The 72,089-nt window shown below is 30.7% G+C and overlaps 1 protein-coding gene across 1 annotated transcript; it reads left to right on the forward strand.

The window, feature by feature from the left end:
* The first annotated feature begins 14,134 nt into the window (after positions 1 to 14,134).
* LOC132746369 (uncharacterized) lies at positions 14,135 to 37,569 on the forward strand. The gene is made up of 11 exons (XM_060735489.1): positions 14,135 to 14,305; positions 23,065 to 23,275; positions 23,927 to 24,222; positions 24,595 to 24,735; positions 28,265 to 28,477; positions 34,132 to 34,247; positions 35,237 to 35,378; positions 35,598 to 35,970; positions 36,487 to 36,934; positions 37,108 to 37,284; positions 37,428 to 37,569. The coding sequence occupies exons 1-11, from the start codon at positions 14,135 to 14,137 to the stop codon at positions 37,567 to 37,569; spliced, it is 2,430 nt and encodes an 809-aa protein (XP_060591472.1).
* The last annotated feature ends 34,520 nt before the right edge of the window (positions 37,570 to 72,089 follow it).

A 72,089-nucleotide genomic window follows, 5' to 3' on the forward strand; every position in this document is an offset into this window, starting at 1 on the left:
AAATCATTTGATTTAAGTTTGGTCGATTGAAAATAAAATACATGAACGAACATTGAAATAAGATAATCCGTTAGATGACCTAATATCAATGAAAACATAATGATGATTAAAGAATTTTAAAAAAGTATGTTAGATATCTATTAGATTATAACAGACTACAATACACCCAAAACAAATTCAATCGTTAGTGGCTTTATCTTGAAATCATGAACTTTCAATATTTAGAGCAGTTTAGGTCATTCATAGAAAGTCAAAACTGAAAACCATTATTTAAATGTTATTGTGCACTTCTTAATATAATATTTCTTTTTGATAGTGAAAACGTGTTCTTTATACATCACCTGAGAAATGTTAAATCGGGATTTATCCAATACACAAAATGTTATACATGTTTTGAATCAATTATTCAATTTGAATTGTATAGGTGCACTTAAAGATATGGTACTGATTAACTTATAACAAAAAATTAGTTGACACTGGCTCTTATCGTTTTAAGGCTTAACGTATGATTTAAGAGCTTTAATTGACCAGGTGATCCCTCGGAAGCATTAACCACAACAAAATTACACAGAAATTGCAGACTTGGTTTGATTGCGTCTGTATATGAGGAATAATGAAGAAATGCAACATTCCTGACGTCCCCTAGCACCGGCTTGAGCGGTACTCAATTTTCAATCACTTGAAAGTGCTAGAAACAATGATCCCCAGGAACCAGAAAAATATTACAACACTAAAGTGAAATACGGTAATAAAGTTTATAATACACAAAGTAGCGTCAGATCGAGCTGATGAAATGTCGAGCGTGATAGGGGTCATAGATTATATATCAAGATGAGACAACGGCGTGTATAGACTGCATATAATAACTATGCATCTGCAAGTCTTTTAAGATATGCTACGTTCGTTTGATAGACGCTTTTAAATGTACTTACACTCTTAGACACCTTGGACACAGTTGTCAATGATTTTTGATGATTGATTTGTAAAATGGTCTTCATGTTAAGTTTCAAAAAACAATCATAAATTGTATTCTTATCGGTATTTATAAATTCAACTACTTGACTATTTCTTTCAACGTTTTTATTTCTTTTTCATGTTAAGGTTTACATTTTAATTTTTCCGATAGCGTACTTTTGACTGAGGTTGACAAGACTGCTGAAAATCAGATCATAAACTAGAAATTGGCTCTTTTTCTTTGCTTTAATTGTATCATTCATTTCCAATGAAAGAAAGTATGTGACCAATTGTAAGCTAGGGGAATATCAGAAAAAGTCAAAGAACATCAAACATAAACAACAAAATATGTTACACATCAGATGCCTTATACTTATATGAGGTTATAATGAAAATCTTGCTAGGTAATATACAAATGTCAGAATGGAATTTGGTATTTTTTACTTATGTTTAAGGAATCTGGCAAAGTAATAAAAGTTATCTAAAAATAGCACACACTCATTAATTGCAAGAATCGGAAAATGGCAAAGGTTCCGTAATGTAATAAAAATTGATGTATGACATTTAAACGGTCACTAAACCCATTACGTGTATATAAATATGTTCAGAAATACGATTATGAATATGTTTAGAAATACGATGTTTTTTATTCATGCTAAAATACTGAATATTTTCAAAATAGTTTGTAAGTTAATGTGTGATCAAACAAGAACAAAATCATCACAGAGTTTGTAGAGATAAGTTAGAACTAATAAATGTCTCTGCATACAACCAGTACGTTTCACTAAGCTGTTTTGTTATTGTCATAAAACAAGCCCATAAAAATATTCGTAGACAATGCGAAATTGTACAACATTTTGTCGTTAATAGATTGGTATTTAGGTATGAAACGAAGCGACTTTGGAAATAGAAAACAGAATTTCCCGGGGATAAACATTACAGAACAACCTTTTTAATTTGGTTTAAACATATTTTATTTCGAATGTGTAAATAAAAACAGAACAATAATTATAGATTTTAGCAGAAAGCAGAAGCTTATAGAAGCCATTATCTAATTACTTTTTTAATTTAATTGTCCTTTGTCAATATTCTATAATGCTGTATTTTGGCAAGTTCCCACTGAAGGTACAAATGGCCTTGTTTATACTCAAGTGTTTGAAGCTATTAAAAAATGAAATAAAAAATTACGGGCTTGTTTTAGTTCTTCATTTTCAATAATATGAATGTAATTTCATATGTATGTATTTCATTTTTCTTTTATATAAATTCAATGTCCTCAATTTTGGAACATTGGTTTTATGGAAAATATCAATAATTATATCTTAATATATCAATAATTTTATAAAAGAAGCTTCTTCCTAATTGAAACCATACAATTTTTTATTAATTCATATTTGATAAGTAATGCTAAATCTATTATCTTTTGAGATAGTTTTTGGAAAAATTTTTTGGCTATATTTTATTTTGTTAACGGTCACATCAGAGCAAAGTATGTTTAAATTTTGAAAAAGGTATAATTTAGTTTGAGAATGCATGCATGAAACGTTTACCAAAAGATTTACAATTTATAACATCATTCTCAAAATAACATATTTAAAAAATATTTTGTTTTGTTTCACACCATAAAAAATTTTTTGTGATGGAACTACCTTTTTCTATATTTTACTGCAAACATGAAACATGAATAATATTTATAATTAATTTGTTCTTAGAAACATGATAACATGCATTTTACGTTAGAACAGCCGCATACGAGTATAACGCATATATATATCTTTGTAATGATCTTGAATGGACAAAATGAATAAACGTTTTGTGATTTTTAATGTTGTTTTAAAACTAAATGTTGTTAATGTCAAAACTTTTACGTGTCTTTTAAAAACATTTAGTTTTTATCTTCGCTAGGTCTTCCATGGGGCGATCACTAAATTTAGGTATTTTCTTCCATTAAACTGGTAACGTAACATTATAGGGCTTTTCATAGTTACTTTTCCTCTGGCTTTTGTTACAATCTCATGCCATCTTTTCAACAATTCAGATTTGTTTATTGAATGTTTATCACATGTAATGATATGTTCAAGATAAATGATAAGACATGACGTTTTAAAACACTTGTCTGGATTTATTTCAGATAATCTTTCACATAAGACAGTTATTTGCACGTAATTTATATTGACGCTCACATTATAGTTGTGTGAAAGTATTTTGCAACCTGGAGCCATGCGTATTCCAGAGTAAGAATTATTGAAAATGGTTATGTTTCAAAGTTAAGGATTTACATTCTTTACAGTAAAAGCATAATCATAAACATATATAATTTTATTTGCAAATTAATATAGGACAGTAAATAATTTCATTTTTATTTGTAAATATATAATCAATCTTTTATTTTTTGTAGAACGCACTTCCCGAAGCGAACCGACCAATTTGTTTGCTTTGTCTGAAGATGTAAAAACTTGAAGACACTTCATATGGTGCTAGACAAAGAAAAATGACAGAAAGATGCCGGCTTGGCAGAGGCGCTTTAGTCAGCATGGCGATCTTGCTTGTATATTAATTTACGAATTTACGTAAAATTTATAGAAGGAGTTCGCAAAATTGTCGTGTGTGCTAAAACACCTATGTCATGCACACAGCTAGTGGCCAAACAAACTTTGCCTTATTTAGCCGTTTAGCAAACTTAGAGCTTTTGCACTGGCTTATCTGCGACGAAGCCATAGTTTTTGTCGGAAAATGGTACTTTTACGGTACAAATTATGCAATCAGTCTTAAATTGTAATACGTATTCTACAGGTGTTCTAAGTCAGTGACTTTGTAACTAGGTGTTCGCTATCCAAGTGTTATTCTCCCTCCTTTAAGTGATTATTATAACCATGATACCAGCTGTTTGACAACTTTTTATTTGTTTTAACACACAATCGGACGAACTTATTAACCTTGAAAAGATAAAAATCAGTGGCTATAAATACATTTAATCAGTCAGAATCATAGATTTAAGAACAAACAAATCTTAACATTTGCCTGATTTTCAAGATAAACACTGTTTTAAATTTAGATATTCGGGAAATGAGATTAAACAGCAAACAGTTTAGGAGATAATTTTGAGCATATCACTATCTAATGTAAACATATATTTATCTCTCAAAACATCTTTGTGGTCTCGGTTGTTTCGAAATAATGTCTTGTATGAGCTAATCGTATCACAATCTACATATGTCTAATGTTTATTGTAGATTATCAAACGAAATACAAAACTAATGAAATTGTTTTTATAATAATAAAACATGTTTATTATTCCATGTTAATATATGTTTTAGATCTAACGTGTACTTATTTATGCTTAGATTAACATGAATGTACATGTACAGCATTTACTTCAAAGAATAATAATAATAGTAATGATAATAATAAAGCACTGTTAAGTCACATGCTATATAGTATACATTTGACGCCTACTTTCGATTAGTATAGATAAGTTTTTTGGACATGATCATGCAAAGCAAATCTTCTGTTAGCATGCAAAGTCTACGTCACTAAACATCAAAAATATGCAAATTATATTGCATATAGAATAGCGTCTATATCTGTTATTGGTTATGTGCATTGACTTACCATCTATAAACTCTTAAAACACTTGTATCTTCTTTTTTTTAATTACTATATACAACTGAATAATAATACGTTCAATATGAACTCTCCTTATTCATAGAAATTAATGTTCCGCTGCGCTTCATAGAAAAATCTGTTTAGCTGTTATGAAACAACATTCTCATGAAATAAGCGAAGATAGAAGCAGAAAATTCATTAAAATCTTATACCCTGCACCTGTTTTCATACATATAAGTAAATAATGGGATATATAGATCTGATTCTTCAATCAAAAGATAATTTCTTCCAATTAAACGTATTTTTTAATAACAGACTGATGTATATTCCCGACAGGTGCTCCACGTGGAATACATATATTATTTCTAGATTTGCTAGAAATAAAGATATCAAATTTTCTAACTAATACGCATCGATAAATACTCGAAATCAAATAAATTATAAATACAAATGTAATTGTTTTACGTCTATACGTTTTAGGTTGTCTCCTTGCTATTGACGACCAAACCCGTTGTCTGCTTCTTAAACGATCGTAATTTTAGCTCTTTTTATTTGTTTAAGAACAAACATTTCAAAATACTTGAATGATTAAATCTGCGTTTTGTTAATTTAATTTAAATGCAATCGTCTTCCTCATTTCAAACATTAAGGTAAGCATTTTATCTACTGTCGAATAATAAAACAAACAATGACTAAGATCTAGCACTCTTCACAATTGAAGAAGTAAAATGTATGTATAGAATCAGTGCATTAGCAATAAAGAGTAACATTTATGATATCATCATATGTACCACGACACAAGAGTATTAATAGAATGATATTTCATTAGTGTATTAACAATTTGATGTGACATCCTTTGCGTTACAAATGCACATAGCTTTTTTAAAGCGCGATGATGTTAGCGTTTTTCTTATTTGTGTATGTTTGTCTTATTTGTGTATGTCTTATTTTGGATATGTGACGAAACGAATATTATATTCGTGTAGATTTAATACTAAATTTATTGAACTTATTGACTGAACAAAATATTATGCTCGAAAAAGCTTCGCAAAATACAATTTATTTCACTTCGTTACACTATAACGAATGAAAAATGACTCTTTTTAATAGTTTATTTTGAATATGCGATAAATACAATATTTTGTTCGTGTAGATTTAATAGTAAATTTACTGATCACATTATGCTTTCACAATATGATTTTATTCAACTCGTTCAATAAATTAAGTATAAGATCTACACTCATATCCTCTGTATATTATTCTTATTGTATTATATATTATATTACTTTGATTATGTATTAACACTCTCAAAGTTTCCAATTTAACATCAAATATAATATGTGTTTTATGACATCTTAAATCAAGTAAATGAACTTGATATTTATAAACGAAAAGTGTTTTTATAAAAAAACATATTTGAAGACCAAAAACTGTAACAAGAAGTAAAATAATTGTTTACAATATAACAAATGATTATTTACTTTTGAATTACTTGCTTGTTATAAACAAAGTAGCTTTGTTTATTTCTCAAATAAGTGTTGTTTATGTTATTGTTGTTGAAACAGATGCCACAATTAATCACTAAATTTCTTCAGATCTTAGTATAAAAGTTGAAGACTATTCAAACAAAACATGATATGTTATTTTATTTGACTGATACGAAATTTACCTGGGAACTAAAAAAGTATATAGCTTATCAGCATTTATTCAAAGATAGCTCGTCTTGAATATGTTCTGTTTTATAATTAATCAATAATTCTGTATAATTAATGCAAAGTCAGTAACGCTGTTAAATAGGTTTTGCCTTATGATATGAGTCTTCCAGAAAGAAAAGCAAATGAAACTACATCAAAGAAAGGAAATTGATTTAATTTTTATTCCAGCATAATTATTACTACAACATTCGCAGTACAAGAATAAAAAAATGTTTTTGGGCTTGTCCTTCCCGTTTCCTGTAGAAACTTAAAGATCTTTTTACAAAAAGCTGTATTTAAGTCTAATGTCAATAGCGTTTAATTCTTAAACCACATTAGCGAGCCTCTTATTTCAATAAAATATTATGACATCTGAAGATGGTAAGATATTTCTACATTATTTGTCATAGTTGTCATGATATTGTAGCACATAGGATTATAAAAAAGAGATGTTATATTGTAAGCAAGTATTCTTAAGTGTACCTGTGTACGTGTTTGAACAAGAAATTTAAGCTTAAACAAAAAATATACAATCATTGAAACATGTTTTAATAATTTTGAACAACATTTCCTCTTACTTAAAAATCTGAAAAAGAAGTCATCCCTCGGAAGCATTAAATTCAGCAAAAATATACTGTAAATTTCATTTTGATTCAGTCTGTACATGAATGATAATGAAAGGGTGCAACATCCCTAACACCGCCATTAGCGATATTCAATTTTCAACTCTTCAAAATGCTGGAATCATTAATCAATGATCGTGAATGGCCAGAAGGCATAAAGGTGTCGATTTATTGAGCACACATCTGTTTGTAAAAATAACTCGTGAGAAAATTTGAATAGAAACTTACGATTTGCGTACTCGTATTTCTGACTCACAAAAGATGAAAAAGCGCTTGAGACAGCGGAAACTGCTTCACAAGATTGGCAAAGAATAATTAATCATTTTCTTCATTCTTAAACAAAATCACGGTATGGTTGCATTTTGACCTACTTAACAATGTCTTTTATTTGAATTTTAGCTTGTTTATTCAATGGTTGTACTGTTGATTATTTTTACCACATTTGTGTAAAATTTCAGATAATTCGCTCACTCTGGTTTTTATTCAGAATAATTATTCTAATTGTAAAAATGACCATCAACGCTTTCCACTCAAAATAGGCTAAAATTAGCATATAAATGTACTTTAAATTCATATCTGAATATATTTCTTAATTATCTTCTGGTTATCTTTCGGTTATTAAGTGGCTTAGATGATCTATGTAAAAAAATAAAGAATTGTGTTTTAGGCTTTTGAATCTTAGTGAAGGCCCTTTAATACATTTGTGTATTTCAAATATTTCTAGAATTTCCTGATTTGTTGTATCGGGTTTGGTTCTGTTTTGCTTCGATATACTGCAAATGTATACGACACATTTGGTTATACATGTATATGATAATATCCACTCAAATTTAGATGCACATTGAATTTCTTTCAGAAAATATTTTACAAAAGATGCTTCTTTCAAAACTTCTTATTCATGTAAGACTTGCAAACGTTTATTTTAGGTCTCAAATGGTTTATAAATTAACTGTAACATATATATATAATGAAGATGTGAGGGGCTAATATAAATAAGAATGTAGAACAAACGAATTTTGTTGATACTACGCCTAGTATCTAGGGATACTGTTATTTCTTAGAGTGCTAAATTAATAAATATATTATATTCTATCACTTCAAATTTCTTTCAAGTAACACCGTATAAATATGTACATCCGTATGTCTCAATAATTACGAAACAGTCAAACTATCCGTACGAGTTTTGGTTAAAAATCATTGTTTTGTTTTTTGTTGTTGTTTGTTATTTATTTATTTTTATTATTTTGTTGTTGTTGTTGTTGTTTTGCTTTTGTTTTTGTTCTCTTTTATTTGGGGACAATACGACGTTTTTCTTTGAATGGGAATGGCACGAACGTGTCACATTAATGTTTCCAAGATATTCACGAGATGAAAACATTTGATGATGTTTGTAGATATAAAAATTCACCATTTTAATGATAGGGGTGGGGGACGGTAACTTGCATCTTCCAGTACCGTCAATGAAATGCTCAGTCAAACCGAACCGGTAAACGTTTTGTGCGTTCTTCAAGGATTCTGATTTTTCTTCTATTTTGATGTTTAATCTTTAATAATATTACAAATATGACGCGTACATTTAATAAATTTTGTCAAACACAACATTCGTTTTTAATTTGCATCATCTGCAATGTATATCAAATGAATCACTGCTATTACAGACTTTACTTAAATGATTTATTTCTATATTGTATTATATTCTAACTAAATTCTGCAAGTTATACGACTTTATTGAAATATTTGGCAATGACATAATATTATAAAATTTATTATGAATACTATAAACAGAATGTACGTTTCAATTCTAAGAAACTGTTCTCAGTATAAATATGCAAAAATATCAACTGAAATTGCATATTATAGCGGTATGATTTGCACCTGTTTAATTACATAAAAAGAAAATAAAGAGTTACAAAGAGCCGTCTCTTCAATCAAAAGGTTGTTTCTTGTTATATAACGTTTTCTAGAATAACAGTTTAAGTTGTATTTCTAAAGGGTGGGCCACCTAATTATATTATTTCTAAGATCTAATTCACCAATCAAATTCCCTTTAAATAAAGATATAAATTTGTCATTGCGGTAAAATCTTAATTTTCTGTCTTCTTTTTTATAATCATTATTAGAGTGTTATTTTTAGATTCACATTTACCTTGTGCGTCTGTACTTTCTTTGAAATGGACTGGTCTACGATGGGCACATTTTCAATAAGTTTCAAATATTTAAAAAAAACAATAGAAATGTAACATTTTTATGAAATATATCTGGAAAACAAAATGTAGCTAAACGTCTATGAACATATATATGTTGAATAATTATTGGTTCTAGAACACTTTATAATCTGCTATATATTAATATGTCGTTTTGGATCATGTATCAAACAATTACCAACAGTATCCATTTATAACTCTCTTTTTTCGTATGATACTTGGTGCTATCAACATAGTTATTAACCATATTACAGATCTTTTATTCTAGACCAATTCACTGTAATGCTATTATAATTATGTGTTTTCATATTGCGTCATCTCTTTGTATCATTTTTTTTACTATATAAGAGCATATGTCAAATAACTTTTTTATGATTTTTCGTGATAGTTATACTCATTTATTTGTTTCAAATTTAGAATAAAAATTATTCGAAGTGTATTTCTCACCGAATGTTGGGATATTTAAGTGTCAGAAGTTTCTAATAGGAATATTTATATCTTTATTTAAATGATAACTTAAAATCTTTTTTAGAAACATTTTCAAAGTAAACGCTTATGTCCGTGTAAGGCCCAGAAACAGTTATTATTTACACGAAAAATCACTGATTGATTAATCACTGATTTCATGACGTGAAAATGGATTATAAATCCAAGTCTATAAAGCATTGATAACTTTCAGTTATAGTGATTTGATATTTTGTATGGAAGTAAAAATACTACTTTGTTTACATTAAGCTATTTTAACGACAAATAATTACACATAATTACACATTGAATGCAAATTTCTTCAGGTGATAACCATCCGACATGCACAGATGTTTTAAGGTTTTATTTTCTAATATATGCAAAGTTATACATGTCAAAGTTCTAGGGAGGGTTACTTCCCTGGTCATAGCATTGGGTGAGCATCTGATCACTTTGGTGTTATATGACTACAAAGAATCCCAACCAAACATCAACTTTACCAAGGTAAGTTTCGTTTATTTGGGGGCATTTATGATAAATGACAATTTTATAGGTAGAATGGAATGACCAGAATAAAAATAAATGAAAAACGACATCATGGATATATATATATATATATATATATATATATATATATATATATATATATATATATATATATATATATATATATATATATATATAAAACAAAAAACACAGTCCATGAGTTAACTTATTTAATTATTTGCCAACCGGTTTCTCATATGATCATCAAGGCAAATGTGACGTCGTCGCATAGTAACGACGACGTTTTTGTGTACACATGTGTACGCATAATCTAAAAATAGTAACGTCATTATATAGTATTAAGTTTTGGATTAAAAACATCAGTAAAATAGCGTTCTTTAGCTAAACTAGCTGAAACGTTTTTACTGTGAAATTTATAAAATGGGAAAATACAAAATTTCGGGTCTTTTTTAGAGCATTTATCTAAATGCTCACTTAAAGGTAATGGTCTGGTTGATGGGTCTCTTATCTGCTGAGCATGAACAGTTTTTCTGTTTCTGAGTTTGTCACCTGTTTGGCATTTAGACAAATGTTCCTCACCACAGAGGAGTCTTTACTTTAGGTTAACACTTTAAGTGTTGTTTGACCTGTTAGAAGAAGAATTGTCAGAATTATTTTTTTAAAGTTAATATTCTAATGATGACCATAATTTCTGCTCTGTTGTTGACTTGTACCTCTTAAATTTCTTCTGCTATAACCTGTAAAAGAATTTATATTGTATCATGAACAATTTCTTCTATAACCTGAAAAATTTCCTCTATTACCTGAAAAAGATTGTCTAAAAACGGGAAAAGATCTGTCATTAGTTGAGGAATCTTGTTTCTTGCCGTCTCTGCCTCATGTCTTTTTCTAGAGACTACATTTTGGTCATCAAAGTATCTATCTTTTTAGAAAGATCTGCAACAATTTTATCCCTGGTATCTGAAACAGATTGACATTGAACTTTTGATAATTTGTCTGAAGACGAAAGCTCTTGTTCTCCAGCTTTAACTTCTCGGGGTAACATGTTGTAATCTGAAATAAGCGTGGCATCATACTTGTGACTAGTTAATACTTTCAGCTTTTCATCATAAAGACCTGTCCAAAATTTAGATTCAAGATAAGTGGCTGACAGATTCATATTGTAGAAACATTCCCAAACAAAATATCAAGTTTATTCAAAATATCAGATAAAGTTGCATTTTCTCCCTGTGGTATCAGAACCTGTCTGGCTTAACCACGCAATGACCTACTAACAATATGTAAAATGATATGTTCTGTCAATGAAGAATCTGATAAGAGATATTTAGTCTATTAACGCCAAACATCATACGTAAAATATGATAAACATGATCAACAAGGCGACGTTCAATGAACGCAACCCCCATACGACTCAGCAACAAGAACCATTGGCAAGGTGCCCAGGACAAGGCACAGGATAGGGCACAAGACAGAGCACGGACAGGTTAATCACTAAAATGATAAATAATTTGTAACTGATGAGGTACATAAGAAGTTCGAGACAGAGACCCTTATTTTCCATGATTTTCTTTAAATGCTGCCGTCGCCGAAATGCAACTATGGTACCGTAACGATTTTAAACTGGAATGTTACGATCTTGAGATGCGTTATATTCTTTTTAATTTCTACTCAAAACAATATAAAAAGACTATATTTGGAATAAAATTGATAAATTAGACTCCTGCGATGATACATTTTAACACAAACCGTTTTATTGTAAATAATTCATATGTCGCGTTTAAAATGCTATGCCTCCGTAACGGGCGTATACTTTTAAATATACATTATACCAATCAAATAAGCTTGGGTAATTGCTCGTTTGCTGTTTATATATTGTTTTGATGTTATTTTTTTGTTATAATCAATGGAGCGACTTATGTTGTATCTATAACAAAGGAAATATTACACTTGGTTATGTATCAATTCATAATTATGCTATATATATAAATGAGAATAAACTTAATGGCTTATACATCAAATATTTGTCATCTCGAACAAGCTTCAGCAGGGACTTTGACACCAGCAAAGCCCTGGTTATACACACACGCACCTTTTTCGAGCGAGAAACCTATCTAGAAGTAAAACCTCCGCCAAAATCCCTATTTAATGAGCAAGCTTGTATCCCCGACTATATTTAGTTCAAAAGTAACCCACAACCATAAGTAAGGGACAGCTGAAAGACACCTTGCACCTGTAAGCAATCTTCCTCTTGCCCAGATGTCGGGAATAAATGGTTGTAGATGACTGGAACATTGTTAAATAAGATGCATACTACCAAACAAACTTTTGAAATAAAGATAGAAGTTGCGCATCTGTCTATTGAAAGCCTTCCTCACTGACATCATTGATATAAGCTCCTCCTCGTTTCTCTTCATTTGCAAGTAAGCGGGGGCTTTGATTTATATATTATTATACACGCCATGCCGTTTAAATACTCCGCCTTCATAAACAGTATGACTGATGATAGTAAAGTTTTGTTTCATAGTCAAATAAAACACTTTCCCTGTCACCAAAATATGAAACCCAGAATAAATGAGATGTACAAGCATCTGAATATATTTTTTATCATTATTCCTTTTCCTGTCTTCATAATAAGTGAACCACAGAAAAAAATGAAGCCAATCAAGACCATACACGACAGACAGTGCGGTAGCCGGATTGCAGTTTACACACTGTGCATTTATGGGTTTGACACATTTTCAATCTGTAATACGAATAACAATTATTCAATAAGGGATACGAATGAGTTTATATTAGTGTACCTCGCACAAGACAACTTTTTATGTTATTTTTTATTATTATGAAAGAAAAAAATGATTTTAAAGCTACTAAATGACTATATATCACATGTATTTTAATGTTAACATGCTTATAACAATTGTTTAAAGCACTGCTTTTAAATGTGTGGTTAACATGTAAGAATTGGTGAACAATCATAACAACAACAACGACGAAGAAGACGGCAACTTTGATAATATTTTTTTAAAGTATTCGATAAACACGTACGGCGCAGATTATTTCGGTGTATCTAAAACCTTGACTTAACTGCAATATGTAGAAGATCGATCAAACTTATTTGAGAAGGCGCATTGTTTAAATATAAAGAGTTCAACATTGCTATTGAACCAGCACAATAACAAGCGTTGGTTATTTAAAGATAATTACGAAATATGTTTTGTTCGTATACAAAAGAATCTTTATGGTTTTAAAAACTTGTTAATTACTTTACAATCATGCAAAGGTAAAATAAGATAATTGAATTATTATAAATTATGTACACTGGCGGAATAAAGAAACGCCTCACATTAAGATATCGTATTTTAAAAATACAATGAGAAGTAACCGAGCATTAAAAAGTACATGTGTTATGGGCGACTATTATGTTAAATTTATAACACAAAAGGCTCGAACCAAGTCACCGTCCTTAATCACTCATGCCTACGCATTTGTGTTTAAGTGAAAACGCAATCATAACATAAGCTCTTTCCTGGCCAGCATGTTTGACAGTCTGCAGCTCAAAATAACACGCTTGGAACATAAACGTCCTATTCTGCCACAAACCGTCTTGCAGCAGGAGTGGAACAGTATTAGACATTACCTTCTTCAAAGGAAATTGACTGCCAGTGTTGGATGAAAAACAATTTATTGATTTTGAAAATGTAATGTAGATGGCGGTGCCTAAAACTTGTCTGGTGTTGACTGAATATCGTTGTATAATGTTACCTGAAACGTAAAAATGATTGACCATTAATCCTTTTTTGATTGAAATTAATTTCTGACATTATTTATGAAATTGGATATAATATGACAATGCAAATTAGGATGCAGCGTTTTTTTATTCTGTAAGTGTATGTTTTTTCACAGTTGTCGAAATCTACGCAATTAATTCGATATCATAACCAAACATAACTGACCGATCGGATATAAAAGTGTAACAGACCATATTTGAATAAAGATAGTAAAGACAAATTTATGGAATGTATGATTTTTGTTTAACAGATAGATATTCAGAGGTGACTAAGTGTTGTCAAAAGCAATAAAAATGGATTTACGTCCGGAAGAGGTTGATGGTTTATCTTTAGAAGAGGCTGCTGTCTGGTTGGATGCCAAACAAATATCATATGAACTTTTAGAGTCGCATGAAGAAATGTTACATCTTATAAAGGCAAAATTAGCAAACGCTGAAACCCCATATGCCAAACAGCACATACACGTAAGTGAATTGTAATTACGTTAGCCCATTACAAGATATACACGCTTTTTAACGCCTTTTTCACCCCACCCTTTTTGTTGTCTTAAATGGTGAAAAGATGCCTTTTTAGACCCACAATACTTGTTTTCGTTTGAGAAATGTTGTTTTAAAAAGCGACCATTTTTTTCGGCGCCGCCCCCTTTCCAAAATGAAACATCAGGGGGCTGCCAGAAAGGGGATGTGCCCCTTCTGTTTGGGGATTTGAAGGGGGTGCCAGTCCCCACCAACCCCTCATCGCCAAGAAAATTTTGGACTTGTGAGAGGCTAGAAATGACCCCAGGTCGATCATAAGGTAACGTGTAACCTACGCTGAAAAGTCTTTGACTCTATCCAGAAAGATAAGTTTTTAGATGTGTTTGTAATGATGCACTGTTTCTTGCTATCATTCTATATAATTTTAGTAATCATGCCTTTATTTAGTTTCGCCCAATGCTTTCTTGCTTAGCGTTCACATAATTTTTTAGGTTTTTATGGAATGGTGCTAGCGTGTAACATTGAAAGTTTCATGGTAACCGCCATATAAACACATCTACAAAGGTTTCTAAATTAACAATATCACCAATTTCTTGTTTGAATGTTGGATTTTGCTTAGGCTGGTGCTATGGATCGTGAACGATAGCTTGTAATTACGACTTCAGTCCATGAACAGGGTCAATCAAACCGAGCTTGCAACTTTTTCAATTTACCGTGTTGGACATTCTTTGGTATATTGTTTTCTCTATTTTGATGTAATGAACTGTCATTTTCATGTCGAAGCTTTGTTATTACACTGGTAAAACTTTGTTTTAAAATAGAATATGCACGATTATGAGAAATAATTATGTAAGCGAAAGGTTGTTTGGAATCACCGACCTCATTTTTGACCTTGAATGAAAATTTGGTTTAATTCAAGGGTAAATATACCCTAATAAAGGTTATGGTAGGGTGACAATCAAGCCATTCAGAAACTTGAGCCCGGACCCATTTTTAACAAGGGGTGTCATATACCAAAATGTTCCAATATATTCGTTGTTTCTAAAACTGCCGGCATAAATTGGCATAAATGGTGACAAAGATGCCGTCCAAGATGGCCGCCAAAATATAGAAATAACAACTTTCCTGCATTTTTGAATGGAAAACTTTTCACACATACAAAATTAGTATCTATTTTTAATGTAAAGATATCTTTTAATATACACAGGCTGAAAATTGTGGCGAAAAATAATGAAAAATTGCTAAAATTATAAGATGTCCGAACATTTTCCCTTGTAATAATGCAATTTAAAAAATAATTGATATACTATTGGCTATTTTACAAGAAACCATCCTCTGCATAAGAAATGTGCTATTTTTTAAATATATAATTGTATTTTTTTTAGTGGGTGGGGTACAATAATAATTTAATCAAAATCACAAATTTATTGTAAGTTACATTACTTTTATGTATTTAAATTGTTATTTTATATAAACTACTTGAAAGACTTTAATCAATAATTTATTACAAAATTCAGTAACTTTTGGATAGAGTATGCAAGATTGCTAAGAGTTTTATAGGAAATTTAGCACTATAAGTTGAACACAGTGTTTCAACTGAACCTTATAAGTTTATGCTTAAATAATTTACTTGCATTTATTTCGCTTATCCAATTTTAAACAATCATTTAATGTATTTCTTGTATGTTTTCATATTTTAATATTAAAACTTATTCAAACAACTACGCTTTCTTTGGTGAGTTTCAACATATTTTAGGTAAGAGTAATCAGCCAAATAAGGCACATTTGATAATAGAAAATTTCCTGAAATAGGTAAAAAGGAATGTTATTGTAGGAAGACTTTAGAACAAGAGGGTCATTGTAGACATATTTTGCACACCATGTTGACAACTGTAACTTCTGGTGATTTCATCTTAAAAATGGAAATATAGGGACAGGAAAAGGCACGATCAAAATCTAAATTTGATAATGATCAAAGTTTGTTATGCCAAATTGTTAATATCTAAGGTCTAAGTGATATATAGAATAGATTGCTTTTTTCAAAAGTATAGAAAATTTCCTGATATAGGTAAAAAGGAATGTTATTGTAGGAAGACTTTAGAACAAGAGGGTCATTGTAGACATATTTTGCACACCATGTTGACAACTGTAACTTCTGGTGATTTCATCTTAAAAATGGAAATATAGGGACAGGAAAAGGCACGATTAAAATCTAAATTTGATAATGATCAAAGTTTGTTATTCCAAATTATTAATATCAAAGGTCTAAGTGATATATAGAAAAGATTGCTTTTTTCAAAATTGGATTTACTTAAAAACCCCAACAAAAACAACAACAACAAAAAAAACACTAATTACTTCGTCTTTAATGCCACCAGACTTTCAGAGATCATCAATGTTAATTTGGATTGTGTGTTTATGAATAAATTTTTCCTTTAAAAAGTTTTGCGTTACGCAATTCACTTTTAATACAAAAAAAAACCCGACAAACTTGCAATTCACTTGCATGGATAGTAAACTTTGCAGATATAACTGGAGCAGTGGCGGTATTGGGTTGACACGTTAAACTTAATATGAAGGCCTTTAACCTTGATGCTTAAAAGAACTGTTTTTTAATCATTAAATAAGCATATTGAAATGGAAGACCCAACAATGTGATTGAGTGAGAAAAAAATGTTGGTAGTGATGAACAAGGTGATGTTACTAACTTAATCAGGTACAAAGAGTTTAATGCAAAAAAAAATCCTCGTCAACATTAGCCAATTGGTTTCTAAGAAGATCTCCCGTTTGAAGAAAACGCGAACACATTGAAAAATAACAAAAAAAGTTTAATAAGCTAAATAAAGAAAGGGACATTACACCAATGCACTGTATACATATAAAAAGAGAGAAGATGGTTAAAAAGCGAGCCAAATCTCCAGTTTTTTGACAACAGTCCAAAACCCTATGACCAATGTATAAGTACTAATCTGTAAATTGTTGTAATTAAAATGTACTCAGCAATTAAATTTGCCATCTGGTCAACTGAATTCTTGATTTGGACCCAATTGACATCTATGTGTCTAGATACAGTTCACACATTCATGTATATCTGAAAAGCACTAATGAGAAAATAGCTCAGGAATTTGGCAATAGTAACGCCTAATATGTGCAATATACGGCTGTTACGAGCAGTACATACATTAATTAAACAGAAATAATATCTTATAGTTATAATATTTTATAAAATGAATTAGCAGACATTTAAAAAGAAAATCAGTTATACATTTGCTTTTCAAGATCATTGACGTAGGAATTATAACCTGGCGACCGTATGGGATTCAACAATGATTATAATTACAGTAAAAATGTTTTAGATAACTGTTTTTTTTAGCTCACCTGACAACAAAGTGGTCAAGGTGAGGTATAGTGATGGGGCTATGTCCGGCGTCCTAACTGTCTAGCAGTCACAGTTTTGATTGGATCATTGTCAAACTTTGTCAGAATGTTTGTCTCAATGAAATACAGATCAAGTTCGGATGGGTTATCTCCGGTCAACAACTAGGCCACAGGAGCTAAAAATTGAAAAAGTTTATTAACACTCTACTGGCTGCAGTTTTGATCCAAATATTCTGGAAATTTGTCAGGAAGATTATTTTAATGATTTCTAGGTCAATTTAGAAGATTGGTCATCTCCGGTCAAAAACTAGGTCACAGGATTTAAAAATAGAAAAAGCTTGTTAACACTCTAGTGGCTGTAGTTTTGATCCAAATATTCTGGAAATTTTTCAGGAAGGTTCTTTTGATGATTTCTAGGTCAAGTTCGAAGATGGGTTATCTCCGGTCAAAAACTAGGTCACATGAGCTAAAAACAGAAAAAGCTTGTTAACACTCTAGTGGCTGCAGTTTTGATGCAAATATTCTGGAAATTTGTCAGGAAGGTTGTTTTGATGATTTCTAGGTCAAGTTTGAAGATGGGTTATCTCCGGTCAAAAACTAGGTCACAGGAGCTAAAAATAGAAAAAGCTTGTTAACACTCTAGTGGCTGCAGTTTTGATATAAATATTGTTGAAATTTGTCAGGTAGGTTGTTTTGATGATTTCTAGGTCAAGTTCGAAGATGGGTCATCTCCGGTCAAAAACTAGGTCACAGGATTTAAAAATAGAAAAAGCTCGTTAACACTCTAGTGGCTGCAGTTTTGATACAAACATTCTGGAAATTTTTAAGGAAGGTTGTTTTGATAATTTCTAGGTCAACTTAGAAGATGGGTCATCTCCGGTCAAAAACTCGGTCACAGGAGCTAAAAATAGAAAAAGCTCGTTAACACTCTAGTGGCTGCAGTTTTGATACAAATATTCTGGAAATTTTTCAGGAAGGTTGTTTTGATGATTTCTAGGTCAAGTTAGAAGATGGGTCATCACCGGTCAAAAACTAGGTCAGAGAAGATTACAATAGAAAAATCTTTTTTACACTCTAGTGGCTGCAGTATTGATCCAAATATCCTGGAAATTTGTCAGGAAGGTTGTTTTGATGATTTCTTGGTCAAGTTTTAAAATGGGTCGTCTCCAGTCAAACATTAGGTCACATTGCAAAATATGGAAAACCCTTTTAACACACTAGAGGTCACATTTTTGACTCAATTGTCATCAAACTTGGCCAGGATGCTTGTCTAAGACATTGCTTGGATGCAGTTGAAGGGTCAAGGGAGCGATCCAGGGCCATCATGGCCCTCTTGTTTTTGTTTTTGTTTTTTTTTTTCAGTGTAACCGAGCTATTTTCTAAACTTCTCATATTTTATAATTTAGAAATAAGCAGACATTATATGTTTGAGCCACTTTCTAAAAGGTAATACCATTGTTATGAATTATGCTCCTATACAGCACATGTAACTTCATAAAAAATGCCTCAAGTCTTATATGTGACCAGTAGATCGGAATGTTTTGGTTATATCTAACATTAAAAGCAATATTGAATTATAATTACACCAACTATTAACATCGAAAATTTGCCTTCAATTTAGTCAGGTTGTCATTCTTAACACTTTCCATGGCATATTGGTTTTATGGATTCAATAAATGCATGTAAAATGCCTGAGCAGCCTTATGCGGTTATTTATTTTTCTTTCAATTTATCTTGTTATATACTGTGTCTGCTTAATGCGTTGTTTGTTTTACTTATTGTGTTGTTTGTAAAGACCAGTATATTGCACAGATTCGGAGTAACTACTTATTCATAGCAATTGTTTTGTACAAACTGAGTAATGAAAAAACATTTCAATTAAATGTAAAATGAAACTTTATTGCATCTGTAATCAAGAATATTGAAAGTTCAGTGTTGTTGTTGTTGTTTTTGTCGAATCGTATAAAAACTAAAAGATATTTTGTTAGGTGGTAGCATTTGTAGTACCCATAACAGTTACCAAGGATACGCAGCAACGCTATATTCGAAAACAGGCTTTGATGATCATGTATGCAAAAAATGGCTAAAACTATTGTAATATAATAAACAGAATCTTATTATTTTGAGATATTGTCATGATAATTTTGATAACACTTCTCGAACGTTTGCAACGTGCCTATTCTTTCGTACATTAAGCTACTGAAAGTACGAGGTTTTTAAAAACTTTTCACTTGGTATATAAATTCAAAATATAAATGTAGTGGTCTACTATAAAAATAATTATATGAAACATTAATTTTTGTTTTGCGTTTATTTTTCTGTAAAATTTTCTCTTCTGTGAAAACGATAATGATTCATTCATATTTTACAAGACAAGATACTAAAATTTACCGAAATTCAAGAATAATAATCATTAGTTAGCAATATTTCAACTAATTTTCATTTGTTTTTAATTTAATTTAATTTGACAAAGTTTAAGAAAGCATTTTTACATTGAAAGTGAATCGCATTGGACCTCTGAAATGTTAATTTTGGTACATGTACATTCAATATAAAAAGCAAAATTAAGATTAGTTGTTACAATTAAACTGCGCAAAATCAATTGTTTACAATATTTATAGTATATTTAAGATTTTAAGTGTTACCCACTATATTTCTACTATGCTTTTCTATTTTGACCATGAAAATCTTTTGTAACTTACGGTAAACGTAAACATCTGAAATGTATTTGATTGAGTGACGCAAAAAAAATTATATCACCTTGTTATTGATGTCATATTTAAATCCCTCAAATTTACAACATTGTAAACGGTAATTTCTTTATTCCCCATCAACTCACATGCACAGATCACTGCAGGAAACATCACCAGAAATGCTACAATATATGTTATAAAGTTATGTATACTGGTATGATATACAAAAAGTACACAAATGTTCATGTATATGTAAAAAAGTCAATAAAAATGAAGAAAATGAGAAATTACAAATAGATTATTTATCAAGCGCTGTCGGAGGACAGCGACGCTCATCAATTCGAAAAGTTGTCACAAGGTTGTTTCGTTGAGTATAATAATGCTTCCCTATATGAATACATAAAATTGTCCCTAAAAGGTACAAAGGCTTGTCATCATCGGGTAAATCACTGCTTGATCATTATGAATGCATACAATTGTCACAAAAACATGCACAAAACCTGTCAAAAAGATGTTTTATTGAGGGAACATATAATTTTTCATAAAATTGTAAACCAAGGTCTTTTTGTAAAATATATATGCCATCCACGCAAAAATTTATCCAAAATTTGTAATTCGAAATAGAGGCATTAATATGCATAAAGGCAAATCAGAGTTATGGGACTTGTGCCAAATACGTTCAGTGACGTTAGAAAGTCACAAAGAACAAGTTTATGAAGTTTCAATTCTATCCCCTCAGTAGTTATGGAGATACTAGCTTACATGCAAAAACTTAAGCAAGAATTTCTAAGTCGAAAAAGGGGCATTAAAATGCAAAAAAAGCAAATCAGAGTTATGGGACTTGTGCCAATCATGTTAGATTAACACAGAGAAGAGAACAAATTTATAAAGTTTCAATCCATTCACTTCAATAGTATGTAGATACCAGCTTACACGTTAAAACCTAACAATAGGGACGCCGACGCCAATAAATGGGTCTTAGCTCGATTACTCAGCGAATAGTCGAACTAAAATATAGGTGTTTTCTTTAATTCAAACAATTTTCTCTTCAAAATGATTACAATTCTTGCCTATTCTATTGCACAATTACTTCATTTGTTAAATATGATAGAGCTAATAAAGCTGTTTAATAAACTTGTTTAGTATAAAGTTATATACAATTAATTTGTGATAAAGTCACTTTTGATATTATACCACACCCACTCAGAAATACACATTATTTTCAAAAAATTCTATATAATGAAAACACTCGGCGGTATTTTTCTTATATAAGAAGTTTGTTTCCCATTATATAAGACATAATAAAACAATTTACATTTTGTATATGTGATCTGCACGAAAAACATGGGAAAATGAACAGGAAATCTTTAAATATTATCTTTTCTGTACCTCTTTTGTCGCGTGTTATCTGCTTTTTACTATAAACAACACTTTTATAATACAACTTCATTCCTGACATCAATTTGATACAGGAATGCAATAAAAGAACAAAGGCATCTGTTTTAACTGCTTAAAATTAATCAATAATGACTAAGTGGTACTTTCATAATTTTGGCGGCCATCTTGGATTTCTTTGTTTGCCACCATTTATGCCAATTTATGCCGGCAGATTTCTTATTTGTGCCGTGTGGCGGCTATTAAAAGTCTCCCCGTAAATTTAATCAATGATGTTATATTTCGATCCTTGAAGATCGTATAGCACAACATTATTGTTGTGTGAACATGTTATGTGGTACTTTTAGTTTCTTTTTTTTTTTTTTTGGCAATTTTCAACTTGGGTGGTTCCAGTATTCCTACTTGAATACTGTATAATCACCCTTAGGATATGTTGCCTGCTTTTTAAATTTGTCTTTTGACGTCTAATCTGTGATATGCAGGCTTCATAACCTTAGATCGCCTTTCAAAATTCCATTTTATTTAGTTCCGCCCATTGTTTTCTCGTTTAGGGCAAAAGCATTCCTTTACTTGGGGACCATACGCCGCTTTCATGGAATGACACTTCTGTGTCACATTGAAGGTTCCATGATAACCGCCGTATGAACACATCTGCGGATGTTTCTAAATTCAAAATTTCACCATTTCGCGTTAAATGTTGATTTCTGCTTAAGCCGGTGCTAGGGTCGTGGACGGTAACTTGCACTTTCCAGTACCGTCCATGAACAGGCTCAATCAAACCGAGCCTGCAACATTTTCAATTTTGTTGTGTTGGGCTTTCTTTAGGGATTCTGCATTACTCTATTTTTGGAAACAACAAACATTTAGGGATATTTTTGTATATGACATGTCTTGTTAAAAATGGGTCCGGGTAGCCCCTATAAATAGGCTATTGTTTTCGTAATTGTCACCCTACCATTAGCAAGTAAATAATTTTCTTGTTTTTTCATATAACTGCCTTCCTTTCCGTGTTATTCTGCAAATTTTCAAGAAATGATAATGAGTAGTTTGTTTATCGTTTTCTGTATTTAACCTATGTCATATTGCTATTGATTATGATCAAGTAACCTATTTATCATATTTTATTTACAGTTTTAAAATTGTTACTATGTGTACAGGTTATGATGCAAATTGAGCGGATAAGGACTATCATTGCCCTCTTGTTTGCAGCGTTAACATTAAAAAATGAGCATAATAAAATATTAGTTTTTAATAGTTTTTTTATACTTATGTTACAATTAGACTGAAAAGCAGATGTCAAATGTTATTAGAGAAGGTAGTACTATGAAGAATGAATTGCATAAAATATATAAGGACCTCCAAACATTTGTTAAAGACGGCTTAGGAGACGAATTAAGAGCACATATCAACACGATATACACTGATATTGATGATCGTCTGGTGAAAAACATTGATGATCTAATTCAGTCAGAGAATGTCATTATTGTTGCAGGTATGTAACGATCGATTATCTAAATAGTAGCAAAAATCTATCAGCTTAAATACTTCTACTATAGTCACATATAAACATATGGGCAAGATAAAGAGAATTTATTTAACTTTACATTGTCTGAGAAGTAAAACATAAACATTTTAAGCGAAAACTTTTAACGGTCATCGAGTAAGGTTATTGGTTTTCTTATCTTTTATCTATTTCTTGTTTACATGGCTACTGTTTCACAATAAAAAGGTTAAGTTTTAAAATTTTAATGTGCTTTCATTTTAATTGTAGTTCATAAGGCTATAAATGGTGATTGTCTTCTTTAACTACTTTTTTTACAAACAATAGTGGAGGACATGTGCTAAGAAGTACATTAGATACTGCTCTATTTGAAATTAAATTTTTCGTATTTGCTGCAAAAATAGCATTTGTCTGCACTTAACAGACCTTAAACTGGAGTTTGCCATTCATGAAATGTGCATAATAGTTATTGTTACCAATTAAATTTGTGTTAATTTGTGGCATACTTTCATTTTGAACCCTCTTAGTGAAAAAAACATAGCTGACAAAGTGGAATCACCTTAACATTATGTATCATATTATTTAAATCACATGTTTTCAATATAAAGATGTACTAACAAAACAAACCATTTTTTCTTAAAGGTGAAACAGGCGCAGGAAAGAGCAGTTTTCTTAATTTGCTGATTGGAGCTGATATATTGCCATGTTCCGTTCTGTCTAACACTTCAACAATTTGTAAAATTCACAATGATAGTTCTAAAAAATTTAAAGTGGTTGATGAAAATGGTGAAAGTGAATCATTTTATATAAATGGTGAAGGATCGGATGCAGAAACGAAGATTTTGAAGGAGCTTTCTCCATTCGTAGGTCGATCAAACTATGGACCAATGAACATAATCAAGCATGTTGACATATATTGGCCATTTAATTCAATAAAAGTAAGCTTGTCGTTATGAGCTGACATATATAAGTAATTCATTCGTGTCTTTCATGATGAAACTGACAAATCCTTGCACTCCCTATAAATAGATTATTTTCTTGCGTTTTTCTGCAACAACAGAAATATCTTATGAGCAGCAAATCATTTTTATCATTCAGTATTATATGTAAAATAATAAGATACATTTGTTTAATGTATAACTCAATCTTAAAAAGACTCTCAAGTTTGTCAATAATGAAGTATACAATTTCTAGTATTACATATTCGTTTAAGTTTATATTTTATTAATGTTTAAATTATTAGATATTGCTGTTAAAATTGATATTTTGACAGGAAAGACTATTTTGTGAAAACATAAGTCTTCTTACAGGAAAATATGACTATTGTTGACTCACCTGGTGTTGGAGAATGCGACGCAATGACAGAGAAGTTGGTAAAATACCTCCCGAAAGCAGTTGCTTTTATATATATTCTAAATAGTGCAAATGCTGGAGGGGTCCAGGAAGACACAGTAAGTCAAAATAACGTTTGGGACTTAGTTATAATTTAAAATTGTGAACCCTAAAGAGAGAATTTCTGCAAGCTGTTTGTCGTTTACAGTTAAGCTATTGATTAAACGATGTTAAAGAAATAAATTAAATATGTTTATGTAGCTTGTTATATCGCAAGTCAACGCTTATAGCAATAAGATATACAGCTAACTTACCAGAAGTTGGATAACGGGTATGTACGAGGGTTGTTCAAACAGTAATAGGACTGCAGCTCTACTGTTCACATTTTTTATATACGTACACAATTTTTCACGAGGCAAATATCGGAACATGTTCTCTATATACAGTGAGAAAATCAATACAAAATGTTCACAAATAAAAATTATGTGAACTTTTCAAATGACAAGGGGTACGAAACGCGGCGCACGCTAACAAAACAATAATTGACGTTCATGACGTCGTAAAATAAATAGAAATTGTAATAAGCGTTATTCTTTCTGAAAGTAGTCTCCCTTGTCTCTAGGTGTATGAAGCATGTACCTTTTACTAGGCATCATATATGGAGATGAAGCAAGAAAAAAGAGCAATCAAATTCTCGTTCCACTGTTTCAAAAAAAAAAAATATATATATATAAAATTGCCCAAAAGCCGGCCATTCTCCGTTTTTTTGTGTGTTTTTTTTTAAAAACATGGGATGAGTAGGACATAAATGTTAATACAAAAGCAATTTATATTATTAATCTACGCATATCATCGTATGTTTTTAAATCCGTATGATTGATTACGGAACAATAACAATGTTTATCAATTGAAAAGTATACTTTTATACCTAGCACAGTCTATCGTTTATCAAAACAAGTTTTGGGAAAACACTACTAATTATTACCGTTAATGATTACAAGAATTCATTAATTACTCGTTTATCTAGTTAAATACAATAAAATAGTGTTTATAACAAATGTCTTACTTACAATCCTTAAAACTGAATAAGTAAACCCGAAGGAAATACAAAGAACGATAAACAGTTCACGATAAACAGTTTACCGTGGATTCTTTTATAGCGCTTTTGAAATTGACGGCCCTAACGTCCCGTCAATTTTCACTTTTTATCCTCGCCCTTTTCCGTTAGACATCTTGTATTCTCAGTTTTTGAATTGCTTGTGCCAGCTAAAAACGATTGTCCCGATGGCAGGATAATTTTCCTTTGTTAATTGAATCATTTTGTGTGTATCTGAATGATTATAGTCAATCTGTTGGCAAATTTTAACCATCGCAAATATTTTTAGTTTGTTAACGAACGTCATATTTCTACATCTAACGCTATGACCGCTGCAGTTCAAAACTTAATAATTAGGCCATTTCATGTCCGAATTATGTCAACTTTGGACATAATGTCATACATAGATACAATTAAACGTATTGATGGAATACAGTGAAAAACAGATAGTAAATGATGAAAACATTAGAAGTACAACGTATCTCCAATAACTATATTAATGTACTGCGCCGGGTGCGTGTTACCATGGTTATTCAATAGCACAGGAAACACGCGTTTAGCACAATAGATTAAAAAACTTACGCTTGAATTCTAGAACACATTTTACGATCGCTGTACATATGAAAATATTCTAAATTGAATGAAATTTGAATACTCAAGACTCTCAGTCCTATTACTTTTTGAACAACCCTCGTATAACTGCCATCATGACCAATGGCTGTTGACATTAAACCATTTACTCGCGCCGCTGTAGGTTCGAATCCCTCCAGGGACTTTACTTTGAATTATTTCATGTTAGGAAGCTTACCAGCTAGGAAACAGAACGTCAATGGTTCTACTCAGGTGCCCACTCGTGCCTGAAAAAAATACGGAGGACATGAGGTCTTCTTTTACCAGTTAAACTAAAAAGTTGCAAATGACATTAACTGTGGTAGTGCGACGTAAAACCAAAACCACAAAAAATATAACTTACTTAGACTGAAACATATCTGATATTATCATGACATGTCAACATGTCATGTGAGATATTGATAAGGTAATTCATCACGATCATTGTGTCACTGTTTTATCTACGCTCAGGGTTTTAGGTATGAGATCAACATTGATTTGACATAATTTTGTTGTGATTAATGCTTCCGAGGATTCACTTTGTTTTCAGATTTTTATACATCACAACAACAGGTGTCAAGTGCTGTGTTGCAGCTGTAAAAAGTTGCCCCGTACTTCACTTCAGTGTTGTTATATTTTTCTGGTCCTTCAAATCATTGATGTCAGCACTATTAAGTGTTGAGAATTGAGTACCGCTCAAGCTCGTGCTAGGGACCGTGAGGGATGTTGCACGTATTCATTATCCCTCATGTACAGACTCAATCAAACCGAGTCTGCAGTTCTCTTGTAATTTTGTTGTGATTAATGCTTCCATGGGATCACATTGTTTCAAGATTTTTATATTTCAAAAATACTAAAGATGAGCTCTGATTTTGTAAATTTAAAGAAGTCTTATCAATAACAAATCTTACATGGAATCTAAAATAGAAAACTAAACAAAACACCAAGAACCGGGTTTAAAAGTGTTCAGCAACAACATGTGATAATGGTGAAATTAAGTAATTTTTCTAAACATCCACAGATATATTCACACGGCGGTGATCGTGGAACATCTAACTCGCATTCAATGAAAAGCGGTGAATGGACAACTATTAAAAGAAAGGGAGACAACAATGGGCGGAAAAGAAACCATAAAATCATTTATAAATTCACGTAATTAATTTAATTAAACAACATGTTGCAAGGATATTAATTGTTTGGTCTAAAAGGAAAGGATATAACTAATAAGATACAAATGATTTAATATAACACTATAATATAAAGAAAAGCAGAATCTCTAAAGAAAGCCCAACACGGCAAAATTGTAAAATGTTACAGGCTCGGTTTGATTGAGCCTGTTCATGGACGGTACTGTCGAGTGCAAATTACCGTCCACGTCCCCTAGCACCGGCTTAAGCAGAATTCAACATTTAAACACAAAAATGGTGAAATTTTCAATTTAGAAACATTCGCAGATGTGTTCATACGGCGGTTATCATGGAACCTTCAATGTGACACAGAAGTGTCATTCCATGAAAAGTGGCGTATGGTCCCCAAGTAAAGGCATGCGTGGGCCCTAAACGAAAAAACAATGGGCAGAACTACATAAAATGGAATTTAAAAAGGTGATCTGAGGTTATGAAGCCTGCATATCACAGACAAGACGTCAAAAGACAAATTTTAAAAGCAGGCAACATATCCTAAGGGTGATTCTACAGTATTCAAGCCACCCATGTTGAAACAGGCCAAATACAAGAAACTAAAAATACCATCTAAAATGTATATACAACAATAATGTCGTGCTGAAGACCTTTTGAGAGCAAAGAAGAGCAAGTGTTCTTTCCCACATTTGTATGTTTGCGAAATTTTGACAATGAAGAAAAATAAATATTCATTTGTAGTTTCTTATTCCAATGTATCAATTAAACATGCACTACTGATCCTAGAACATATTTCCTTTGCAGATTTTAAAAATAATACATGAACAACAGAAGCTTGAAAAAGAATCTAAACTTTCTGGTTTTGATCCAAAACATATGATGTTTGTATGCAATAAATGGGATGTTGTGATAAAGCGTGGAGAAACTGAACGAACGTGGCAGGACACAGTACGAAAACTTAAGATGATCATTCCTGAACTATCTGTGGATCAAATATTTAAAATGAGTGTCACAGAGGTAGTGGTCTTAATTTTCTTTTGTATTTTAAAGTATCATTCTTTTCAACTTTTCTCATCCTGAAAAGTTTCACATAAAGCCCCTAAACGTAAATGTATTTTTTATATGGTACGAATATTGTCACTGGACATCAATTGCAAAATGTTTAGTTCTTATAAACACCATGTCTTTACATGCTTCGTGTTCATTGATATGGCAATTTTGTTAGGACGCCTTAAGGTAATGGCATAAGGTCATACGCTATACCAAAAGAAATAGGAAAAATATATGTTTCCATATAGCTAGTCAGGTTCGCAGGTACGACTTTATTGATTTATTAGATTATGAGCATGCGGAATGTCAAATATACCCACAGCATGATATTTATAACGCTTAGTATCTGTTATGGAAATAAATAGTCATATTCTGATGATTTTGTAAAATGCTAAGTGTAATAAAATGATTCTTAGCTCACCTGATCTGGCTCATGGTAAGCTTTTAATATCGTTGAATGTCCAGCATCTGTCGTCCGTCCACATTTACTTCGTTAACACTAATACTCACATTTTATCGTCCATGTATTTGCTCGGACGAGTTCGAACATGGATATCTGGGATGAAAAACTTAAGTCACAGGGTTTACAAAAGGAATCTTGGTAAACTGTAGTGGCAACTGTTTGCTTCCAAATATCCTGAAAATCAGTTAGAAAAGTTGTTAAGATGATTTCGATGTCAAGTTTGAATATGGATTGTCTGTGTTCAACACTATGTCACACAGCCTAAATAAGACAGAAACGTTCTTTATAATCTAGATGCTACTGTTTTGGACCAATATTCTGAAATTTGGTCGGACAGTGGTTTAGATGATTTATATCTCTAGTTTGGTATTCTGGGTTTAACAACTAGGTCACCCAGCAGAAATATGGAAATACATTGTTAACACTGTACAAGAAACATTTTAGACCAAATATCCTGAAAAATGGTCAGATGGGTAGTTTTGATAATTTCTAGGTCAAGTTTTAATATAGGTCATATGAGGTCAAAAACTTGGTCAAATAGCCCAAATATAGAAAAAACCGAAAGGCTTCTGTTTCGGTCAATATGTTCTGGAAATTGGTGAAAAGGGTTATTAAGAATATTTCTAGATCAGAATATGGGTCACATATCTTAAATACAGTATGGATAAACACCCTAGAGAAAACATTGTTAGAGCAAATATCCTGAAAATGTGTCAGAAAGATTGTTTTGGCGATTTCTATCTCAAATTCCAATATGAATAATCTGGGGTCAAAACTAGGTGAAAGCCCTATAGAAAAATCTTGTTTATGTTTGCACTATTTCAGGTAAACGTTATAATATCAGTTTTAGTTATGACACATCTGCTTTTTTATGAATTGCCAACAACAATCAGTTAATAGCCTTAATAATCAAGTGAGCGATATGAGGGCGATCATGGCTCTCTTTTTATCATATTCGTTTGTCACAATGCCTTTTACTTACAGTTTTACACTGTACATAGTTCCCTAAAAATATTCGTGTAGAGGCATGAATATATTTTATGAAATTGATTAAATAAATGCCCTATTTTCATTCAAATACAAGAGCTTTATTTCTTTTTATCCATACAAGTTAGATCTTGTATGACATAGATTCCATGCATAAAACATAATTAAACGATATTTCTACGATACATTGAGCACGCTATTTCATTATTTCCCGATCACATTTAACAATAAAGCAGTATTAGATTTAAACACACTACGAGGGCAACATGTGAAAAATACTTTTATCAAAACAAACGTTACATGATTAAAAGAAGACTATTCTGACGCTTTATAGTTTATTAAGCTCTTTTAATTATACCCCCAAAAACGAAGTTTGGGGGGTATATAGGAGTCACCCGGTGGTCGGTCGGTTGGTCGGTCGGTCGGTCGGTCCAGACGTCCGTTGCATTTTCCTTGTCCGGAGCATAACTTGAAGACTAATGGTTGGAATTCAATATAACTACATACGAGGGTTGTCCCAAAATGTCGTAGACTACATTATTTTCTCTTCAACCTGACGTCATAACTTAATAAAACTTACCAGATATCTTCCTTGGTCATTTGTTAATTTACATTCTTAAAGTAAATAGTCAATATATAAGGTAACGCTTTTTATCAGGGTTTTATATTAAACAGTACAACATACCCGGAGCACGATAAAATATTAGTCAGTGTTGAGAGCATGCTTCTTAAAAACATGCCTTTAACTGCCAGCATAATAATAATTATGGGAAATACATTCCTGTGGAATGACGTCATTCATTTTTACGTCATATCACCAACAGACGTTTATGTAACATTACTTTGAAAAAATCTGTAGCATAATATGTAACAGCAATGCTATTTTGAAATTTCCCAAAATGGCGACGTCAGATGAAAATGCGGCGCAGCGCGATGTCATTGAATACTGTGTTCAGTTCAAGAAGCGTCCAGCATAAACTGACAACATGGAGAACATTATATTTTATCAAGATAATGCACTTTGCCATAGATCTCAGGAGACACAGCTTGAACTTGATGTGATAGGTTTTTAGAGACTTCCATACGCCCTTAGACTTTGCAGTGTTTCCTTATGTGAAATCACAATTACGAGGTCACCCTGAGGTTCGAAAATTTCAGGGTACTAAGCAAGGAAACTCGACGAGTGTTGAGAACATTAAAACAGGACAATTTTGTAAATGGTTATGATAAATGGGTCGCCCGACACCGACAGTGGATCGAGAATCACGGAGGTTACTTTGAAAAACATTTTTTTTAAATCTTGTAACGTCATGACGTTTATGACGGCGTTCGCCGGGTATGTATAGGTAGCATTCTTTAAATTTTAATAACTTGGTCAATTTTGGAGGTATTTTGATTTTATTTCGCATAGACACACATAAAAGGTGTATTGACTTTTCCCTAGCTTGACGACTCTATTGTTGTATAATTGATTAAGTAACAGACTTTGTCTACGATATTTTGGGACAACGCTCGTACAATGGTCAATCACATTGAGAGGAAGTGCAGTGCACAAGAACCATAACTCTATCTTGACTAATTACAGAGTTATTGCCCTTTGTTTCTTTTTCTTGTCCGGGGCATAACTTGAAAACTACTGGTTGAAATTCAAAACAACTTCATACAATTGTCAAACACAATAAGGGGAAGTGCAGTGCACAAGAACCATAACTCTATCTAAAGTAATTACAGAGTTATTGCCCTTTGTTGCTTTTCCATTGCTTTTTTTTGTCCGTTGCATTTTCCTTTGTCTAGAGCATAATTTGAAGATTAATGGTTGGAATTCAATATAACTACATACAATGGTCAAGCACATTAATAGGAAGTGCAGTGCCCAAGAAACATAACTCTATCTTGACTAATTACAGAGTTATTGCCCTTTGTTACTTTTCCTTGTCCGGGGCATAACTTGAAAACTACTGGTTGGAATTCAAAACAACTTCTTATAATTGTCAAACACAATAAGGGGAAGTGCAGTGCACAAGAACCATAACTCTATCTAAAAAAATACAGTGTTATTGCCCTTTGTTGCTTTTCCATTGCTTTTTTTGTCCGGACCATAACTTGAAGACTAATGGTTGGAATTCAATATAACTACATACAATGGTCAAGCACATTGAGAGGAAATGCAGTGCATAAGAACCATAACACCATCTTAAGTAATTACAGAGTTATTGCCCTTTATTACTTTTCCATTGCTTTCTTTTGTCCGGACCATAACTTGAAGACTAATTGTTGGAATTCATTATTACTTCATACAATGGTTTAGCACATTGAGAGGCAGTGCAGTGCACAAGAACCATAACTTCACCTTGACTTATTAAAGAGTTACTGCCCTTTGTTTCTTTTCCTTGTCCAGAGCATGACTTGAAAACTACTGGTTGGAATTCAAAACAACTTCATACAATGGTCAAGCACAATAAGGGGAAGTGCAGTGCACAAGAACCATAACTCCATCTTGACTAATTACAGAGTTATTGCCCTTTGTTGCTTTTCCATTGCTTTTTTTTGTCCGAACCATAACTTGAAGACTAATGGTTGGAATTCAATATAACTACATACAATGGTCAAGCACATTGAGAGGAAGTGCAGTGCATCAGAACCATAACACCTATCTTAAGTAATTACAGAGTTATTGCCCTTTGTTACTTTTCCATTGCTTTCTTTTGTCCGGACCATAACTTGAAGACTAATTGTTGGAATTCATTATAACTTCATACAATGGTTTAGCACATTGAGAGGAAGTGCAGTGCACAAGAACCACAACTCCATCTTGACTAATTACAAAGTTACTGCCCTTGTTTCTTTTCCTTGTCCAGAGCATGACTTGAAAATTACTGGTTAGAATTCAAAACAACTTCATACAATGGTCAAGCACAATAAGGGGAAGTGCAGCGCACAAGAACCATAACTCTATCTTGACTAATTACAGAGTTATTGCCTTTGTTACTTTTCCATTGCTTTCTTTTGTCTGGACCATAACTTGAAGACTAATTGTTGGAATTCATTATAAATTCATACAATAGTCAAGCACATTGAGAGGATGTGCAGTGCATAAGAACCATAACTCCATCTTGACTAATTAAAGAGTTACTGCCCTTTGTTACTTTTCCTTGTCCAGTACATGACTTGAAAATTACTGGTTGGAATTCAAAACAACTTCAAACAATGGTCAAGCACAATAAGGGGAAGGGCAGTGCACAAGAACCATAACCCCCATCTTGACTAATTACAGAGTTATTGCCCTTTGTTTCTTTTCCTTGTCCAGAGCATGACTTGAAAATTACTGGTAAGAATTCAAAACAACTTCAAACAATGGTCAAGCACAATAAGGGGAAGGGCAGTGCACAAGAACCATAACTCCATCTTGACTAATTACAGAGTTATTGCCCTTTGTTACTTTTCCATTGCTTTTTTGTCCGGAGCATAACTTGAAGACTAATGGTTGGAATTCAATATAACTTCATACAATGGTCAAGCACATTGAGAGGAAGTGCAGTGCACAAGAACCATAGCTCCATCTTGACTAATTACAGAGTTATTGCCCTTTGTTACTTTTCCTTGTCCAGAGCATAACTTGAAAACTACTGTTTGAAATTCAGTATAACTTCATACAGTTGTCAAGGACATTAAAAGGAAATGCAGTGCACTAGAGCCATAAATCCATTTTGACAAATACAGAGTTACTGCCCTTTGATACTTTTCCTTGTCCGGAGCATAACTTAAAACGTTCTGGTTGGAATTCAAAACAACTTCATACAATGGTCAAGCACATTGAGAGGAAGTGCAGTGCACAAGAACTATAACTCAATCTTCAGTATTTATATAGTTATTTCCCTTTGTTCTTTTTCTTTGTCTTTCTGGACTTATAACAGAGTAGTTCAATGAAACTTCATCAATGGCCAACCACATTGAAAGGAAATGCAACATACAAGAACCACAACTATCTTTAATTGCCCACAACCATAACTCTATATTTCAATTCTTTTACAAGTTATTCTGTTACTAGTAACATCCTCATTTCCGAAGCAGTCTTGTGGGGGTATTAATCACATTTAGTGATAGTCCTAGTTTGCGTAAGAAGAGAATTGATTAAACCGGGAAGATAATAAAACATGTATACGTCTAATAGGCTGCCAAATACAAAAAGAGTTCGATAGGAAACACAGAAATGTATCATGTTTTACTTCAAGGACTGCAATCTTTTCTCGAAAAAAACGTGGATGCCAACATAAAAAGACATTACAGGTGAGTCATAATTTATTCTTTTAAATAAAGATTTACATAATTGTTCAATATATACTTGCAAATTAAAGAAAAAAGAGCTGCCATTTTGAGATATTTGGTATTCAGAAAATTTAAATTAAAAAAAAAAAACAACACAAAACAATAATAACCATATTGAAAATATTGAGACTCGACTTGATTGAGCCCACATTTAAATAGCAGCAATGAAATACAACTTAGCTGTTCACTTCTAATAAATGCAGATCTAAATTATTAAACATGAACATTTAAATATGCAGGTTAAAAGGAAAATATAATTACAAGGTTGTTGTATAAAAACTAATCGGAAACTGGAATTTTGTCTTTTTAGTAATAATTCTAGCGTTATTGTTTTTTGCGTTATGAAATACCCGTATTATATTTATATATTACATAGCCTAGTATTTTTTTGGTGCAAAACTTAATATCAAAGAGGATTTCAACCAACTCCCCATAGATAAAAATGTATCTTTTTCATCATGTGTCTCGATGCAGATTGTGTGGTCGAGGGGTTAGAGTCGATGACTTTAAATCCAGTTACCTCTCTGGCTAGGGTTCGATCCCCGGGAGATGCTTTGGTAGTTTAGCGCGGAGGAATGTAGTCTAGTACTGCTGTAACTCTCCAGGAATGATGGTTATGAAACTACCCGCCTATAAGACTGAAATACGGTTGGGGAAAAGGCGTAAAATGAAACAAACAAACAGTCTCGATGCAGACTGTGTGGTTTGCAATTCAATTTTTATCTGGAGAAAACAGGAGGTTACTGACATTTTTTCACTTGTTTTAAATATCACAACTTTATTCAGCTGAGGGGCTTTCAAATGATTCTGTTTGAAAGGTCCTGTTTGGTGTAAGCTCTCATTACGCAGTAGCAACAGAAGAAAAAAATATGAACAATTTTAATCACATACAAAACTCTAAAGAAACAACATAATTTTAATGAAATATTCTTGATCTGATTTTTCTTAAGGTGGATAAACACCCTGCTGACAAGGATTGAAAAATATTTGGTATCAAGGATAAATATTGCCAACATTTCTTCAGAAGAAAGAAACAGAATTTTAAAGCCGTTGCTGGAAAGGCTTGAACTACGTTCGAAGACTTCAGAAGCGGTATGTTTTTCTCTTTCGTTTCGCTTAAATTGTGCTTTAATTGGTTTCTATTTCAACGTTTTGTTTAGTTTGCTTCTGTTGACATTAAAATACTTTGGATTGACAAAAGTGAGAAAATACAGCCCTTCATGAACATATGCATGAGTAAATTTATGCATGTGCAAATGTTTCCACAATACACATGAGACAACGATATCTCGAAAAACGTTTTTGTTTTAGGTACGAAACGGCCTTATTGCAGCAGCCGTTGACGAATGTACTGCTGTGTCAAAACAACTGAAAGAACATCTTAAAAAGGACGACGTTATTTCTTTCCTTGACACCTGGACAGAAGAGGAGTCACCAAACGTTTCTGTCAACGATATCACTGTTATAAAGTATGAAGCCAAAAGTATGATAGTAAAAAGATTACTTCATGTTCTCCACACGTGGGAGTGTGAATCACGCATTGTGGAAAACGCCACTAAAAAGTTAACTGGTTTGTTTAACAGGGAACTCGCAGATATGTCAAAGGAATTTAAAGAAGTAAACGAAATTCTGACTTGCTATGCTCTAGCTGGTATTAGCGGACTTGATCTTGAGAAACTTTCCGGTAATAGAAACTATACGAAATTTTGTATAGTAAAATATCAATGTTATTGATTTATTCATATTTGATTGTTTTGTAATTTTCGATATAAAAAAAAATTGTGTAAATAACATTTTTTAGTTTCTTGATGAGGTTGGTGGTTTTACCCAGCTACCAGTTCATGGCTCAATAATATTAATAAAAAAATTTCTTCTACCTTGAGTGCTGTAGGCTCACTTTTACAGGGTCGGCTTGTCTAAAAAAGGTATGAAACATTTTTCTGTCCTCGAGGTTTTGGGTGGAATTTTGTAAATTTTTTAACTTTTTTTAAATTTTTCTCTATAAGGAAATAATAATTTTTTTCCCCTTCGCGACGAAACAATACAATGACCCAGAACAATTAATTTGGGGATTCTTGAGCAACCCCCCAAATGACCCCGTTGGGTTATAGCACTTGTGTATTTTTTTCCCGCAATTGAAGGGCAGAAGTTTAAAGAAAAATTGGAAAACAAAAATACAAGCAAGGGAAAATTATGAAAGAATGGACACATATGATACTCGATGAGTTGCACAAAAAGGACAGAATATCTGAACTGATTCAAGATTTGTACCTGAAAAAATTGATTATGCAAATTGACTGGTGGTTTTATTATGTCATTCCAAAACAAGTTGTTGCTGATTTAAATCAGGTTACAACAATTTTGACCGATCAAAAAACTGCGGTGGAAATTATTCAGCAATTTCATCCAGTAAAAGTAAAAGTGAAAGATATTTCCAAACTCTTGAAATTATTCGATTTGAAATATTTAGCTGATGATGTTATTGCTATATCAAAGATTTTAAAGCACAGTCAAATCGGAGGAGGGAGTTTTTCGGATGTACATCGTGCAACATGGAAACAGAGTGAGCAAAATGAGAAAGAAGTTGCGTTGAAAGTTCTTAAAGGTCCTGACATGTACTTGCATCTTTGTGAGATTGATTGTTCCAGGTATGGTTATTATTATTCATAAAAAACACGTCCTTTATTTTTTTCTTCTTTGTTAGAATATATAACTAAATGAGTCTTAGAATGTAGATCATTTATTCTGTTTCCTTGTTGCAAGCTTTAAAGATGTCAAAATAAAACATAAGAGATCGGTCATTAGAATTTTTATATTACAGGAAGCTGAAGCACAACAATATAGTTGCTTTTTTCGGCGTCATCTTTGCTGAGCGTGAACGATGCGACGGAAATAAAATTGGCTTACCTTTATTTGATGATCGATTAATGCTCGTGCAGGAGTTGTGTGAACAGAGTTTGGAGTCGTTAGTGTTTGAAACTAAGGAAAAACAATGCGGGTGATTGCGTTTTCCATCACATATTAACTAAATGAGATTTTCTTAATTACTATTAAAATATACTTGATTACTTCATTCATTTAGATCATACATTCATATTTCATTGTATATTCATTAGTGGTTTTTTCTTATTTGCTTAATAGGTCATTCTCAAGCGAATTGCGTCCGAGGGAAACTCATGATTTTTTCTTCAACATGAGCGCATCGATATGTGATGGTCTATGTTATATGCATAGTATGGGTTACCTGCACAGAGACTTAAAACTATCAAATGTTTTGGTATGATATATTTGAAAATATTCCTTAAAACATCTTTTTCTTCATTAAATAAGTCTATTTTGTAGTTGAGAAAATAACGCAATTTGTTGAATCATATATTTGTTGTGACTAAACACAAACAATGACAAAAAGCAGTTATCAGAAATTTTGTTGTGACTTTTTTAAGGTTAAAAATGGGTTGGAAAAATGAGCGTTTGGTTTTGCAAGAGATAGCGTCGTTATGGGGGAGCAGTTGGGACTTTGTCGCAATGGACAGAAAACTTTTTGGGGGGAAAAAGGGGTATAGCTTGCTTCCCATTTTTAGTTTAGGTTTTTCCCATTGGGAAATTTGGTATGGTACTGGGTCTTATTCAGCAAATTTTGCTGGTATGGGTCTTGCTCGTTTCATCGATGCTGTTAAACAAGGAAAGAGGCCAAGATGTGATAAAAAACATACGATGATGGTTGAATTGGTCGATTTGGTTGGGAAATGCTGGAATAATGATCCAGCACGTCGCCCAACTGTGCATGAAGTTGTCTCGTACATGAAGAAAATTGATGAGAAATATAGTAAAGATATTTAAATATAAAGCTACAGAGTAAATGCCTGTTTGAATAAAAATTGAGTACATGTATTCCCGAAGCTAAATATACACATGTATGTATATATGTGATGTACGGACAAAGCATGATTTAAAAAAAAAACAACATATTCTCTTTATAAAATTGTCAAGACTAAAACATTGAAAAAAGTCAAATTAGATTTTGTACTGAAATTGAAGTAGTTTATACATTTAATTAACTAAGATTAAATAGTTTGACCGGTTATAATAGAAATTGGTTTGTATGAGTGTTAGATCCTGTATGTTGTAATTAAGGTTGTTACCACACTTAAGTGAAATTCTATGTATATAATTATGCTTCTAAAACAATTTTCAAACATCTAAGAATATGTAAAATATGTACTGCAAATATTTGTCAACATTATATGTAATCATTAAAATATACGCATTAATTTCATATTGAAAAAAATGAAATAAAATACTTTATAGAAAATAAATTTATAATTACCTCCCTTTATTAACATGAAATGTAAATTCGGTAATATCTTTACAAATAATGCTTGATAATTCTTCATTTGAGCATTATATTTATGATATAAAACCTTAAAAAATGAGTTACAGGATCTTTAAGATAGCTATTGTGGATATTAAAGAAAAATATGAGAAAAAGGGAAAAGAGCTCAACTCATTTTCTTAATTATATTATTGTGTGTGTGTGTGTGTGTGCGCGTGCGTGCGTGTGTGTGCATGTGTTGTTTTTTTAATTAAAACAAAATGTTCAGTCGTTATTTAGTTACATTGTTGTCTGCAAATAATATTTAGAATTATTGCATACCATTTTCTAAACACTTGCTTCTTCGTACATAAATTGCTTGTATATACGGCGAGTTGGCTTGACCAATTTCTTTTGCGCTTTATGCTTACATTTTCACAGCATTCAGTTAAAGACGTTTGATATAATTTTCATTTCGACAGAGAGAGAGAATGAAAACTTTTTCTAAGAATAAAATTAAATTTTGCACGCACTTGCAATTTTTCGACCCTTTCCATCAGTCTTCTGATGAGCACCTTGGACACAGTTATAAGACAAAACAGAACGGATACAAGTTTTCTGTCTAACCTACGCTATTTGTAAATGTAAGTAAATGATTAGATCTATTTCAATGTATCGTGTAAAAGTCGATCTAAGATTAGTAAATTTATATATTGATAAAAAGTAAACTGAATTCATATTTGGGTGGCAGAGTACCAAAAGTACTTAATGTATACCTGTTGACATAAATCTGGATTTGATTTAATTGTGCATCAGTTGCCGTTTTTAAATTGATTATGATTGTTAAACATATTTTTTTAATCATAATTTTACCGACGTATTTTTTTTTATCATATCAAATATATACATTTGTTATACATTATAAATAGATAAGATAGCACCCTCTGATTCATTTAACATATAAAACCGCCTTGCAGAACTACCTTCAAACAGTTTAAATCCGAGATTAGTATGAATTACAGTCGAAGTGTCCAGGATGCATTGAATGATCTAACACTATAAAAAAAAAGAAACAAAAAAAGCTGATGAACGGGCGATCGCCAATCTCGTTTCTTTATTTATCTACCCTTGAATTACATATTTGTGTTTATTTCAGGGGCAGGTAAATCATGGTTCATTAAGCTGACAAAATTCTAAGATTTGGTAAAAACGGGTAGGTTTTTTTATTCGGCTTTATCAAAACGTTTTCTAATTTTCTTTTGAAAACTCTTGTTTTACTTTAAATGAGAAAAACTGCATTTGTATGAAATTTCATGAAAATCTTTTCGTCAACATAGATAAAATAAAAGAAACGAATGTAAATGACGACTTTCAGACTATTACCTTCATTCAAAGTGTCATTTACTTGGGGGATATATAATTCAACGACAGATAACAAAAAAGGAGAGAAAAAATGCGTTCACCGCTATTCTTTTCCGTTTAAATATTTCTTTCATCATATTATAGTGTCCTAGATTAACAGTTTTTTATGAAATTATAATTATAATTATTTTGCCTATAAAGTATATCTATGAAAACTGCAGGAAACTTTCTTTATACTTAATTCTTTGAGTTATTGTTAATGAAAGATGAATATATTTCAACTTCACAAGTCAGAGCAATGGCTTGGCAACTTATATTTTTCACAATTACAAAATGCCATGACTTTGTCAAGCTATATAACTTATGTTTACAATTTTAGATAATAGTTTAGCCCATATTAGTTTAAACTCGACACTTTTACTATTTTAATAAATGCAACTTTGCAAATTCACCTTTAACAGTTTACCGGAATTCGCAAGTACTACTTATTCATTTTCGCAATTTCAAACATTAAATATTTTACTTTGATAAGATTATTAGGTAATTATAGATGTTTAATTGGTGGTGGTGGTTGTGGTGGTGGTAGTTTTCACTAGTGAGCCACATTAAGTTTTGGAAGGCTGTCAAGCAGTAAACCAGTACTAGTTATCTTCATTTCCGTAACAAAATGAAACGTCTGTATAAGCTCGAGCAGAGGTACAATGCGAAGGACCGTAGAAAAGATTTCATGATCAATCACAACGAGAGTGACCTGCATCGTTCAGGTATCGAACTCGGGTCGCACGAGTTACACTAATGCTCTACTTGTTTATATATTTTATTTCAGAAATGATACGCTTTTGTATTTACATGTATTAAAAGTAAAATATAGACATTGTGTAGGATGTGACAAATTTATCAGTCAAAAATGTCCATGAACATTTTAATAAGTTCATACAATATTACATGTAAATAACATGTAAATAAAGAATAGAAAATTGTATTTGGTTCTGTCAAATGATTTATTTTCATAATTATTTCATATTAAATCGCATTTTGATATGCAAACAAATGACAGTTTTGTTTTGCTCTGTTTTCTAGTTAAAATGACATTTTATATTTGACTGCTTAAATGTCAGAAAGTGCTGTACACAAACAGAAACAATGACTGACTCAATAGAAACAACAATTTGCAAAGGACATAATCTCATGTATGTTTGCAAAGAAATGTGCTTACAAATAGTGTGTACAGATTAATGTTTAAAATGAAATAGCGACATTGTCAAATTGAATACAAAAGGTAAAAGCCCCAATGTCTTGGTTCGAGTAATCGTTGAAAAAGGCCGGATTATTTGCAACAGAATATATTATAATAGTGGAGTACCAACTATTGTAATGGCAAATATTGAATTTGTCATTATAAGACAGATAAATCAACGGGATATATTAATCATATTAGCATCAATCAATTTGAAAGTAAATCCTTCCACGCATACTTAGCGACCATTTGTATCTGCTCTGATATCAGGGTCACATTATATGTAACTATATTCTTCGTTCAATGTCATTTAATTATACATGTTGGTAATATGCTTTCCGTTATGTTTATACATCACATTATTTTTTTTTAATTACAAAATGATCGGGATTCATTAAGTAATGTCGGCCTATTTTTAGATTACAGAAAACATATCTAGCATAATGTTGTTTTTTTGCAGAAAGTAAGGAGATACGTTTAACATTTCATGATGCAGACATGTATGGCTGTTTGTTTGTGGTATACAAAATAATCGTATATTCTTAGATCTCTTTAAACATATTAAACTATTTAACAGAATCTGTTTAAAAACATGCAATTTTCTCAGGTAAAACGTGTTCATCCGTAATTCAGAATTGTAGAGAGCAGAACATGAATATGACAAGAAGTGATGCAGTCTTGTACAAATCTATGGCCGAAACGACCAACATTGTTTTCAGAAACATATCTTCTTATTAACAAACTTTTGATATAGCATGTAGTAAACACACATAAGGAAATAATTGGAGCATTATGATAATACATGTACAATTAAAAGGTTAAATATACACAGACACATAAGATAATGTTTATTTAAGTCAGTGGCTTTTATCCAGGACTTCTTATTTGCTTGGGTAGTTTTTCCACTTCACAAATACATTTTAACTGCGTCCTTTGCCTCGAGTTTTTAACATTTTTTCTCAGTGTTTATTGTATGAGTTTCATTTTGATAAAATGTGCCTTCAATTTCATTTGCATAGACATCACAAAGTCTGTGGAAAGGTATCGTGCCTCTGTGGAAGCGTTTATTCAGTATAGGTTTCATCGTCAGCTCCGGTAAAAAACGTTTTCAGATGACTGATTTTTTACATGATCCCCGTCAATGAAATTAAATGGTTTCAGTTCGGCGTCATGTATTCTGTTTCGGGGATTTGTGCGATATATGTGGCTAATCTTACAACTTCTTGGTCCTTTTTTCCAAATCTGCCGGGGTTGTTCCGATCGTTCTGTGATATGTGTTGTTGTAAATGTTGGCGATATCCAGTAAAATCGCGTGATAGGGACAATCATCTTTGAACAAGAAGTAACGATATAGTCTCTCGTTTCAAAATAGCCCTTTTAGACATTGGTTTCAATATATTTATTTAAACTCGATTGCGAAACATGTTCTTGCAACTTATATCAATCACTTACGAGTCCGCTTCCTGGAACCAAACACTTTTGTTGTCATATGAAGAAACATGGCAGTGACCCGATTAGGGCTCGAACCCATGATCCCTTGGTTGAGACGCAGACACCTAAACCTCTAGGCCAACGTCCCTTTTACACGTTGACGCTTTTGTTTCGTTTTGAGTAGTAAAATAATCAATTTCTTTCTTTTTCATCAGATCCTCGCTTTGAATTCTTGACCTTGATGTAAATAAGAATGCGTTTAATACTAATAATTAATTATAATAAATGAAATATATAATAGAAAAAATTAAAGCTTCCAACATATAACAAACTACTAGAATACCAATTAAACATGCTCTTTTTTAAGTTTACAATCGCTTACACTATACATACCTTTGTAAGTAATCTGCTTAGCAGGTGATCATTTCGAAGTGTTTAGAATTATGTGAAACACTCTAGCCACCTCATCTTTAGTGTTGTTCTAACCATATTATACTTGGAGAATGTATCTATGACCAGAAGAATCGCCGGGAAACTTCGATGAAATCAGCCATCCATAAATAGTACTTTCCAGCGCTTGTTTTATCATTTCGTTGCAATCGAATCTAAGTTGTTTGTTCAAAATGTAAGACTTGATCATGCAGAAATATTCATATTCGTTGAATGCCGTTGTTAAACTGTCCTTATACATTGCACCACTTTATACAGTTTCTGCGCTCCAGCAAAGCCGGCAAGATGTTATGTATCGCAAAACATATAAGCATGGCACCCAAGGAGCCATACTTATATTGTTCCAACTAGAAATGAGCTTAGCCGTATGGAAACGAGTTTTTATTCATTAGAGTGTTTTCATCATTATTGTCTTCATTATCACTTTCTTCTTCTTCACTTTTTTCATCATCATAAATTTTGAAATTCAGTTTTATATTTTTTTAGCACCTTTTTACTAATGAAGTGAAACAAATAAAATGTTTTGAAATGAATTGATCAATCTGAAACATAATGTTTTTCTGAAGTTCATTGTTCCTTAGTGGCAATATAAAATTGTCAATCAGCAATCTATAATTGCGAACAAGCTCGTTTCAGGAGTTGTACGTATGCTTCATTATCTTAGACGGATCGTCATCATTAATTTGTCTATTTTTTTACTATTGACTGCAACATCATACTGTTATGACACTGGGCCGTTTTATCAACGTTGTATGGTACGTTGAAAGTTTTAAAAGAAAAAAAGACATCCTTGTAATTAAATTAACAACTCTCAGTAAAACTACTGTCGATTTGCGAAACAAATATGGCCGTATCATTATAGGCTATGATGGCCTTTGTTGCGGGTCTTTGCAAAAGTTTGAATACGAGAGCTAATTATTATTAATTAATAAGTCAATATATTAGACTAGTTACACATTGAAACTGGAATGTATGGAGAAAATTAAATGTAAATAAATGATAAGTTCGAATACAAGTATAAAACAAACAAATGACTCAGATGCGGCATTCTTGATAATTTAAGATGTAAAATCTATGTTTGGAATCAGTGTAAATACTGTATTTAGTTACAAATATGATTTTATCACATAAATCACGACACAGGACTGTTAATAAAACGATATTTCACTAGTGTAATAACAATTTGATGTGACATGATTTGTGTTATATACAAACATAGCGTACTTAAAAAGCGCGACAATGTTAGCGTTACACTATAAGTACCTCAGAACAGAACTTAAATTTAGATGTACATTAAATATTCTTTCAAAAAATATTTTACAAAAGGTGCTTGTTTCCAAACTTTTAATTCATTTAATATGATAAACAAGATCAACAAGGAAAGGCGGCGTTCAATGAACGCAACCCCCATATGACCCAGCAACAAGAACCAATGGCAAGGAGCCCAGGCGGACCCCAAACAAAAACAGGACAGGGCGGACAGGTTAATCATTAAATAATAAATAATTTGTAACTGATTAGGAATTCAAAGAAAATAATAATAGGCCCACAAAGGGGAAGGGGACAGGAGACTGGGGGAAGGGGGGTTTAATCAAAGAAATAAAAACTAGAGGCAATGGGGAAGATACTTCCGTAGACGAGAAAACAACAAGGGACACAAGCAAAAGTGTCACCAAAACAGTATGAAACAACATAGACATACATCTGAGGAACACAGAAAGACTTGCAAACATTAATTTTGCAAGAAGTATCAGATGATATACAAATTAACTGCAATATGCATATTTAATTAAGTAATGAAGATGGATGGGGCTTATATAAATAAATAAGAATGTAGAACAAACGAAAGTTGTTGATACTACTTCTAGTATCTGGGCATACTACTATCACTTAGAGCGCTAAATGAATAAATATACTTATTCTATCACTTATAAATATGTACATCCTCATGTCTCAATAATTATGAAAACTGTCAAAGTATCCATTAAAAATTTAAAATCAATGACTGTACATTGTTTTTTTGTTTTGTTTTGTTTTGTTTTTTGTTGTTTTTTTTGTACTTTTTGTCGTTGTTGTTGTTGTTGTACATTTCTTCAATTTGGGAAATAAGACGTTTTTCATTGAATGGGAATAGCACGAACGTGTCACATTGAAAGTTCCATAACACCCATGGTATAAAAACATTTCACCATTTTCATGATGGGCGGGTGGACGGTAGCTTGCATCTTCCAGTAACGTCCATGATAGTCTCAGTCAAACCGAGCCTGCAAACGTATTGGGCGTTTTTCGGAGATTCTGTTTTTTCTTCTGTTTTGATGTTTAATCTTTAATAATATTACATATATGAGGCGTACATTTAAGAACTTGTGTCAGACACAACATTCATTTTTAATTTGCATGATCACTAATGTATATCAAAAATGAACCACTGTTATTACACAGACTTTAGATTTTTTTAGTCTATATTCTAGTTCAATTCTGCAATTTTTTCGACTTTCTTGAAACATTTAACAATTGCATAATAATAAATTTAATATGAATACTTTAAACAAAATGTACGTTTTAATTCTAAGAAACTGTTCTACGGAAGAGCATTAGTGCCAGGTGTATGTTTTTTATTAACTCGAAATTTCGAGTTACTAACTCGAAATTTCGACTTACTTACTCGAAATTTCGACTTACTAACTCGAAATTTCGACTTACTAACTCGAAATTTCGACTGACTTATCTCGAAATTTCGAGTTACTAACTCGAAATTTCGACTTACTAACTCGAAATTTCGAGTTACTTATCTCGAAATTTCGAGTTACTAACTCGAAATTTCGAGTAACTTATCTCGAAATTTCGACTTAGTAACTCGAAATTTCGACTTATTAACATTACAAGAATGGCCAAAGTTATTAGTTAGGTGGTATAAGATATAGTAGGCAGTGCCTTTGAACGATGGAGATGGAGAAACGGGTGCCTGGACAAAAACTATTGAAATTTAACTTAAACTTAGTAATGGCATGTACACACCCGACATAAAAAATACAAGGCTTCCTTTAATTTGTACGTTCAGGCGTTCTTCAGACGTTGTATTGTATCCCATCTGTTTGAACATATCTTTTCACTAATCATATTCTTCTCATCCCTGTAAAAAAACCGATCCTATACTTCACGTGTGGGACATCTGAGAAAAGTATCGCGGCGTGGCCAAAATAGGGCGTGCTGAGGCCTTTGTCAAAATTGTTGAACTGACTATATTTCTTGTAAAATCGGATGCTTTTATATTATTCCCAACATATATATATAACAACAAGTATCACTTTTATCAACTTTTATCAACACAATATGAATCAAAGTATTAGTAAATAATAAATAATGTTACAAAAACATTATTAGTATAAAGAAACGTGACAGACTAACTGGCGTATACACGCCATTTAAAACTTATTTAACACATGATATTGCACAGTTTACAATAGGGTGGGTTTTGGACTTGTTGTTTCTCCACATGATGGTTGTATGTGTGCTTAAGAAAAAGAAACATCCGGTTAACACGGAAATGTGGAAAGTGTGATTTTACAACCCCCCCCCCCCCTCCACAAAAAAGCGAAGGATATGTTCAGTATGTGTGGACAATTTGACCCTATAAAATTGTTCTGTTAAATAAATGTTAAAGGTGCTCTGTCAATGCGCAACAGCTACACACGAAAGAAAGTATCTTGAATTCAATCCTTGCTTTCACTGGCAACCAATGAAAGTCGTGCAGTGTAAGTCGAAATTTCGAGTTAGTAAGTCGAAATTTCGAGTTACTAACTCGAAATTTCGAGATAAGTAACTCGAAATTTTGAGTTAGTAAGTGGAAATTTCGAGTTACTAAGTCGGAATTTCGAGTTACTAAGTCGAAATCTCGAGTTAGTAAGTCAAAATTTCGAGTTAGTAACTCGAAATTTCGAGATAAGTAACTCGAAATTTCGAGTTAGTAAGTCGAAATTTCGAGTTAGTAACTCGAAATTTCGAGATAAGTAACTCGAAATTTCGAGTTTATAAAAAACATACACCTGGCACTAATGCTCTTCCGTAGTTCTCTGTATAAATATGAAAAAATATCAACTGAACTGCACATTATGGCCGTATGATTTGCACCTGTTTAATTAAATAAAAAAGAAATAAAGAGTTACAAAGAACCGTCTTTTCAATCAAAATGTTATTTTCTGTAATCTAACGTTTTCTAGAAAAAACAGTTTAAGTTATATTTCTAACAGGTGGGCCACCTAATTATATGATTTTTAAGATCACTTTCACCAATCAAATTCCCTTTAAATAAAGATAAAAATTTGCCTAACTTCTATTGCGGTAAAATCTTTATTTTCTATCTTCTTTTTTATAATCATTATTAGAGTGTTATTTTTAGATTCACATTAACCTTGTGCGTCTGTACTTGTTTTAAAGTGGATTGGTCTACGATGGGCACATTTTCAATAAATATTTCGAACTTTAAAAAAAACAAGAAAAAAAAAAAGAAAAAAAGAAAAGAAAAAAAACAATAGAAATGTAACATTCGGATATTTTTATGAAATATTTCTGGAAAACAAAATGTAGCTTATGTAGCTAAACGCCTAAAGTGATTTTGTATGAACATATATATGATGAATAATAATTGGTTCTAGAACACTTTATAATCTGCTATATATTTATATGTCGTTTGAATCATGTATCAAACAATTACCAAGAATATCCATTTATAATTCTTTTGTTGTTTGTTTTTTCGTATGCTACTGGGTACTTTCAACATAGTTTTGAACCATATTACAGATCTTTTATTATAGACCAATTCACTTTAATGCTATTTTATATGAGTTTTCTTATTGCATCATCTCTTTTTATCATTTTATTTACTGTATACGAGCATATCTCAAATGACTTTTTTATGCATTTTCGTGATCGTTATACTCATTTATTTGTTACAAAAGTAGAATAAAAAATATTCGAAGTGTATTTCTCACCGAATGTTGGGATATAAAAGTGTCAGAAGTTTCTAATGAGAATGCATACATCTTTGTTTGAATAGTAATTTAATCAATATTTTATAGAATCATTTCATAGTTATAGCTTATGTTCGAGTATGGTCCAGAAACAGTTATCGTTTACAAAAAGATCAATTGTTGCCTTACCTAATCATTGATTTATTTCATTACGTGGAAATGGATTATAAATTCAAGTCCATAAAAACATTGGTAATTAGTACAATTATAGTCATTACGAATTCTGTATGGAAGTAAAAATACGACTTTGTTTACATGTTTACATTTAGCTACTTTAAGGAAAAATAATTTCACATTGAACGCTAATTTCTTCAGATGATGACCAAGCCTTAAGCACAATGTATTCACAAAAATACTTATAACTTATGAAATGTGCAGATGTTTTTCTTATTCTGTATATAGTAAATTATGTCATACCGTTCAAAGTGTCTTGCTTTATGTTACTCGTCTAGAATCATTTAACTTTAAGTCATATGAAATTAATGAAAATCCTCAGATGTTTTAAGGTTTTGTTTTGAAATATATGCAAAGTAATTCAGGTCAAAGTTCTATTGATGTTTTACTGTAGGCTGTATTGTTTGCAGCAACTTGAAACAAAGATTTTTCATGTCTGCAACTTATTAAATTATCGTAATTGTCTTTTTTTTCTCACTAAGAAGTTTTCTTCAATGTTGAAATATTTTTATTGTTCTTCGAGTTCATTGATGGATTGATTAAGTGTTGAAGATTGAATTCCGCTGAAACCGGTGCTATGGGGTGTGCTAGATGTCGCTCTTTTTCATTATCTTCCATAAACAGACTCAATCATGAAATAAAAATCATGATATCGTATGGGAACTTACTTAATAGCTCAAACTGATCTGATATAAAACGAAAAGAATAATAATGTAAAAATTTAATCTGATTACACAAGCAAAATATCAGTTTTATCACATTATAATACGATTGCTGTCATAAAGCTTGAATGAATAATTTCTTTGATATACTTTCATCAGCTACCATGTTTTGAAGATTAAACTCTTAAGACAAAATGTATTTAACAGCGTTAATGCTTGTGTTTTAAATTGTACAGATTAATTAATTATTTTATATATACATACTTGAGGCAAACTATCTTCGCAGTAAATAACTTATTAATTAATAACCTATATATTGAATTTCTTTTTCATATGCTTCTTTGCGCCAGGTAAATCACTTGAATAAAAATCACCATAAAAATGTATATCTGCAACATCATCAAAAAATATACTGAGATCTGAAGAAATTGAGATAAATGCGAGTCGTTTATAGCAGATGTGTTTCTATAGGTCCAACAAGACAACAACAAAAGCAGTAAGGAGGACAATTATTCTGGAAATGAACAAAGATTCAATCATGATAACAGGCATGTCATTGTAAAGGATATGAACATTTGATACGAAATAAAAAAAAAAATATTCCTTTGCTTTTACAACTTTTTTGTTTAGGTTGACAGATATATTAAAAATATTCTTATTTTTTTTCACTTGAAATATCTTTTTCTGATTTTGTAATATTTTACTCTGCATTACCGTCTTTGACACGCTTTTAAAAGCATAATTACCATACAATTCTTTCTCTTACGGAAGTTACTTTTGTATGAATGTTCCAACATTCCGGAAATTTGGCTGACAATTGCAATAAGCTTAACAAGAAAAACGCTATTCGTTTTACGGAGAAATACCGACAGACGATAACAATACGAAACTGATTGCTAAAAAAGTACAAATTAGCTTATAACAATTCCCTTTAACAATGTTATTAGCTTACGAGTACAACAATCTACTTTAACAATGTTATAATGATAAGAAATTCCGGATATTAGGTTTCTTTTGCTGTCATTTTTACACTCAATACAAAGATGTGCTAAAAAAATCCTTGAATCCTTGCACAAAAAAAATATTGACCGGGAATCTTTTATAACTTACCGCACAAATATATCTATTTTAATATCCTATAACTTATTTCTCGTGACACGACTAAACTGATTATTGCCAAATTTGCCCAGAGGAATTCATTATTACTCAATTTAATGCACAATACTGAATAATATTTAATCTTAATGTCCAATGTTAAGAAAAACAACTTCATATATGACATTATTTAATTTCATGAAGTGTTATTAAAGTTTGCCGAAATATGACTTAAAAACTAAGATTGTTCGATATTTGAACATTGACTGAGAAACGATAAAAAAGACTACTAGTTTATAAATTATTTTATGTAAAAGCTAAAAAAATTGTCTTTCGAGTATGCAAGTAGCATTTCATGTATGAACTTATTTGTTTTGAGATAAAGTAAACAATGCATCGAAATTGCAATTTGTGATTGCACCAAAATCAACTTAATCAAAGTAGTTTCACAGAACCTAAAAAGACATCAACGCGCATGTCAATTCAAATTATTATTAAGTAGTCTCTAAATACAATCATCATACTGGTCATCTATAGATACAAACTATTTTAAGCCAATGTCAGTTTTTTTTGGTGTTGTTTTTTTTAATACTATACAAATTTATTGTGTAGTACAATGTAATGACATCAATACTAGTTCATATATAAAATACAAGTTAAAATGACTCAGCTGACCGCCAAAAGCCTAAAAACATAAAATTTTAATTTCTTACATTGATCGACATGGGCACTTGAAACATAGAGGTATGCCAAAGATAGTTTAGGAATATACTCAGAAGAAAATTGCGAATCGTATTTTTGTGCTATAATTAGTCTGATATGAGTAAAAAAAGGTGCAACGCTTTACACTTTTTCAAAATTAGAATAATTATTGTATAAAAATAGGGCAAGCAAATGAACTGAAAACGCACACAAGTTATTGGTCTATACCTCCATCAAAAGGAACGTTAATCTCGAAAAATTATTTCCAGACCCATCATGTCATAAAAAAGAGAACTCAGTGGAGTCCCTTTAAAGTAAATAAAAACCTTTTAATTCTCACGCATTATAGAAACACCTCTTGAATCATTGCAATGAACAAAGTAATACTTCTTAGCTCAGATCTAATGCAAAAAAAATAATTCCTTATCTTTATATGGGTTAGTATTTTTTAAATTATGAGCCAATTTACGTAATGAAATAAGTAATTGCTCGTTAAGAAGGGCAATAATTTTTTTTGTGTAAGTGATAACCGTTTCTAGGTAAAACACAAACAAAAACATTTACTATGAGAATGTGCCTATTAACAATCAAATAACCTTTCAAGCAAAACTTCATCATGACTTTCGTTTATACTGAGCCAATACTGATTTTGATTTTAAAAGCATGTAAATGGTGTCACTTATGATATGAAGGAAATACAAGGATACAATGAGTTTATGTAATAGGTAAAAAGTGTTACTACCGCTACAAGATTTAATCTAAAATGATTACGAAAAGTGATATTATGTCCACTAAATGGTAAGTATGTTGGTGAAATTCAAATTAGCTTACATTTTGTCATAAAAAATGTAAAGTGCATAGTCAATAACCTCGTGACACACATAAATATCTATACATATCCTTTGTATATTATTGTTCAATTCACAAAAACATAACAGTCTTTTTATATTTATGGCAGTTTTTGTGACGCCTTGAATTCATGATTTTTCAATATTTAGAGCAGGATATGTTGTCCATAAAAAGTCAAAATTGCAATAATGACTTGATAAAGATACAGTGCATTTGATATATTTATGAAGTAAAAGGTTCAATGCAAGTACAATCTTGTACTCCTTTTGTTTTTGGCAATTAGTAGTTATGGTGATTAAGTTTTTTTTTCGGAAGTGAAAATTCTACTATGTTTAAATTTTGCTCCTAATATAACAAATAATAGATAACAGATTGAGTATGTACATGGGGGATAATGAAGAAATGCAACATCCCTGACGCCCCATAGCACCGGCTTGATCGGTTCTCAGTTTCCAACCCTTGAAAGTGCCGGAATCAATGATCCCTAGGGAGCAGAACATATAACAACACTGAAGTGAAGTACGCACTAAAGTTCATAATATACAGACCTGGCTAATGGAATGTCGAGCTTGGTTGGTGTCATAAATTATATCATTAATCAAGCTTTCAAGATGAGACGACTGCATATAATTACTATGCATCTGCAAGTTGTTGTGTTTTTCTTTTTTTGTTTCTTTTTTTTTCAGCCTTATAAATGTTCTGTTCTTACAAGTTTATTATTATTTGTTTCCCCTTAGACAGTTTACATTTATTGCTGATAATTTTTACATGGGTCTTCATGGGACAATCATAAATTGTATTATATTTGGCATTTGGCATTTCGTTTTCATCGTAAGGATTACACTATATTAATCAGTACAATCAAAACAATAGCATAGTTTTTACTAAGGTTGCCAAGACTACTGAAAGGCAAATAATTAAATAGAAATTGCCCTCTTTCGTCAATATAATTTTTCATTTGTTTTTCAATGATATGAAGTACCTGACTAAGTGTAAGCTAGGAGACTGTCAAAATAAAAAGTACATCAAACATAAACAACAAAATATGTTTCATTAAAAGTCAAATAATAGACTACAATTTGGTTCACTTTTGTCGCTATAATTGTATCATTTGCTTTGCAACAAAAAGAAAGTATGTGACCAATTGTAAGTAAGGGGAATATCACAAAAAGTCAAAGAGCATCAACAACAAAAAACAACAAAATATGTTTCACATCATATGACTTACACTTACATTTACTTTTAACGATAAACTTGTTAGGTAGCACGTTACGCTTTGTCTGAACGTTCTAATCCAATACAAAAAATTAAAATTAACATACAAATGTCAGAATGGAATGTAGTATTTTACTTATATTCAAGGAATCTGGCAAAGTAATAAAAGTTATCTAAAAATAGCACACACTCATTAATTTGCAAGAATCGGAAAATGGCAAAGGTTCCTGACATTTAAACGGTCACTTAACCCATTAGGTGTATATAGATATGTTCAGAAATACGATGTTTTTGATTCATGATAAAATACTGAATATTTTTCAAATAGTTTCGCTGTTTGAGTTCTTTTGCTGATAGTTTGTATGTTAATGTGTGATAAAACAAGAACATAAAATCGTTTTAGAGTTTGAGAGATAAAAAAGAACTAACAAAAGTTACTGCATACATCCAGTACTTTTCACTAAGCGGTTTTGTCATTGTTATAAAACAAGTCCATGAAAATATTCGTAAATAATGCGAAATTGTAAAACATTTTATCGTTAATAGATTGGTATTTAGGTATGAATGATATTATACGAAATGAAGTGACTTTGGAAATAGAAAACAGAATTTCCATGGGAAAGACATTTCAAAACAACCTTTTTAATTTGGTTTAAACATATTTTATTTCGAATGTGTAAATAAAAACATAACGATAATTATAGATTTTAGCCGAAAGCAGAAGCTTATAGAAGCCATTTTAATTTAATTGTCCTTATAATGCTGTATTTTGGCAAGTTCCCACTGAAGGTACAAATGGCCTTGTTTATACTCAAGTGTTTAAAGCTATTAAAAATGATATAAAAAATTAAGAGCTTGTTTAAGTTCTTCATTTTCAATAAAATGATGTATTTCATTTTTCTTTTATATAAATTCAATGTCCTCAATTTCGCAACATTGGTTTTATGGAAAATATCAATAATTATATCTTAATATATCAATACTTTTATAAAAGAAACGTGTTCTTAATTGAAACCATACAATTTTTGATTCATTCATATTTGATTAGTAATGATAAATCTATTATCTTTGAGATAGTTTTTGGAAATATTTTTTGGCTATATTTTATTTTGTTAACCTGGAATAAACAAAATGAATAAACGTTTTGTGAATTTTAATATTGTTTTAAAGCTAGCTATTGTATGTTTGTATGTATGTATGTAATGTCAAAACACATACGTGTCTTTCAAAAACATTTAGTTTTTTATATTCGCTAGGTCTTTCATAAGGCGATGACTAAATTAGGTATTTTCTTCCATTGAATTTGAATTTATAACTGGTAACTTAACATTATAGGGGGTTTCTTTAATTACTTTTCCTCTGGCTTTTGTTACAATCTCATGCCATCTTTTCAACATTTCAGATTTGTTTATTGAATGTTTATCACATGTAATGATATGTTCAAGATAAATGATAAGACATGACGTTTTAAAATATTTGTCTGGATTTATTTCAGATAATCGTTCACATTAGCCAGTCATTTCCACTAGACAGTTATTTCCACGTAATGTACATTAACCGCTCAAATTATAGTTGTTTGAAAGCATTTTGCAGCCTTGAGCCATGCGTATTCCAGAATAACGTGTAAGGTAAATTTGTTTATGTTTCAAAGTGAAGGATTTACATCATTTACTGTAATAGCATAATCATACACATAATTATGTAATGTTCTTTGTAAATTGATATAGGACAGAAAATAATTTCATTTTTATTTCTGAATATATAATTAATCTCTTTTTCTATTTTATTGTTTTGTAGAACGCACTTTCCGCACTTTCCGAGACATTTCTTTCAGAAAGATAATGCATTTGGTGCTAGACAAAGATAAATGACAGAAAGATGTCCGCCTGGCATAGGCACTTTTATCAGTATAGCGATTTTGCGTGTATATTAATTTACAAATTAACGTAAAATTTATATAGGTGTTGGCACAAACCTTACCTCATTTAGTCGTATTTAAAAACTTAAGGTTTTTGCTCTGGCTTAACTGCGACGAATTCACAATTTTTGTCGGAAAATTGTATTTTTACGGTACAAATTACGCAATCATTCTTTAATTTTACGATGTATTCTAAGTAAGTGGCTTTGAACCTGGATGTTACTTATCCAATGACATTCACCTTCTTTAGGTGATAATTATAAACACCTGATATCAGTAGTATGACGACTTCTTTTTATTTATTTTAACATCTTATCATTAAAACCAATCGGACGATCTTATTAACCTTGAAAATAAAGACATCAGAGGCTATAAATATATTTAATTAGTTATCTAAACATTTGCCTGATTGTCAAGATATACACTTACTGCTTTGTATTTAGATCTTCGGGAATTGAGATTAAGCAGCAAACAGTTTAGGAGATAATTCTGAGCATGTCACTATCTAACGTAAACATAGTTTAACTCTCAAAACATTTAAATGTTCTCGGTTGTGTTGAAATAAAATATTGTATGATCTTATCGTATCAATCTACATTTGTGTTATGTTTATTTAAGATAATCAAACAAATGGAAAAACTAATAGACTTGTTTTGATAATAATAAAACATGTTTCTTATTCCATGTTAATATATGTTTTAGATCTAACGTGTACTTGTCTATGCTTAGATAAACACGAATGTACACGTACAGCATGAACTTCAAATAATAATGTATCTGCATTTCAACCGATTCCTGTGAATTCATACAACACCTCGTTGTTAAAAATAGTTAATCTCTAGAATTTAGATAGCACAAAGAAATGTGTTACAAAAGGTTGTTGTTGTTTTTTTTTTGTTGTTTTTTTTTTTTTTTTTTTTTTTTCAAAAAATTTTGAACTGCTCTAAATAATAATAATAACAAGAAGATGAAGAAGAAAAAGAAATAGAAAAACACTTTTTAGTCACATGATATATAGTATACATTTGTGCATAATATACATATAGTAAAGATAAGATTTGTTTGGTCATGTTAAGGAAAATCTTCTGAAAGCATGCATAGTCTACGTAACTAAGCAACTAAAATCATGCAAATAACATTGCAGTTATATTGAATGGCGTCGGTTTATTGGTGTTATGTACATCGACTTACCGTCTATAAACTCTTAAAAATGTTGTTTCTTCTTTTTTCTTACATTTGAAAAGTAATACATTCAATATTAACTGTACTTATTCAAAGAAATTAATGTCCCAGTGTTTTCTAAGAAAATCAGTTCAGCTGTTATGAAACAACAGTCTTACGAAATAAGCAAAGAGAGAAGCAAAAAAATCATTAAGATCGTATACTCTGCACCTGTGTTAATACATATAAGTAAATAATGGGATAAATAGAACTGACTCTTCAATCAAAAGATAATTTCTATAAATTAAACGTATTTCTTTAATAACAGACTGATGTATATCCCCGACAGGTGCTCCACGTGATTGATATATATTATTTCTAAGATTTGCTAGAAATAAAGATATCAATTTTCCCAACTTATACGTATCGATAAATACTCGAATTTTCAGAAATTATCAATACATATGTAATTGATTTACCTCTATACGTTTTATTATACACCAAAGTGGTGCAAGAAATAGTTCCTGTTAATTTTAGTCATAGTCATAATCAGATAACTTTTTACAAAAAGCATATATATTTTTTACTATTGTTTAGTTATAAAAAATATGTTTGATTGGTAATACATTATGCAAGTTTGCAAGGAACGAATGCATTGTTATATGATATTATGCATAAAATCATGTAGGATTGAATCATGAGTCATGTAATTAAACCAATTGGGCATCATACAAAGTCCTCTTTGTTAAGCTTTGTTCTTACCGGTAAAAGCAACGCAAATATTGCTTCCTTTCAACAGCTTAATCAGTATTTAATGGTCTGGCCACTTGATATTGAAGTGATTGTTTTGTAAATACAAATACTCTTTTATATGTGCATTTGTTTTGGTTTTTTAAATACTATTTTATTTTTGTTCTATTGCGCCATCCCTCAAATGACTTGTTGATGATTTCTTGTAATCATTATATTGATTTATTTGTTTCATATTTAGAAACACAATTGCCATTGATGGAGTATTTCACAAGGAAAGCTGGGATATAAAAGTGTCAGAAGTTCCTAATGAGTACCTTTATATGTCTTTTTGAAATGTAATTTGGTTGATTATAGACATATTTTAGCTTCAACTTTTAGCTTCACACGCTTCAATACAAAGAAGTTATCGCCCTTCGTAATAATAATGTTAATAAGTAGTTACTTATTTCATTACGTAAATTTGATCATAAATTCAAGTACTTAACCCATAAAAAGATAAAGAACTGCATTGTGCTTAGAGTCTATGGTTAGAATAATTGCTTACTTTTCATTGCAAGTTTCAAGAATGAATGCTATAATGAGGTGATAATTAAAAAGTTATTATTTACTTTTAAAAAGCTATATAAGAAAAACCATTTGTGACAGCAATATAATGTATGAGTTATACTCATAATAAAAGTTAGTACAGAAATTAGATGATATATTCTAAGGTAACACATATATAGCACTACTGCAAAAAATAGCAGGATTTCGTCAAAATATGAAAGATGTCGTGTAACTTTGCTTAACAGTTTAACTGTTTAAGTGTTGTCAGGTTATTTCATACGGTGGACGCATCCTACTTTGAAACGAAGCGTTTTGGTTTCACTTTAGGTGATTCCGCATTTTCAGCCATGTTTGTTTTCACTAAGTGGTGAAAGTAGGACAAAATTCATATAACGACAAAGCTATTAATTGAAAACGATAAACAATTTGCAATTTCACTTCCAGGTCCATGTTTTAATTTCATTTATTTTCATTTATTTATTGACAATCAGCAATACAGTTGCCTTTGGCCATTTACAAACAAACAAAAAACTTATGGCAAAGACTATTATATACATAACTAAGATATTCCAAAAAAATGAAGTACAATATACGATCAGAAGACAGGTAAACTTTCAAGGGTATTTTGACGTAAACACAATGCTTCTTTTATATACTTAGCTAGATTAAACATATATTTTTTACTTTTATTTGACATCAATGCATTGAACTTTTGTAAAGTTGGCCATGAACACTGGCCCAAATATTTTGATCTAATACTACTGTAACGTGAGCAACACATAACAAAATGATATTCTGACTCTACTGCATTTTGGTTACATAGTTTGCACAATCTATTACTTCTTTCAATATTATTATATCTTCCTAATTCTATATCTAAACTATGAGAGCACAATCTTAAGCATGTCAAATGCTGCCTTTGCTTATCATTCAATATAACATCCAAGTACTTTTCAAAACAAAATTCAGTTTTATATTTGCAATAACAATCTAATTTTGACATAGAATTAATATTTAAACTCCATTTTTGAATAAATTGATCTCGTATTCTAGATTTTATCAAAAGGTAATAATTAACCCTAGGATCAAATGTCAACCTTATATCTGAAAAACCTAAATGATCTATAATAGAATTCATTCTACTAGCCCAACTAGAGGTACTTACATTATTACATAAATCATGAAACATTTGATAAATAGGTAAATCATTACTTTTCATAATTTTCAACCAAAATTTAACGCTTCTTTCTTTACATATAACTGACAGAGGCACTCGGCCGAGTTCACCATATACCGCATATGTAGGAGTTTGTTTCTTCACGCCTAATATATATTTACAAAATCGAATATGTAATTTATCTACCTCTTTATAATTATAAGCACCCCAAACTTCACATCCATACGTTAATATAGGGACAATCATAGTATCAAAAAGAGATAACTTGGTACGAATATCTAGACTAACATTATCAAAAACGTTTAAAAGATTATTATACGCCCTAAGAGCTTGCTCATGCAGTGCTTTTACAGCATTTACAAGAGTACCAGTGTAAGTAAACTTGATTCCAAGATAAACAAAATTGTCAACAATTTCAATTTTTTCGTTATCTATATAGAAGTCAGGATATACAGTTTGTTTTCTCTTTTCAAAAACACAAATTTTTGTTTTACTAACGTTTATTTTCAAACCCCATTTTTTAGAATAATGTTGCACAGCATTAATTTGAGCCTGTAGGCTATTTGGATCTGTCGTAAATAATACAATATCATCAGCAAATAAAATCATATACCTAGACAAAAGTTCAAAGTCCCTTTCAGTCAAAGCATTAAAATCCAAATTTTCAGAAATATCATTGATGAAAAGTAGAAAAAGTAGAGGAGACAAAGGTTCTCCCTGCTTTAATCCTATCGTTACATTAAAGAAGTCTGATATATTCATGTTATTTGACAATTTCACACAAGCTTGAACCTTTAAATATATACATTTGATCATATTTGTCATTTTACAGCTAATTCCTGATAGTAACAGTTTATTCCATAATTTATCTCTACAAACAGTATCAAATGCTCTTTGGTAATCAATAAAAATACACCAGAGTTTTGATTTTTTTGATAGAACCTTCTGTATAATAGCATGAAGTAGGAAAATAGCATCTGCTGTAGAGCGACCCTCTCGAAAACCATACTGAGAATCATTAAAAACATGTTCTTGTTCACACCAGCTATTAATACGATTTCTTAATATCAAAGAAAATATCTTCCCTATAACATTTATTAATGTAATACCTCTATAATTCGCAGGTATATTTTTATCACCTTTTTTATATATCGGAACAATAACTCCCTTAGACCATGCTTCAGGATATAAACAGTTATTATAAATATAGTTAAATATTGTACATAAATAGGGAGATATAACATTGTTTGCATCAATAAAAAAATCGGCTACATTATTGTCATAGTCACAACTTTTGTATCTTTTCAATGAAGATATTGTTTTTTGGACCTCTTCAACAGAAATTTCTCTATCAAGAAAATCAATATTTACAGTTTCGTGACTCTCTTGTGAAAATTCATCACGTTCCGACTGGCTTTGACTATCATTAGACATATTTTTAAAATAATTTTTAAACTCCTCAAGACTAGCATTAGATTCAAATCCACCTGTATTTCTAAATTTTTTAATATATTTCCAAAATTTACGAGGAGACGTTTTACTAATATCAGACATTTTTATTTTTTCTCTATGAAAATACTTGCTTTTAGCCGCCTTTAATGTATTTTTTCCTACAAGTAAGCAATACTAATTTATTTTCTTCGGATTTAAAGCTAGCATAACGTCTCTTCGCACCACAAAATAACTTTTTTGCATGTCTACAATCATCATTGAACCATAGCGATTTTCGCTTCTTTTGTTTTGGACGATTATTATACGTCTTACCGTAACATGAATATGAAATATCATAAACTGTGTCAGAAAAACTTGTCACACATTGATTGATATCATATACACCATTTAACAATTTCTGGTTGATACCGTTAAACACAGAACACTTACTTTGTAATATGTTTAAAAAATCCCCATTTTCGGATGAATTCCATAAAATTTTATCAAATTCTAAGTATTCGTCTGGTAAATCTGATATAATATAAGAAAGACAAAATGTTACTGGACAATGATCAGAATATAATTTAATAAATATCATTACAAAAATAAAAACGATAACAATAAGAATGTGCTTAATTACTGAAGACCATGTAAACTCTTTAACAAAGTTTTATGCACATTTCATGAATAGCTTAATCAAGTTTAAAGTTTGTTGTAGTTCAAAGGAATGCTATTATATGCAATAAACACAACATAACTTGCCAAACAAATCGTCCAAAAAATCGTCCACTTTAATTAAAGGTCGACAGTTAATATTTATATGTTTGGCTTTATTGGATCAAAATAGGTGAAATGTATTAATCTTTTTTTACGACGGTCACGTCCTCCTTTAAATGTAAAACTTTAAGATTTGGTTATATATCAGGCAACAGTTAAGGTGGTTTTATCACATAAACCGCGGCACAGGAATGTAATAAAGCCATTTAATAAAAACGATATTACACTAGACGATATTACACTAGTGTAATAACACTTTGACGTCACGTCATTTGCACTATAAACATAGCGTTAAAGCGCGCTAATGTTAGCGTTACACTATAGGCGCGTCAAAGAAAACTGACTCTTGTTAACAGTTTACCGTTCTTATTTTATATATGTGATAAATAGAATATTATATTCGTGTAGATTCAATACTAAATTTATTGAACTCGTTGAATAAAAAAATATTATGCTCGCCAGAGGCTCGCATAATATGATTTTATTCAACTCGTTCAATAAATTTAGTATTAAACCTACACTCATTCAATATCTTCTAAATATTTAATTATCACTGAAAGAGATCAGTGATGAACTCATTATTAACTAAAGCCCAGTTCTTTGCACCTGTTTTATTACATAAAAAGTAAATAAAGAGTAACAAAGAACTGACCTTTTCAATCAAAATAATAAACGTATTCTAGAATATCAGGTTAATTTATATTCCTGAAAGATGAGCCACCTTATTATACTGATTTTTATTATTTTGTAAGATTTCATTCACCAGCAAAATTTTCTATCAATTAAAAAGAATATCAATTTGCTCAAGTTTTATTGAGTTAAAATTTATATTTTGTTTACTTGTCTATATAAAAAAAACTCTATTCAAATGTTCTTTTAATTCTTACTGAAAATTTTGTTTTTACACTATTATATTTCTTCTATTATAATTTTTAATCTTAACTGACATGTTTATGATTTCTTGTTATCGTTATTTTTATTTATGTGTTTCAAAATAAGAAACAAAAGATGAAAATGATCATTGCAATAATATTTTTCATCAAAAGTTGAGATATAAAAATGTCAGAAGTTTCTAATGGGTATATCTTTAGCTGTTTTTATGTTCATGTATAATACATTACATAGACAGTATATAAAATTACATAAACATTCTATGTTACAAATTGTTCCTGAAACGACCACAATCTTATGAAAAAATGAAATTTATTGTTTGTTTTTTTTTTATTGTTTTTTTTTGTATAATACTTTATCAGATAAAGCTTCAAAGACTTTAAATAAAACAAAAGTGTAGACTTAAAATGAAAATCCGTTCGCTTTTTTATTTAAGGGTTCGATGGCACTGCTTGTTAAAATATGTATTGTTTATTGTTTTCTTCAAACACTTTTATTAGTTTTACATTATTTTACTCATAAACTTTTACCTTAACAGTTTGTGAAATAGCAAACTACGTTTTCAGTGGTTCCATTTACTTTTACTTCGTTGCTGTAATATATTTTTCTGGTTCTTGCTTATCATTGATTCAAACACGTTAGAGATGAAGATTGAAAACCGCTTAAGCGTGAGAGATGCTGCAGTCTTATGAACAAATTCTGTAAGTTTCATAAATGTTATTGTTTTCTTTTCTTGGCGGAAATGTTAACATGTAAAACACTTTGAAGCGACTTAAGAAAATCAACACTTTAACTTAAAAAAGCGTTTGACATACTCTTACATCCATAAAATTATTGTAATTATTATTGTTTTTCGTTGCCTCTTAGGAATTACCAATTTTTCAGATTTTCATATTTTACATTTAAATAATTTTAAATGTATGCTTATCATTCAGGCAAAAATACATTTTTGTAAAAGGATGATGAAGTACAGGTACTGCAATATTTATTTCTTTAGAGGAAATGTTAACATGAAAAGCACTTTGAAGAGATTTTAGAAAGTCATCACTTTAACTTTGATACACCCATCTTCATTGCTCGTTTTACAACAGCAAGATAAGTATTTTACGTACTTTCGAATGCATGTCTAAAACAAACAATATCTCAGATGTGTCACTCTTGACAATGTTAGAATTAAAATGAAGCTGGCTTGTTGCTTTACATACTCACGTTTCCTTCACAAAAAAACTTTAAAATAGATCTCTATACACATTCGTTCCTTTTATAACCAGGCAAACAATTTATATTTTAATAAAAAAGTATTTATGACACTGTAGATCAAAGCCATTAACTTTAAAAAATGTAAATAGAAATGGACCTCATAAAAGGTTTGTTTTATTTTCCAAAATTACAAGAAATTGCAACAAAAATTATAAAGAAATTAATTAACATATAAACGTTTAGAATATTTGCCTGTTGTACTTTTGTTTAAATCTTGAATTATCAAGCACTATTTTGTTGTTATTGTTGCTGTTGTGCTTTAAGCATAAAGTTAGAAACAGATCCTATCATAAATTACTCGTATTTATCTCAATTTCTTTAGATCTCAGTATACATTTTCTTGATGATGCAAACGTAACATTTTATGGTGCATTTATAAGCGATTTACCTGACGCAAGTAAGCAGGTGAAAGGAAATTTAGTATATAGCTTAAATAAATTACAGCGATTACTCCAATTAATATCGCCCCAAATAAATTACTGTGCACAATTAGCAGCAAAATCTATTCCGCTGTTAAAGACGTTATAATAAAAATAAAAGATTAACCCTCCAGAAAGAACAACCGATGATAATTCTTTCTAGCATATTAAACTAACATCCATATCATGATGTCATAAAACTGCCCTCAGTTTCCTGGACTTAAATAAAGGCCCATTATGCCATAAAAGTGCTTTAATTTTTATTTCTGAAAAGTTTATTGTTTCTGGTGTACTTTCATAGTTTTCAATAAGATACTCTTTGGTCAACTACCTGACCTTACTTTTTTCTACTGCTTTTTGGCGATTAGTCTAGTTGCAGTGATATAGTTTTTTGTATGGAAGTCAAAACACTACTTTGTTTACATTTTGATACTTGTGTGGCAAATAATTTCACATTTACCACTTTATTCTGGTAACAAGCATCTAGCATGCTCTAAAACCTTTAATTTAAATGTTTATAAACTCATGTTTGCTCTTTCTAAAGAAGTAAAAAAAATGTTCTTAATGTGCCATTAAGCTAGTCGAGTGCTTAATGATTTTTATAAAATTTATTTTTATTATAAGATAAGTTAACATTTTTTTTGTAAAGGGAAAGTTACAAAAATATTCATTTATCAATGAAATAAAGACAAATCAATTTAACAATTCAACTATTTGACTATTTCTTTCAATGTTTTTTTTTCTTTCTTTCTTTTTCATCGTAAAGTTTACATTTTAATTTGTTCGGTAGCGTACTGTTGACTGAGGTTGACAAGACTACTGAAAATCAGATCATAAACTAGAAATTGGCTCTTTTTTCCTCGCTATAATTGAATCATTTTCATTCCAATAAAAGAAAGTATCTGGCCAAGTGTAAGCTAGGGGAATATCATAAAAATACATGAAACGTAACCAACAAAATATGTTACACAGCAGATGTCTTAAACTTATATGTACTTATAACTAAAAGTTAACACGTTACGCTTTGTTTGAACATCCTTGCACAATACAAAAATTACCATACAAATGTAAGAATAGAATGTGGTATTTTTACCTATGTTTAAGGAAAAAGGCAAAGTAATCACTAAGCGGTTTTGTTATTGTCATAAAACAACTATCTTTTGAGATAGTTTATGACAAAGGCTATATTTTATTTTGTTAACAGTCACATCAGAGCAAAGTATGTTTAAATTGTAAAAAGTATACTTTACTTTGACAATGCATGTATGAAAATATTCGTAGATAATGCGAAATGGTACAACATTTTGTCGTTAATAGATTTAGGTACGAATGTTATTATACGAAATGAAGTGACTTTGGAAATAGAAAACTTCTCTGGGATAAACATTTTAGCACCTTAAGGTACAAATGGCAATGTTTATACTTAAGTGTTCATAGCTAAAATGATATAAAACAAAAGATACAAAAATTAACTTTTATAAAGGGAAAGGGTTTGATTTAGTTCTAAATTTTCAATAATATGAAGTATTTTATTTTTCTTTGTTTATAAATTAAATGTCCTAAATTTCGGAACATTGGTTTCATGGAAAATACCAATAACGTATATCTTATATCAATAATTTTTTTAATTAAACATTTCTTTAATTGAAACCATACAATTGTTTTCATTAATTTATATTTGCTTAGTAATGCTTAAACTTTTATCTCTTGAGATAGTTTATGGAAAAGGCTATATTTTATTTTGTTAACGGTCACATCAGAGCAAAGTATGTTTAAATTGTAAAAAGTATACTTTAGTTTGACAATGTATGTATGAAACGCAAACTAAATGATTACAATTTATAACATCATTATCAAAATAACATCTTTTAAAAAAATATGTTTGTTTTACTCAGTAGTTTTTGTGATGGAACTACTTTTTCTCTATATTTTACTGCAAACATAAAACATGAATGATATAATTTATTAATTTGTTCTAAGAAACATGCATCTTACGTTGAAACTACCACATACGAGTATAACGCATATACATCTTTGTAATGAATCGGAATGGACAAATATATGAATACGGCTTTTGTGCTTTTTAATGTTGTTTTAAACAGAGTGACTATTGTTAATGTCAAAACATAGACGTGCCTTTGAAATAAATTAAGTTTTCATCTTCGCTTTTTCTTTCTTGACGCAAAGGCTTAAATAGTTATAATCTTCCATTCAACTCATAACTCGTAACGTTAAATTATGGTGTTTTCTTATATTTTATTTCCTCTGACATTTGTAACAATCTCACGCCATCTCTGCTTTTTGTAACATATAGAGGATATTCAAGTTTTTTCTATAAATACATGATTTATTTTCATCGAGTGGTATGAAAATAAATATTTCATGAGTGGCGGTAGCCACGAGTGAAATATGGTAATTTTCATGCCACAAGATGAAAATTAATCATGTATTTATAGAAAAAACTTGAATTTTCTGTTTATTATATATATTTTTCTCTTTTTTGCTATAAAATTTGAAAGACTTTCCCTTAAATTTTGTGTAATAGCAGAATTTAAAAGAAAGTAGTCCGGCAAGACACCAGTGAAAATACGGAAAATATGTTTCACTAGTGAAAAATAAATTTTTACAGTGAAAATACGGAAAATGAAAATACGCATTTTATTTCATCAATATTTCTCAATATTTCATTATAAGTATATAATAAACACTTTATATTTGTTTATTGAATGTTTACCACATGTAACGATATGGTCATTATTAAATAATACGAAAAGACGTTTTAAAATACTTGTCTGGAGATATTTCAGATAATCTTTCACATAAGACAGTTATTTGCACGTAATTTATATTGACGTTCACATTATAGTTGTGTGAAAGTATTTTGCAACATGGAGCCATGCGTATTCCAGAGTAACAATAATTGAAAATGGTTATGTTTCAAAGTTAAGGATTTACATTCTTTACAGAAAAGGCATAATAATAAACATATATAATTTTATTTGTAAATTAAGACAGAAAATAATTTCATTGTTTTGTAAATATATAATCAATCTTTTATTTTTTGTAGAACGCACTTCGAGGAGCGAACCGACCAATTTGTTTGCTATATCTGAAGATGTAACAACTTGAAGACAAAGACAAAAGACAGAAAGATGCCGGCTTGGCAGAGGCGCTTTAGTCAGCATTGCGATCTTGCTTGTATATTGATTTACGAATTTACGTAAAATTTATAGAAGGAGTTCGCAAAATTGTCGTGTGTGCTAAAACACCTATGTCACGCACATAGCCGGTGGCCAAATAAACTTTGCCTAATTTAGCCGTACATGAAAACTTAAAGTTTTTGCACTGGCTTATCTGCGAGGAAGCCATAGTTTTTGTTAGAAAATGGTAATATGTATTCTACAGGTGTTCTAAGTAAGTAGCTTTGACACTGGATGTTCGCTATCCAAGTGTCATTCACCCTCCTTTAAGTGATAATGATAACCACGATTTCAGCTGAATGAAACCTTTTTATTTGTTTTAGCATCTAATCATTAAACACAATCGGACGAACTTATTAACCTTGAAAAGATAAAAATCAGTGGTTATAAATAAGTCAAAGATCTAAGGACAAACAAATCTAAACATTTCCCTGATTGTTAAGATATACACGTACTGCTTTGTATCTTCGGGAATTCAGATCAAACAGTTTAGGAGATAATTCTGAGCATGTCAGTATCTAACGTAAACATATTTTAATTCACACACATCTTTTTGTTCTCGGTTGTGTTGAAGTAAACTCATGTAAGAGCGTATGGTATCAATATACATTTGTCTTATGTTTATTTTATATAATCAAACAAATGAAAAAACTAATAGAATTGTTTTGATAATAACAAAATATGTTAACATTTTATGTGAATATATGTTTTACATCTAACGTTTACATGTTTATGTTTAGATTACTAAGAATGTACACTTACAGCATTTACTTCAAAGAGTAATGTGTTTGTATTTCAAACTAATTTCTGTATATAAATACAACACCTCGATGTTAAAAAATAGTAAATCTCTAGAAATTAGATAGCACAAAGAAATGTCTTTGTTACAAAAGTCTTTTTTTAAGTTTTGTACTGCTCTAAATAATAATAATAATGATAATAACACGAAGACGAAAAAGAAGGAGAAAACACTTTTAGTCACATGCTTTATAGTATACATTTGACGCATACTATCAATATAGTATAGATAAGATTTGTTTGGTCATGTTGAGAAAAAACTTCTGTTAGCATAGCATAGCGTACACTACTAAACAACATCATACAAAAATCATACAAATTACATTGCATTTATATTGAGTGACGTCTGTGTGTTGGTGTCTTGTACATGGACTTACTGTCTATAAACTCTTAAAACTGTTGAAAAATTATACATTCAATATGAACTCTACTTTTTCAAAGAAATTAATGTTCCAGTACTTTCTTAGAAAATCTGTTCAGCTGTTATGAAACAACATTCTCATGAAATAAGCAAAGATACAAGCAGAAAACTCATTAAAATCGTATACCCTGCACCTGTGTTCATACATATAAGTAATAATAGCATAAATAGATTCTTCATTCAAAAGATAATTTCTTCCAATTAAGCGTATTTCTTAAATAACAGACTGATGTATATTCCCGACAGGTGCTCCACGTGGAATACATATATTATTTCTAAGATTTGCTAGAAATAAAGATATCAATTGTCGCAACTAATACTCTTCGATAAAGTCTCGAATTCTAAGAAATTATAAATACAAATGTAATTGTGTTACGTCTAAACATTTTATGTTGTGTCCTTGCTATTGACGACCAAATCCGTTATCTGCTTCATAAACGATCGTAATTTTAGCTCTTCTGGTTATTTGTTTAAGAACAAAGATTTCAAAAAACTTGAATGATTACATCTGCGTTTTGTTAATTTAATTTAAAAACACTCGTCTTCTAAATTTCAAATATTAAGATAAGCATTTTATCTACTTTCGAATACAAGAATAAAACTAACAATGATTAAGATCTAGCACTCTTCACAGTTGAAGAAGTAAAATGTATGTATGGAATCAGTGCAGCAACTATATCTAGTTACATATATGATTTAATCACATAGACCAAGACACACGAGTGTTAAATAAAAACGATATTTCACCAGAATAATAACAATTTGATGTGACATAATTTGCGTTATGTACAGACATAGCGTTACTCTATACGCACATCAATAAAAATGACTAACCGTTCTTATGTTGAATAATTTATTATGTGATAAATAAAATGTAATATTCGTGTAGATGTAATACACGGGGAATCACGTGACTATTAAGCTGCAAAGAAAATAGTTTACTCTAAATGTCCTTTATCAAGATTTTAAACTGACTTCTACAATAAAAGATGTCAATACTATGGTTGATTTTGGTTTAATGAAGGAAGAAATCTTATTTTCATTCATTTTGGTACAAAATTATTCGCCTAGTGTGAGTTACTAAAGCTGCATTCGCAATTTTCAAACAGTTTAAAAAAATCTTGGAAACCATAGAACGTAGGATAATACATTTGGTATTGATATTGGAAGAAAGTTACCGTGTATTTGATAGGCCAGGTCTACTTTGAATTTAGGAAACTTTTCTCACTTCGTTTGTATTACTATACAAAGTCACGTGATTCCCCCGTGTGATATTAAATTTATTGAACTCGTTAACTGAAACAATATTTTGTTCGCAAGGGGCTCGTATAATGCAAGTTCATTCATATCGTTACACTATAAGCGCATCAATGAAAAATGACTCTTTTTGCTGTAAACCGTTCTTATTTGAATACGCGATAAATACAATATTATTTTCGTGTAAATTAAATTCTAAATTTATAGAACTCGTTGATTAAAGCACAATATGAGTTTATTCAACACGTTTAATAAATTAAGTTTTAGATCTACACTCATTTAACATCCTCGATATATTAATGTAGATTATTTTTATTACAATTAAATACTTAACAAATTCTTCCTGGAAAGGTTACAATTTAGTAAAAAATATAATATGAGTTCTATGACATCTTAAATCAATTAAATGAACTTGATATTTATAAACGAAAAGTGTTCATATCCAAAAAATCATTTTAGAAGACCAAATATCTGTTACAGGAAAGAAAAGAATTGTTACTTCATAGCAAATGATTTTTGTTTCTTTTGAATTACTTGACTGTTATAAACAAAGTATCTTTGTTCATTTATAAAATAGTTGTTATTTATGTTATTGTTGTTGAAACAAATGCTACAATCAATTACTCAATTTCTTCAGATCTCAGTATAAAAGTTGAAGACTATTCAAACAAAACGTAATATTTTATTTAGATTGACTGATACGAGATTTACCTGGGAATAAAAATAGTACATAGCTTATCAGCATTTATTTAAAGATAGCTGGCATTGAATATGTTCTGTTGTATAATTAGTTAATAATTCTGTATAATTAATGTAAAATCAGTAACGCTGTTAAATATTTTTTGTCTTAGGAGATGAGTCTTTTAGAATGAAAAGCAACTGCGTCAAAGATAGGATAATGATTTAAGTTTTATTCCAGCATAATTATAACTTAAACATGCACTGTATTTAAACTTTTCTTAGGCTTGTCCTTCCCGTTTCCTGTAGGAGCTTAATTGTCTTTATTTATATACAACTTTCTCTTCTAATGCCAATAGCGTTTGATTCTTAAACCACTTTAGCGAAGCCTCTTATTTCAATAAAATATTATGATATATGAAGATGGTAAGATATTTCTACATTATTTGTCATATTTGTCATGATATGGTAGCACATAGGATTATAAAAAGAGATGTTATATTATCAGCAAGTATTTTAGTGTACCTGTGTAGGTGTTTGAACAAGAAATTTATAGTTGAAAACATATATACAATCAATTGTATTTTTGAAACATATTTTAATGATTTTGACACATTTCCTCTTTCTTAAAAATCTGAAAAAGAAGTCATCCTTCGGAAGCATTACATTCAGCAAAAATAACCTGTAAATTTCAACTCTTCAAAATGCTGAAATCATTAATCAATGATCCTAAAGGGCCAGAAGGACCAGAAAAATATAACAACAATGAAGTGAAGTACGAGGCAACATTTGAAGCAACATCTTACGGCATTGCACGGCACGGCACGGCACTTGACACCTGCTGTTTTGATGTATAAATACTGTAAAAATACTAAAAAGAAAACTTTCTAGACTGAAACTATAAAATTGATGTTTTAATGACATAAAGGTGTCGATTTATTGAGCACACATCTGTTTGTAAAAACGACTCGTGAGAAAATTGGAATAGAAACTTACGATTTGCGTACGGGTATTTCTGACTCACACTCAAAAAAGATGAAACAGCGCTTGAAACAGTGATAACTGCTTCACAAGATGGGCAAAGAATAATAAAGCATTTTCTTCATTCTTAAACAAAATCACGGTATGGTTGCATTTTGTCTTACTCAACAATGTGGTTTATTTGAAAATTAGCTTGTTTAGTCAATGGTTGTACTTTTCAATATTTCTACCACTTGTGTGTAAAATTTCAGATAATTCGCTCACTCCGTGATAATTATAATTGTAAAAATTACCATAAACGCTTTCCACTCGAAATAGGCTAAAATAGCATAACAATGTACTGAAAATTTATTTCTGAATATATTTCTTAATTATCTTCTGGTTATCTTTCGGTTATTAAGTGGCTTAGATGATCTATGTAAGAAATTAAAGAATTGTGTTTTAGGCTTTTAAATCTTAGTGAAGGCCCTTTAATACATTTGTGTATTTCAAATATTTGCCAGAATTTCCTGATTTGTTGTGCTGCGTTTGGTTTTGCTTTGCTTTGATAGACTGCAAATTTATACGACACATTTGATTATATATAATAACATCCACTTAAATTTAGATGCACATTGAATATTCTCTCAGAAAATATTTTACAAAAGGCGCTTCCAGAACAAACGGAAGTTGTTGAAACTGCTCCTAGTATTTAGGCATACTACTATTACTTAGATCGCTGAATAAATATACTTATTCTATCACTTAAAATGTCTTTCAAGTAACACCGTAACTACGTATAAATATGTACATCCGTATGTCTCAATAGTTATGAAACTGTTAAACTATCCATAAAAAATTTTGTTTTAAATCAATTACATTGCTGTTGTTTTTTTGTTTTTTGTTTTTGTTTTTGTTTTCGTTTATGACAAGCGCATTCTTCTATTTGGGGACAATACGACGTTTTTCAGTCAAACCGAACCTGTAACTGTTTTGGGCGTTCTTCAAGGATTCTGTTTTTTCTTATATTTTGATGTTTAATCTTTAATAATATTACATATATGACGCGTACATTTAGAAAATTGTGTCAGACACATCATTCATTTTTAATTTGCATCATCTGCAATGTATATCAAATGAACCACTGTTTTTACACAGACTTTACTCAAACGATTTATTTCTATATTGTATTATATATTCTATCTAAATTCTGCAATTTTTATGACTTTCTTGAAATATTTGACAATGGCATAATATAAAATTTAATGTAAATACTTTAAACAAAATTTTCGTTTCAATTCTCTGTATAAATATGCAAAAATATAGCGGTATGATTTCCACCTGTTTTATTACATAAAAAAAGAAAATAAAGAGTCACAAAGAACCGTCTTTTCAATCAAAAGGTTATTTCCTGTAATCTAACGTTTTCTAGAATAACAGTTTGAGTTATATTTATTACAGGTGGGTTACCTAATTATATTATTTCTTAGATCACATTCACCAATCAAAATCCCTTTAAATAAAGATAAAAATTTGCCTAACTTATATTGCGGTAAAATCTTTATTTTCTGTCTTCTTTTTATAATCATTATTAGAGTGTTATTTTTAGATTCACATTAACCTTGTGCGTCTGTACT

The sequence above is a fragment of the Ruditapes philippinarum genome, unplaced genomic scaffold (assembly GCF_026571515.1).
Source record: "Ruditapes philippinarum isolate M1 unplaced genomic scaffold, ASM2657151v2 ctg213_1_1_1_1, whole genome shotgun sequence".
In the NCBI taxonomy this organism is placed as follows: domain Eukaryota; kingdom Metazoa; phylum Mollusca; class Bivalvia; order Venerida; family Veneridae; genus Ruditapes; species Ruditapes philippinarum.

Coding starts and splice junctions, on each gene's coding strand:
- LOC132746369 (XM_060735489.1), top strand. CDS start 14,135: ATGGATTTACGTCCGGAAGAGGTTGATGGTTTATCTTTAGAAGAGGCT. Junction 24,223..24,594: donor GGCCATTTAATTCAATAAAA/GTAAGCTTGTCG, acceptor GTCTTCTTACAG/GAAAATATGACTATTGTTGA. Junction 36,935..37,107: donor TGTGAGATTGATTGTTCCAG/GTATGGTTATTA, acceptor TTTATATTACAG/GAAGCTGAAGCACAACAATA.